Source organism: Cuculus canorus, chromosome 10 (assembly GCF_017976375.1).
Source record: "Cuculus canorus isolate bCucCan1 chromosome 10, bCucCan1.pri, whole genome shotgun sequence".
NCBI lineage: Eukaryota > Metazoa > Chordata > Aves > Cuculiformes > Cuculidae > Cuculus > Cuculus canorus.
In genome coordinates this window covers 17,205,434-17,277,522 of record NC_071410.1, presented here as the reverse complement: position 1 = coordinate 17,277,522, position 72,089 = coordinate 17,205,434, and the positions used below count along the sequence as shown (strand labels likewise).

The 72,089-nt window shown below is 40.0% G+C and overlaps 1 protein-coding gene across 2 annotated transcripts; it reads left to right on the top strand.

The window, feature by feature from the left end:
* The first annotated feature begins 14,324 nt into the window (after positions 1–14,324).
* Positions 14,325–46,845, top strand: SMARCA1 (SWI/SNF related, matrix associated, actin dependent regulator of chromatin, subfamily a, member 1). 2 transcript variants are annotated; one of them, XM_054075187.1, is made up of 25 exons: positions 14,325–14,459; positions 16,900–16,986; positions 19,496–19,662; positions 20,589–20,689; positions 20,811–20,911; positions 21,188–21,367; positions 22,713–22,868; positions 23,110–23,241; positions 24,016–24,084; positions 24,850–24,959; positions 25,647–25,873; positions 26,438–26,559; positions 26,936–27,088; positions 28,519–28,651; positions 29,634–29,782; positions 30,424–30,543; positions 31,299–31,409; positions 31,613–31,726; positions 33,308–33,430; positions 34,968–35,100; positions 36,105–36,223; positions 36,429–36,641; positions 41,768–41,878; positions 42,582–42,675; positions 45,338–46,841. In XM_054075187.1, exons 1-24 carry the CDS (start codon positions 14,370–14,372, stop codon positions 42,651–42,653), a joined length of 3,093 nt encoding a protein of 1,030 aa, XP_053931162.1. In that variant the 5' UTR covers positions 14,325–14,369; the 3' UTR covers positions 42,654–42,675; positions 45,338–46,841. The 2 variants fall into 2 exon arrangements, with proteins under 2 accessions (XP_053931162.1, XP_053931161.1); XM_054075186.1 differs by having other exon boundaries at positions 42,582–46,845.
* Positions 46,846–72,089: the final 25,244 nt, after the last annotated feature.

Genomic DNA, 72,089 nt, shown 5'->3' with positions numbered 1-72,089 from the left:
CCCTACACAAACACAACAGTCTCAACGTCCCTGTTTTCGCCCTGGGTTACACTCAGCCCACCTCAGTACCTTGCTTCCCTCTCTTGAATAAGGCTGAGGAAGGGCACCATGTGCTCCTTTGGGGGGCTGATGTTTTGCCACACAGTGGGGTGTTGTGTGGGTGTCAAACCTGCCAGTGACAGGCATGTGGGGCTTAATGGTTTCACATACCCTCGGCCCCTGGCATGCACTAACAGGGTGTTTACTCACCCTGCAGTGCACCCAACAATTCCTGGCAAACAGACTCCTCCCAAGCAGCAAAGATAAGGACCTTCCCTCTCCAAGTGATGGCAGAAACACAAAGAGATTTGGCAGATCAGCCTGCTGCTGAGAATAGTAAATTCTGCATCTTCCCACCAAATAGTAACAAACGTCTGAAGAGAATGAGCTGACAAATCCTCTTGCTCAACATCACTCGCCCCTAAGCTGCATGTAGAAAACAAACTCCTTTCGTGGCAGGAAATCCTCAGGCCAGTTTGTCACGAGGATTCAGAAAGATTTAAGTACTAGGGCTACTAACATCAGAATCTGACTGGTGAATGGTACAGCCAGAAAAGGCGGTCAGCAAACGCTTCGGTGGGCTGAGAGGTACCCATCCAATTTTAAGGCTATTGACCATATGTGGGTTTTAATGCTTTCAGGATAAGGATGCGGGCTCCTCCGTAGAGAAAGACTCTAGAATTCCTCTTAGGAGTTCTACATGGGAACAATTTCTTATGATTTTGGAAAAGGTCAAACTCCTGCCCCTGGCTCCAAACATTTTCTTTCTAAAACAGGTCACGTGAAGATTCCTCATGTCAGACCCACCAGTTCTCAACATGTGGTTCAGCTGAACTGAAGATCCTATTTAAGTCTCTTTTTCAAAGTGACTATGTGTATTTTGGAACATCCTTTTTTGGGACACTACCTCTAGTCCTTTAAGTGCACTCTCCGTCTCTCTCTCGGAATGTTTTCTTGCTGGTGCAAGATTCAGTGTAACCTCAGGGACCCAGAGCACTGCAGGGTGCTGCTCAGGGTGTCCCACCCTACGCTTCAGCTCCAATAAAGTTAAAATGATCCCCCCCCCCTTGCAAAGTTTTTGAGATCCTTTGATTGACTGATCCTTTGATCCTGTGTGTGAGCCAGGAGTCACGCTGTTTTCATGTTCCATTGCTGCGCCCTTGTGCAGAGAAGAGCTGATAGTTTGTCATTAATGGAGCAGGAAGCAGGGATGAACCTTAGTTCTCTGATCACAAACAAAAACTACAAGAGCTCTGGTAGCTTTTGTGTAAACTTAGGAATGAACAACCGTTTCTAAGGAAAGCGAATCCCAGAAGTAGAAACCCTGATCGATGTCTCCCAGGGAGCTGAATTCAAACAAGGTCAGGGCTGGCAGCCCGCCTCCTCTTCACCTTGTGGATATTCTCCCCTGGGTGGATCTGGAAGGTAGCTGATTTGACACAGGGCTTCCTGTTGCGAATGCTCTGTGCAGGCTCCACACCAAGCAGCTGGGATTTTTTCTGTATGTGTCTAAGCCACATTTTTGAGTGGTATAAATTGCCACAGCACCATGAGAGTCTTGAGGATCAGAAGAAATCCAGTTGTCAGTTTTTATCAGCTGATGATTCAATCCAGCCTAAAAATCACCCACAGAAAAGCCATTCCTGAGGCCAGAAAGGTAGTATCACCCATGTGGACAACTTGGGGCAACAATACTTGCAAAGCCCAGGTCACCTTTGCAAGTGCAGGGAAAGCTTTGCAGCAGGAGCCTCCGTGTCTGCTGGTTCCATCAAGTCACACGGAAAAAGTTTTGAGAGTCATGTAAACAAAAGCTCTGCATATTTAGTGGCCTTCTGGTTTGCTTAGAACTCCTTATGCATATTTTGCATTCACTTTCCAGGAATAGCCCAGTGAGATTCATCCTGGCACGAGATCCCAGCAACTGGTATTGATGTCTCTAGGGTATCCATGACCCTGTTGTGCAGCATCAGACTACTGTGATGCACGTGGGAGTCTTGATCCACCTGCGGACTAGCAGGCTATCATAGAACAAATACGATATTACATCAACAACCAAATCGATTCTTTATAGATGCACCAGTACCTTCTAGCATGGTACAGAATGTCGTGAGCTATCAGTGGCCACGCTGGCACATCCCGATAGCACAGCGGTCGCCCCTGCAGCCATACGAGACCCAGATCAGAAAGCAGAGTAGCTTTGTTAGCACAAAGCTGCATTCTAGCCAATAATCCCTGCTTAACTGCAAAAACGTAGCACTGTGCTAACAGAGCCCTGCTGCTTCCAGTTTGGGAGCTCATTTGGTTCACATGAACTGAGAACTCACTGCCCCACACTCTATTGTGTGTTGTGGATGTGGCCCTCAGAGTTATACAGCTGGGTATTTGTTCTGGAAATGCTTGTGAGCTCACCCACTCAGCACAGAAACAATGCCGTGTGATTTTTTCCTAAGTGGTCCTAATGAACAAAACATAACGCATATAATCATAGAACACTGCTCAACATCATTGGAGAAGTATGCAGAAAAAGAATTACTTCCCCACTGCTTCTGAATAGCGTAAAAAAAAGCAAATAACCCTACCACAAGAATTCAGAGAGCAAAACAAAGCCTAAACTCATCAACATTATCATAGAATCATAAAAACATAGAACAGATTGGGTTGGAAGGGACTTTATAGATGATCCAGTCCCAACCCCCCTGCCATGGGCAGGGACACCTCCCACTGGCTCAGGCTGCCCAAGGCCCATCCAACCTGGCCTTGAACACCTCCAGGGATGGGGCAGCCATAACTTCCCTGGGCAACCTGGGCCAGGGCCTCACCATTCTCATGGTGAAGAAATTCCTCCTTATGTCCAGTCTAAATCTGCCCCTCTCCAGTTTATACCCATTGTCCCTCATCCTATCACCACAAGCCTTTGTGAACAGTCCCTCCCCAGCTTTCTTGTAGCCCCTTCGATGGTTGCTATCATTGTCTCCTTGCCTTTAAAGTTCAAGCAGTGTTTAATAAATGCTCTACGGTGTGAACAGCCTTTCCAGTCCCTCACACTCACCGTGCTGTCAATTGGAGACGTGACAGCCACAGTGGTCTGTAAACATCTAAGCTCACCAAAGCATCTTCATTTATTATAGCATCAGTGGTGGCAGCGGCAATGCCGCTGCAGTGCATGCCCAGAAATCTCATTCTAAGAAAGAGCTATCACAAAAATAAACAGGGCTCTCTCATTTAGCAGGGCATAAAAGCAATTAAAGAGATACCGAGGAAACTAGTCATGGAAAATTTAGGTCATGCTACTTAATTTCAGTTTTATGGTTATGTTCTTTCTTTAGCCTGGTTCCCTCCCTTGTGCTTAACTGTTGGTTCCAATGATGAAGGCAGCTATGCAAGCACCAAGATCTTTGAGTCCTCTTCTGATTAACAATGCCCAATTTACCTTCCAATGTTCCAGTAAGTCCAGATGCCCCAATAAAGAGATCATCACTACCTGTAAAGTGAGGAGCAGGAAAGGAAATGAATCATAAGGCTCCACTTGTCCGAGTTCCGTTAGGTGACCCGTATGAAAAACCAAAACATAAATTTAGAACTAGCGTATTCCAAGCAAATATAGAGCAAAAAAAAAAAGGAACCTTGCCACTGTAAACCTGTCTAATACTGCTGTAAGCATATGATTTTCCATTTGATTTCAACAGGTCAGCTTCCTGAACAACTTCTTGCCTTGAAATTCAAGAGATTTTAACCTCAATTCTAAGCAGCAGGAAGAGAGAGCATGACCATTGTCCAGTGCTGCTGCTGTGGCTCCCAGCTCACTTGTGGCTTACATGGCCATGATAAAAGACCTGTAGTTTCCCTGCAGAACCACGTTGGCCTTTTCAAAGTTTCACCTGAAAGTGCCAGGCAGGGGCACAGGAATCTGCAGTCGTTGCTTTATGGATAACAGCAGTCTGTAGCCCACAGATCTGAGCACTGGCAGTCTAGGCTAGATTAGTTTTTAAAGGCAGAATAGTAGCAAGTTATTTTTACAGTCCACTAGAGTATTTGATGTGATACATAATAAACCTTTATTCTCAGTTCATTTATGCCCTGTTTATTTAAGATCCTTTCTACATGCTCTATGTGTCATTGAAAACTCAGTTTTATGTTGTCTCACTATGCAGTGACAGAAGGGCTGTGTGGAGGAGTGTGCTTTATTCCAGACTTAGGGTCAACATTTTCCACTACCCAAGTCCCAGACTATGCGCTTTAGCTGCCCCGACTCGGACATCCAAATAAGCATCTGGGGAGTTAAAAGAAGAGGATGGCTGTTCACCAGATGTCCATGGACATACAATTGATTTAAGCTATATGGATGGGGGTTGGAACTGGATGACCTTCAAGGTCCCTTCCAACCCAAACTGTTCTACGATTCTATGGCATCACTGTAGAACTTGCCAGAATATCTGGGAAATTAGTAGTTAAACCACAGGAAACAAAGCTTTTCCTGCAGATAGAAAACTATTTAAAAGATAAATGATAACAGAATGGATTGAAGAGGACTGGACTGATATGGACCAAGTACTATAGTAGAACTTCTGAAGAACCAGACTTGGAATCAATCTGGTTAAATATTTTTATGACCGACCTTGGCACAAACCATCAGAACACATGAGCAAAACCTGCCAATGATGTAAAGCTGGGAGGCATCATCAATATACAGGATGATCAGAGTGCCCTTCAGGAAGAATGTCATTCCTCTGGGGAACTGAATCAGAGTAATAGGATGCAAGAGCAATCGCCTAGGGACTGAGAACAAGAACTCCTCCTCTAATCAGTCAGATGCAACACAGGAAGAGAAAGGCCAAAGTATATTACAGTAGCATGTATGGATATCAATGTGTTGCAGCTGTGAAACAGGAAATGCGATCTGAGGATGTGTCAGGCAAAATAATTACAGCAAAGGCTGAGCGTACGAGTGGCACTGCACACGGCTGCCTGAGACCTTCTCCTGGTCCTGCACACAGCCCTGGTCACTCGTGTTCATTCTAGGGTGCAGGCAGAGGAATTACTTAGGCTGGGAAACCTGTCCTATCAGAGGAGGCTGAAGCTGTGATGATATTTGTGTATCTCTGACCGCCCAAGATCCTGGGGCAGGCTCCAAATGTGGTTTTATAGCCATATGGCATATAGAATACATTACACACAGGAATATTAGCTCAGATGTGTTTGGATGTTTGATGGGAGGGCTGCATACACAGTTCCTTTGGCTGTCCTGGAGCCTCTGTCTTCTTGTTCTTGCCCCCTAGGCTGCTCCTCTCCAACATACTGACACAAACTGTTCTGTGGTCACCTGGGAACGGAGTCAGTACATTGATCCAACCAAAGAACAACATGGCAACAATAAAAACGTCACTTTTCAAGATCAAGCCATTAAAGAGTCAAATTTGTCTGGATTTCTTTGAAATCTGAGATTTGCTCAGTCAACCAGTCAGCACTGTGCACTTGCAGTCTAGAAAGCCAACTGTATCCCAGGTTGCATCCAAAGGAGTGGGACCAGGAGGCGAGGGAGGGGATTCTGCCCCTCTGCTCTGCTCTGGTGAGACCACACCTGGAGCCCTGCATCCAGCTGTTGGAGAGAGCCCAGAGGAGATCATGTGAGGGCTGGAGCACCACCTGTACAAGGACAGGCTGGGAGAGTTGGGACTGCTCAGGTTGGAGAAGAGAAGGCTGTGGGGAGACCTTAGAGCAGTTTCTAGTCCTGAAAGGAGCTCCAGGAAAGCTGGGGAGGGGCTCTGGATAAGGGGGAATGGTTTTCAGCTGAAAGAGGAGAGATTGAGATGAAATTGGAAGAAGAAATGTTTTGCTGTGAGGGTGGGGAGGCCCTGGCCCAGGTTGCCCAGAGCAGTGGTGGCTGCCCCATCCCTGGAGGTGTTCAAGGCTGAGTTGAATGGGGCTTTGAGCAGCCTGACCCAGTGGGAGGTGTCCCTGCCCATGGCAGAGGATGGAACAGGATAGGCTTTGAGGTCCCTTCCAACACAAACCATTCTATGATTCTATGAATGGTGATCTGGGTATCTCAATAAAATGGTGTTTTCATTGTGCTGGGAAGCCTTCACAAAGGTGCCCTGTTGGGGCTTGTGGAAAGTATACTGAGAAGAAACAAAGTCACTCACTATGCACCTATCAGAGCAGTGAAGAAAAATTCACTACCTATGGAACAAAGTTGAGCAGTAATTACTGAAGAAAGTGTTTGTGAATTTCCAGTCATCTGGGAATGAGAAGCTGGTTTCTGTCCATGGGAACAGAGGAAGTCCTGGAGGAGCCTGCCAGTGGGGAACAAGTGCTCTAACTAGTGTTATGAGGAGGTTTGCCTCTTAGGGACTGTACAATACAGATTTGGGATAGTTGGTGGTACAAAGAGGTCCCTTCCAGTTACCTGGCCAAGAGTTAAGTGCCCTCCTCCAACAATCCTTGGCACAGGATACAGTAAAATAGATGGCTCATTCCTCTACACCAATACAACATCTCAGCCATTTCTCTCCACTTTCTACCTTTGCAATCCAGTGCAAATTTTGCCTCTATTGTTTATCAGCACTTTCCCCTCAAATATCTCAAGATAGGGCAACCACAAAATTCCTTCTTGGAAGGAATAAGTCTGAAAGTAAGTGGAAGAAGGCATATCCTAATCTTTTATGCTGAACTGCTGTGTTGCATTCATCCCCACGCCTTTCTTCACTTCAATATTGAAGTTTTCCATCCGGGCAGATCAACACCAAGGGGTTTAAGTATGCAGGAGAGAGGAGATGGCCACCGTAGCTAAAAAGAAATTATTGTAATAAGGATGATTGTTCCTAAAAAGAGAAAAATTCAACTCAAATTGATATATGGGGAATAAAATAGGATTTTATTCTGCACCACCCTAAAGCTGCAATATAGAGTTGGGATGATGAAGAGGTTTCCTTCAACCCATGCCTATTCAAGAAGCATGGACATAGCCTTGGGGGCATGTCAGAAGCGCTGGGCCCTCAATGTATGCCCGCTGTTCGCAAACCTACAATGACACCTACTGGTAACCAATCAAAGATGTTCCTGCTTGCAAACGATGTCAGCCTGCTCGTTTCCAAACGTGAAAGAGATTTATTTTTATCTCACATCTTTCCATCATCAAGGTTCTTCACAGTAGTTCGGTACATTCTAGTGCAGGAAGCTGGGCTCTGTTTAGCCAGGCTTATTTTCAAACCACTCACTTATCATTTCAGTCTTTTGTTCTGGGCTGAATAAGCCGTGCTGGAACACATCAGTGTGTGTGTCGCATGTGTGGGACCGCATTACTCCTCTGGTCTCAGGCCAGGTCAGTCAGGTGTGTATGGCATGGACCTTTCATGGACCACTCCTATACTTGCCCACTAGTTCTGTTATCCTCAGAACCCAGCACCTGCTCCCTGAACACCTTGGAAGTGGACTCTCTTTATTTGCAGTCGTCAACATTAAGGAATGCCATCCAGAAGGACCTTGACAGGCTTGAGAGGTGGGCTGTGCCAAGGTCAGGGCCAGGTTGGGTGGGGCTTTGAGCAACCTTGACCAGTGGGAGGTGTCTCTCCAGGGAGGTGAAACTGGATGGGTTTTAAGGTCCCTTAAATGAACAACCCCAACTCTCTCAGCCTGTCCTCGTTTGGGAGGTGCTCCAGCCCTTGGATCATCTTTGTAGCCTCTTCTGAAGCCTCCCTGGGTTTGTCCCAAATCTAAAATGTTCTCCTTTGTCTCCTTCCAAGGCATTTCTAGGTCGCGCTCCAGCCATGCATAAATAATGAAAGTTCCCTAAAATATTTCCAAGTCTGTAACAGTCGATTGAACTTACTCATTTACATTAAAGAAAATCTGCAGCAAGACTGTTCTGTATTTGTCAATAGGTAAATAGCTGGATCAACAGACCATCTGCTGTCATCCCTGAAGAGCACACATCCTAGATTAAACTCTTTAACTTCGGATATCTACAAAGCAGACATAAAAGTCTCAGGGCTAGTTTCCTAACTTCTCTCTACAGCTAACAGAAAGGAGTACTTGCAGGGCACATTTGTCTCATCTCAGACAACCAGAAAGACCCCTGCCAGGGTGAGATGAAATATGCCTCAGAGAAGAACCTGTTTTCTCTTGTATAGAGACACTGTATTTACCAACCTTAGACAATACATATAAAAGCTTTGTCTAAATGATCCTATAAGAATGGTCTGGGCAACTCGCCGCTGGGGCAAATACTCAGCAAATACCTAGCATAGAGAGGTGGACTATCTCCCCTTTGCATTAAGAGAAAGACCTTGCAACAGCCTTTGCTGTGCACAGGATGAAGTTCTACTGCAAAGGCATAATGAGAGGTCTCATTAATTCCTTCCATGAAGTAGTTGTGATTTTTGAATTAACTATTTAACTGATGTTGGTATTGCATTGTAATATTTTATGGTGACATTAGCCCACATATTTTAAGGCTAACCTCTACCTCTTTGATTAACACAAATGAGACAAATAACACCCATAACAATAGATGGTCCAAGACTGGGCACCCAAAGCCCCCAATATCTTCTAGAGTGGCACAAAACCGCTCAGCCAAGGGCGTACCAATGAGCTGTCACAGTGGCCATACTGGTGCCTGATGAGGGACAACTGCTGGAATTCATTTTGTTTACTTCACATTTATGTTCTTTGTCTCTCAAATCACTTTGTGGTTAAGGGTCTCTCTTGTTTGGGACATCAGGAGCAAAGTGAGCTGCAGGTCTAACTTCCTACAGCAGCTCCTACAAGCTTTCCTTTACTTTTAGCATAGTGCTTCTGGGAACTGCAGAACTACTGGCACTGAGGGGAATTCATACCCAGCCTACAAGGTCACTAGGATCTGCAGAGCATCCTTTGAGCCCTTCATATGGGAATAAATAGCTTTTTGCTTATCCAAACCTTTTGATGGCAAAATAACTTGTAGAACACTATCTTTCTAGGTTTCTCCAGGATACAATTTGCTTCCAAATGGACTGGTTTGTCCATGGCTCTAACAGACAGAGAGCTAATATAGCAGTTACTTAATTAGGCAAATCTTGAAAACTTCCTTTAGAGCTAAATACAGTCTGTTCTTGAAATTCATTTATTTACACTACTCAGCCTCCCCACTGATATAAGCAAATGACAACTCTGTCTGCAAATATGTTTTTCCTCCTACATTTAGAGCTCATGGCATTCCACAACACTTTGAGGCCAAAGTCTGCGACTTAAGAGAACGAATTCTTTGCCAGGAGTCAGTTCTTGTGAAAATAGTTTTGGCCTGGACAGACAAGGCTGATGTAGCTCCCTATCACTGAAATACCACAAGCTATTCTGGAATGAACAGGAGTCGCAAGGCTAAGCCAATGTCCTCTGGATCACTGCAAAGCTGAGAAGCTGATCCAACTGAAGAGTCTGTCCTAGGAAAAGATGAACTTCTTTTTTTCCCCAAATCACATTATTGTTAAAACTTGCCTAGCCACAGAAGGTGATAGCATCTGGAAGCGTGAAAGAATAATGCTACCTGCTCATAGAATCATAAAATAGTTTGGGTCGGAAGCAACCTTAAAGCCCATCCAGTTCCAACCCCCTGCCATGGGCAGGGACACCTCCCACTGGCTCAGGCTGCCCAAGGCCCCATCCAACCTGGCCTTGAATGCCTCCAGGGATGGGGCAGCCACAACTCCCCTGGGCAACCTGGGCCAGGGCCTCATCACTTTCATTGTGAAGAAATTCTTCTTTATGTCTAGTCTAAATCTGCCCCTCTCCTGTTTATACCTGTTCCCCCTTGTCCTATCACTACAAGCCTTTGTGAACCTCACCTGCATGAATTGCCAGGATTCGAATGCTTGCTTTCACAGCAGTTGTTGGCTCAGGATGCACAGTGTGATTCAGTCAGCTGGACAGACAGATTGGATTAACAGCCCTACTGGATCAGCAGCTGATGAGCTATTCCAACTCAAGCTACCTCATCCCCACTGTGTGTAGATGGATTTCCCCTCTCCAATAGTCTCGCTGGTGCAAGCTGAAAGGACCAGCGCATTTATACTGCAGCTTACTATGGGAACAACACGTGGGTCAATGTCACAGTGAGCTCTGGGAGTTGCACAAGCCACTCATGTTAGTTTGCCGGATAAATCGAACTAAAAACAGTTCGACAGGAAGCCAGCTGTGTCAGGGGGCTGAAAGGAGAGATGTTTCAGTCCTAATGTCACTTCAGTAAGAACTGGAGATCCTGAGAGGTTGCTTCCAGAACTCATCTACATGTGCATTTATTGTTCTTAGAGTTTAGGAGACAAATACCCTTCATACAAAACTCATCAGAAAAAATACTGTCCAAGATGGAAAGCACTTGGGGGAGGGAAAAACTTGGTTCTTCATAAACCTGCTGCAAAGATGTTTCTGTGGGGATCAGTTCCTAAGGCATGTAAGAACAGGGATGCCCAGGTACCATCCCTGTGCATGACTGAGCTAATGAGGAGATGCCAATGGCGTGAATTTACACATGGTAGCAGCACCCTCACACAAACACAACGACTGCAGGAGAAGTGAGCATGCTTCGTATCATATCATGCCCTGGAATGTAGCAGACACCTCCAAAGAAACTCTGTAAGAAGTCTTATTGGAGGCAAAACAGCAAAGCACCCTGAGGCACACTGCAAAAACAAACTAGGAAAGGCTGGGGAGAGACCTGGACATTACTTGGCATGTGCCTCCCCCTCTTTTTCTTTTTTCCCCCTCAAGCCCCACACCTGAGCACTATCCTTTCACTTTGGTGTAGACAGAAGGAAGGTGTCCCTGGATATACAAAGATATGTGGGAGAGGAGAGGAGAGGAGAGGAGAGGAGAGGAGAGGAGAGGAGAGGAGAGGAGAGGAGAGGAGAGGAGAGGAGAGGAGAAGAGAAGAGAAGAGAAGAGAAGAGAAGAGAAGAGAAGAGAAGAGAAGAGAAGAGAAGAGAAGAGAAGAGAAGAGAAGAGAAGAGAAGAGAAGAGAGAAGAGAAGAGAAGAGAAGAGAAGAGAAGAGAAGAGAAGAGAAGAGAAGAGAAGAGAAGAGAAGAGAAGAGAAGAGAAGAGAAGAGAGGAGAAGAGAGGAGAGGAGAAGAGAAGAGAAGAGAAGAGAAGAGAAGAGAAGAGAAGAGAAGAGAAGAGAAGAGAAGAGAAGAGAAGAGAAGAGAAGAGAAGAGAAGAGAAGGCTCCAAGGAGACCTTATGACAACCTTCCAGTACATGAAGGAGCTACAAGAAAGCTGAGGAGGGACTGTTTACAAAGGCTTGTAGTGGTAGGATGAGGGGCAATGGGTATAATCTGGAAAGGGGCAGATTTAGACTGGACACAAGGAGGAATTTCTCCACCATGAGAGTGGTGAGACGCTGGAACAGGTTGCCCAGGGAAGTTCTGGCATTCCTGGAGGTGTTCAAGGCCAGGCTGGATGGGGCCTTGGGCAGCCTGATCCAGTGGGATGTCCCTGCCCATGGCAAAGGGGTTGGGACTGGATGATCTTTAAGGTCCCTTCCAACCCAAACTATTCTATGATTCCAGGATTCTATGATTCTGAACTTTCTCAAGGTGCAAGACTTGACACAGAAAAAATTAACATACAAAAGTCCCCTTTTCTCTCCCTTTTGTGATAATTTATACCTCTCTAAATTGAGGCAAAACAAATTTTATTTCAGCAATCCAGCACTGTGGCTTTTTACAGCCTTTTAGTCCAACAAGAAATTTTGGAAAACAGAGTTTTAAAGCTGCTGGATGCCTATATGCAATTAATCTGTCTTTATTTGTTACTTCAGGTTTTATTAATATAACAGAAGAAGAGGCAGGGGACCAGAGCTGAGTCAAATGCTTTGCACCAAGAAGATTCAAGATTTTTTCCTGAAATCTTGTTATTTTTGAGCATTGAATAGAAAACAAATGTTCCCATCAGAATTAGGCCTCAAGCCACCCACAAAAACTAAGCATTAACGAATAAAAACTTTCCCATTTTTTTTTCTGTCAGCAAACAAAACAGCATCAGCTTTTTTTACACAGAGCAGTAATCCGCTTTGCAATTAAGGCAAAAATTCAACAATTGATCATGCAAATAGCGCATCTATCAAGCCAGCAGAAAGATGGAAAGCTGATTCTCTCCAAGGAACAGTGTACTGCAGGTTGAATTGCATTGCTTCTTGATATAAAAAAAGGAACCACAATAAAAGAGCATAGTCTGAAGGGCCAATCAGTTCCATTTCCCTCTGGGAAGCTGTTTGTATGGATCAGAAACTGTCAGTCACTGCAACGTGTGGGTGCAGGACACAGGCTAACCAGATCACTTGCAGTGAGAGCTTGTCTAAACCAATAAACAGATTTATTATAAAGTTAGTTCTTTACCCAACACTGGATCTACAGCGCAGGGACTTGCCCCTGGTGCCACCCCTGGGCAAAGTACAGGGACTTACTCCCTTTTTTGTGCTGCTACCAGCTGAAGACAGGATTTGCCTTGGTCTCTATCTCTGAACACATCAAGCACAGCATTGGTGTTCATATAACAGAAAGCGAGAGCTGAAATCTCAGGAAACTACTATAAATATGACCTGTTTGATGTCAGGACAACCAGGCACTCCTTCAAAGGCAGATCAGCCAGGACAGAGAACGACAGCGCGAGGTGAAAATCTCTCTGCTTTTGAACATTTCCAAATGTGAGGCGTTAGGACTCAGCCTGTTATGGAGAGCTGCAAACCACAGGCTAAGATCCAAGCACAGTTCTACTTTTGGATCAAACTATTGGATTCGAAGCCTTTTGATTATTTTTCATCCATCTTTTCATAGAGCCCCGATCCTGTGGGTATTTGCTTGGTGTATTTGTGTGGAATCAGGACCAGTTTAAGATGAGGACACAGAGCTTGGCGTTGGGGATCCGCATAAAGAGCACAGTCCTATTGTTTGGAGAAATGCTTGACCCAATTTTTAAAAATCCAACATTAAGTAAATCGGCATGATCTTAAGAAAACTTCAGTTCCAAAAGATGAGCTCCTGTAACCTTAACTTTTCTGTTATTCACTGTAGGGAGGCGGAATTCTTGCAGTTGCATCTTTTTGACAACCTTCATACATTTAGTCAGAAATCTTTGTTTCTGGAATCTTTCTGTGTTGTCATGGAAATAATCACCATGGCCCTGAGACTATGATAACGATTTTATGACAAATTACAGGATACAGGGAAGCAGAGCATTTTGGCATATGACAATACTTACAAGGAAAAAAAAATCATGCAATGTTTTTGCACCCTTAAAAGGCATCCAGTTAAAGATTACTCCCAAACCTCTGCCCATTCTGTACAGTCAGGCAAGTCTGAAATCTTGCAATCTGCAGAAGATTTGTTTTGCAGAATTCGATATGAGGCAGCCCGCGCAGTCCAGGGAATATTAGCCAAGCTGTCTCCGTCTGTCTCCAACTGTTCCCCCAAGGCGTGATGCACTGAAATCTAAGAACAAACCATACAAGAACATAGAATAAGGAAAGAACCACTTTCCTTAGGTAAACAGTCACAGAGAATCATAGAATAGTTTGGGTTGGAAGGGACCTTAAAGATCATCCAGTTCCAACCTCTGCCATGGGCAGGGACACCTCCCACTGGCTCAGGCTGCCCAAGGCCCATCCAACCTGGCCTTGAACACCTCCAGGGATGGGGCAGCCACAGCTTCCCTGGGCAACCTGGGCCAGGGCCTCACCACTGTCACGGTGAAGAATATTCCTCATGTCCAGTCTAAATCTGCCCCTCTCCAGTTTATACCCATTTCCCCCCGTCCTATCACCACAAGCCTTTGTAAACAGTCCCTCTCCAGCTTTCTTGTACCCTCTTCAGGTACTGGAAGGTCACTATAAGGTCTCCTCGGAGCCTTCTCCAGGCTGAACAACCCCAACCCTCTCAGCCTGTCCTCGTATGGGAGATGCTCCAACCCTAGGATTTTGTAGCCTCCCCTGGACCCATTCCAACTGTTCCAACACATCCTTTCTTAACCACAAGCTGCCCAAGGTTTGATTTCTATTCTTCTTGCTATTCTTCATCATTTATTCCTTCCTCCACTCGCTTTCTAAGCAAAGCTAGCCTTAGGCAGCTGATTTCCCCGCTCTTCGCTTTGACACCCCCAGGAAAGGGGCCTCCTCCCCCTGCCCGCCATGGGCGGTGCGTCGCGCGCCGCGAGCCCCGCACCACGTGCCCCGTTTACGCGAGAGCCTCGCGAGATCTCGCGAGAGTTGAGCGGGCGCGCGCCGCGTTTGGCGCGCTGGGGACGCTCACCCCCCCACCGCCCCCCCAGCCCCGACCCCGGAGGCTCTGAGGCGCCGCCGTGCGCAAAATGGAGGCCGGCACCGCCCGCGCCGACTGCGAGCTGCCGTCCACCTCCGCCGCCGCGGCCCCCGCGCTCGAGCCCGGCGCCGAGGAGGAGGTACCGCTCCGGGGGCGGGCGGGGAGGATCCTGCGGGCTGTGGGCCACCACACCGGCCCCGCCGCCCCCTCCCACAGGCGAACCCGCAGGCCCGGCCCGGTCTGTCCTTCGGCATCGCCGTGACAGCCGCCGCCGTCTCCTCCGGGGCCGCTTCCTGGCTTTCCCCTGGGTTAGCTTTCTCCTCCAGTGCTCCCCGCCCTAGTGTTTCCCCCATCTGTCCCGGGGCGGAGTGCGAGTGGCGGACTCTCGTGATGCAGAATGACCCCCCGCTGCCCCGCCGGGTGCGGTCCTTACGCAAAATAACCCTTCTGTGCCTCACTGGATGCAGCCGTGATGCAGAAAACCCCTTTCTGTCCCCCTGGGTGCAGCCGTGGTGCAGAGTAACCCTTCTCTGCCCCGCTGGATGCAGCTGTGGTACCCTCCCATTCCCCTCTGCCCCGCTGGATGCAGTCCTCATGCAGTATAACTCCCCCTCTCTGTCCTGCTAGATGTAGCCATGATGCAGAATTACCCCCCTCTGCCCCACTGGATGCAGATGTGGTGTAGAATGCAGAATGTGGTTTTGAAGTGCTGAGGGACATGGTTTAGGGAGTGTTAGGAATGGTTGGACTCGATGATCCAATGGGTCCTTTCCAACCTTGTGATTCTGTGAATAACCCCCTTCTGCCCTGCTGGGTGCAGTCTTCGTGCAGAATGACCCCCCTCTGTCCCACTGGATGCAGCCTTGATGCAGAATTACCCCCCTCTGCTTTGCTCGTTGCAGTCTTCATGCAGAATAACCTCTCTGCCCCACTGGATGCAGCTGTGATGCAGAATAACCCCCTTCCCCCTGCAATGCCTGTGTGGCTGCCGGGATCCTCCCATTCGTATTTTTTTTGGGGAAAAAGACTACAGGCTAAGACACAAGGAATGTTGAAATTGACGTATCCTTGGAAACTGAAAAAGATATAACCTGAAGAATGAATCTCATAAAAACTTAGTGATGACTATGTGTCTTGGAGAAAATTGCAGAATTACTAATATTAGTGCAATCAGAATTTTTATTTGAAGTGATGAGAGGTTTTTTTTGCTTGAAGAGAATGTTTGGTATTTTATTTCATTGCTTATGTATACAAACAGCAGTGTAATTCTGAACATTATCTGACTGCTCAAGGGAACAAGTTTCTGTATTGGATGCAGCTTATTCTGCAGAATTTTGCGCATCTCAACTGATAAAAACTTTGTACTGAGTGTTCAGGGAATGCCTGCTTGGAGGAATCGTTTGATAGCAATGAATGGTTTGGATATTATTGATGCTGTGCTTCGGTGCTAAACTGGTCAATATGTTTCTGAAAGGGGGGGGAGAGGAAGGTTTTGGTGTTTTGAGTTTTTATTCAGACAGTGACATTTGAATTCACATCAGGGCACAGGTCTCTTACATAGCTATGCATAATGTAAGAGCTGCATAATAATGATATAAAATACAACCTGTTGTGCTCTGTTCCCCTCTCACTGTTTCACTTCGCTATGGATCGTCTTATTGTGGTACCAAAACAGTGTCTTGTCTTAATGGCTATTTGGACTACATTTCCACTTTGTGTATGCAAACATAAGAGAGGTCCTAATTATTCTTAATGCATGTGTTTAAAGTTCTTGATAGCACAGGTTACAACAGTAAAGTCAATTAAAGCAGCAGCAGTTCTTGTCCTCAGTCGTTTATTTAGGAGATCACGTCACCTACCCAATTTAGGACTAACGGTGGCACTTACTAGATCGAAATCTCTCTCTCAGCCTGAAGTGAGTAGTTCTGTTTAGGCTAGTTAGAGATTTTGAGAGTTTGGATCCTTGGAGTACTCAGGTTCTGTAGTTTTTTAAACTGCTGCATGGTCATGTTTCTTGTCAGGTGTTTTAAATGACATAGGGAACCCTTAGGTAGGGCTTAATCTTTAATGGAAAGCTTTTCTGAGGTGGAGGCAGATTCTTATCAGCTGGGTCCCTGAGTTAAAATTGAAAGTACTACTTTTGCTGGTTAACTAATTGTTTACACTGAGGCTTCTGCCGGGTCCCTTTTAAGCCAGTCCTCTTAAGTGATGACGATGCATTGGGTCACATTTGTGGGGTAAATTCGCTCAGAGAATTGATAAGCTATTTTGTGCCAACCTGATCCAGTTGGCAGTAAGACAGGAGTATTCTTATTCATACCAAAATTGAATAATTGACTGTTTATAACTTGGGAAAATATTGACAATTTATAACTTGGGAAAATACACAGAAGCAAGTTTGGGTATGAGTCTCGCCCATACTACCCATCTAGCTCTGCCAGCACAGTATAGTGTAAAAAGTAAAAAAGTGAAAAAGTAGTGTGCTTATCTTGTAGTATGTGGGTTTGTTCAGTTTGATCTTTTTACTTTAGTAAATAAAGAAGCTGGTATTTATCAAGTGTTTAAAATTTGAATTCCAGAAAAATGATCCCCCATTTCAACTCAAACTTCCTCCAAAGGCAGCTAGACCTGAAAAAGATGTTGACCCGGAATATGAAGAGAAGATGGTGAGTGTTTTCACAACAAAACATACTGCAGCTTTTAGTGACATTTGTTTGTTTGCTTGAGCTACATCAACACAGTTACAAGGAGTTACTGCAGACAGGATGCATCAGAAAAGGAAGACAAATCTAGGCTCATTTAAATGTCTAATGCAGTGTGGCGTTCCTCACAGTGGCTAATAGTGGGTATTTAGTGAAGAATATGAGAACAGAGGAAGCAGGTCACGATATTTCTGTTTAATACTGTCCTGCTCTTTCAAGTCTTTTTGTCTGTATGATTTCTGGAGTTGGAGTCTGAGGTTTTTAATCTCAGTAGTTGTCAGTGGATTTTATGTTCCTCCACCCCGCCCTGCCCTGCCCCCAGGCTCTCACCCCAAATGGATTTGTCTGCTTGCTTTTTTCCTCTCATGTAGGTTTAGTTATTCACAGTTTTTCTGGGTTAGGGAGTTCCCATTCAATTGTATTTTATATTTAGAACTCTCCCTTTTGGTTTTGGATCTTTCTAGTTTTATTTGATGACCCCTCGAGTCCTGTCAGAGGCATCCTTAAACTGCTGCTTAAGTAAGATAAGTACTGAGGCTGCCAGTTTCTCTTTTTATAAAAACATAAAGGTTTTGAATGTTGATATGCCACATAATATATGTGCCATAAAAATGCAAAAGAGAGTATGTCCATGGCACAAGTGAAAGGAGCTTGTGGTTGGAGAGGAGATAAAAGAGGTAACTTCTGTATTACAAAGAGGCAGAGACCACGAGGATGTTACAAGACTTGTTCTTGAATGGCACACATAGTAAGTTCTTGGTTGAAGCTGGGATCTCTATCTTGCTGCATTTTTCTTAAAAGCTTTGACATTAAACAGATGCTTAGTAATTACAGTAGAGTCTGAAAAGATTGGATGCCATGGAAGACATGGAAAAGCGTCGCTGTTAGGCACAGAAAAATTGATACCTACTTGTATGGGTACTTGAGAGAAGACACACAAATCTGTTAGTTCAGAATGAGTTGAGTAAATAACTAGACTTGGTTTCACAATAATTCATGATGAATTTTTATCTTTCCTGAATTTGAATGTTAGTACAGGTCTAAGAGGCAAAGGGAATAGGTCTCAAAATCTACCTTTCATCTGTTGGGCAGTTGTGAGCCAGGCCCTTACTACCCAATAAGGCACGCTACTTACTCCCCGCCAGTGATGCTGGAGGCAAAAGAGATATTGTTGCATTTAGTATAGAACTCTACCAGTTATGGTTAACTTGCTAAGACCACCCTGAATTGCTAGTTTAATGGAGATCCTCAGAAGGGATTTGTTCTTTCCTGTAAATATCCACATCTTTACTCCCCATTTTTGATTTTTTTTTCCCAAAGAAGTTTTACTTGATATTTACAGTTTATTTGGTTTTCAGGTTATTTACACAAGTCATCCAATAATGAATGCAAGGGAAAAATAACATTTTTTTTTTTTTTTCCAGGAGAGATTTGTAAAGTTGTTTATTTGTCGGGAAGTAGTGCTCTATTAAAAGCAATGCGTTGCCCTCGTGTGGCAAGATCATGAATTGCATGTCATTGGCTCTTCGTGTTACTGCTGCCGCAGCACTTTTACTTGCATGTGCTACCTACGCAGAAAAGCTTTCTGTTATTTGTATATTTCTTAGAAAGGCTATGGTAGAGAACTACAATTTCACTTTTGTAGTTTATTTCGAGATATATAAATGAGATCACGTGAAAATTGCCCTCGGTGGTACAGTGTTATAAGTTGCTTAGATATAGCATAGAGAAAATGTTAAGTATTTGCATTTGATCGTATTTTTCTTAAAAATTAAGTAACATTATCTTTTAAATATAGAGAAGGACATATGTTCTGCTGTGCTTATACAGTGAAGTGCATATGCCTCATTGGTATGGCAAAACCGAAATGATTGAAATCTGACACCAAAATTCAGTGAAAGCAGTATTGAGTTGGTGCTTCCGTTTGTTTAGTCATTCTTCTAAAAGCAGAGCTACCACATTGTTGTCTTGGATCAGACCCTGATAGCCTTGAAACTGATAGAAGTTCTGCCATTGATTTGAGCAAAGTGAAGATTCCATTCCTTACTATAAGCCAGAACCTTAGTTTTTCTTTAGCATTTGTAGACATCCCTAGCATTTAAAGCATCCCTTCCCAGTTGCAGGTGTGCCGTGCAGGCTTAAGCAATCTATACAAGTAAGCTGTTTTTGCATTATATTACTATTATGAGTTTTGAGTGGGGATAAGTCTATCAAGTCCTGCCATGTCTTTCACATTGCTGTTGTATTCATGAAGGATCATTTAACGTGTTAATACTGGATGCTCTAAAGCAATTAATGCCTAGCTGAAGCAGTTCAAGAACTATTTCATGATCCTTGTACCCCTCTGACTTGGCTAATTCATAAGTTGTTCTCATAAGTGTCTGAATTCTGTTTCTTAATAAAAATACATCTTTTATGAAGAAAAGTTTTGATTATTTTTTTTCTTTAATTCTCTCCCCACTTTGGAAACTAGAAAACAGATCGAGCAAAAAGGTTTGAATTCCTCCTGAAGCAGACAGAACTTTTTGCACATTTTATTCAGCCTGCAGCACAAAAATCACCAACGTCTCCGTTGAAAGTCAAGCTGGGACGGCCACGGATGAAGAAAGATGAAAAACAGAGTTTGATTTCAGCTGGAGAGTATGTTTTATTTCTGACTTATGCTTGCAAACAAATTATGCATTTTAATGTATCTCTTAAATTAGTAGCATAGAGATTGTGCTTTAAGTAAGTACAGAACTTTTTTTTTGTATTAATGGCATTTCATGCTTTCTTTAAAAGCTCTGTGGTATATGCAAGTTGATCATCAACATTAGTAGAATCTTGCATCAGGAATGCGCTTTTGAAGTAAATTACCTGATTTTTGCCACTTGCCATGCTTTCGTCCATATTGTGGAGTGATCTTGGAGGGTGTGAATGGAATTTCTGTTGCATAATTCTGAGCTAGAAGATGCACTACAGAAACGCGTCTGATGTGCTCCAGCTGCTTATGGACATGTCAGTGGGGCCAGAGTGGAGAGAGGCCAAGTTAAAATAAGTGCATGAAGTATGGATATTGGATCTTCAGCACCAATTGTCCCTCCGCCAGTCTGTCTGTATTAGTAAGTAGTGCAGACATAGCCTGCGTGTAGTGCTTCTGAGGAGTCATGTAGTAGCAAGCCACTAGTTTTTTGAATGTTTACAATATGGCATTCTCTATTTTTTAAGCATTTTAGTTTTTTTTTTTAATTGAATATGGGATTCTTCTGAATGGTGTAGTTATCAAGTGATTGCTTCTAAGGCCACTGGTGATGCGTGTCTTGTATTTATGTGTTGCTCATTTAAAAAGTACCTTAGTGAATTCATCATACTTGTGAGAATATATGGCTCTGGAGTAGAGGGCTTCATATCAGCCCTTCTAATTAAAGTTGAAATGAACTATAAGAAGTTATTAACAGGATACAATTTTTGTCAGTGTACTAAGACACATGTATTGTAGATTGATGATTGTTTCTGTTATGATTTGTCTCTTGATTTTATAGTTTTTTGAAATTAATATAAATGCGAATCTTGGATTCTCTCTTTAGTTATCGTCACAGACGCACAGAACAAGAAGAAGATGAAGAGCTGTTGTCAGAGAGTCGTAAAACATCTAATGTGTGTATTCGATTTGAGGAGTCTCCTTCATGTAAGTATTATATTGACAGTTTTCTGATTGCTTTGATGTAATTGAAATCTGAGCAGATTGCAATTGAAATTTTCTACTTAGAATTAGTATTTTTCTACTTAGAGGAATCTTACATTTACAGATGTGAAAGGAGGAACACTAAGAGATTATCAGGTTAGAGGTTTGAACTGGATGATCTCATTGTATGAAAATGGTGTTAATGGCATTCTGGCAGATGAAATGGTAAGCAGTAATCTTTTGGTATTTTTGTGGTAATTATTGAGCAAAATTCAGCATTAAAGTGCCTAATTATTTAAATATATGCAGTAATATGCATCAGATTTTTCACAACTGCAATTGTAATTCCAGTGAAGGAAATGATATTCCAAGCATTTGCTGTGTAGTTTGCTTTAAACAACTTTAATGGCAGAATTATATATTAGGAAAATTGTTTGGAACTATTTCTGTATGGTATTTAATTTCAGCAGGTTTCTTTCCCCCACTTCTTTGTCACTGCAGGGTCTTGGTAAGACTCTGCAAACAATAGCATTATTAGGCTACCTGAAGCATTACCGAAACATCCCTGGGCCACACATGGTCCTGGTTCCAAAATCAACTTTGCACAATTGGATGAATGAATTCAAGCGCTGGGTTCCATCATTGCGTGCTGTTTGCCTTATTGGAGATAAAGATGCCAGAGTAAGTGCTCTACATTTCCAAGTTGTGTGCATTATTTGTCAAAAACTAGCACTTAGGTATGTGGAATTCTCCCAACTAATTCCTTAATTACAGTAATTTTTTTAGTAATCTTTTGCTATGCTAGTGTTGAACATGCAAAGAGTTATGCTTGTGACTATGAGGAAAAATACAGATCAGTAGGTGAAATAATAGATTGAGATCAAAGTGCAGCTGCGTAACCTGCCTCTTTTTCTGTAGTCTTCTTTCATTTTTGCACCTTAATTTTTTTAATGTCTTTTGTGTTTGCATTGTGCATTGTTTATTAATTTTCCTTTATTGCCCTTGCCTCTTTCTTCACTTCTTTTTATGTGATTTCTCCCACTCTTCATTTGTCTTATGTCCATGCCTTACCGTGTAACTAGGATTCTGCTGTAGAGCTTTTCATCTTTCATGGTGAAGGCCTTAAAATAGAGGATGGTTGGATGATTCCTTCCAGTGCGGCAGTCTTAGATTTGACTGTACTGATTTGACTGCTCTTTGCAGTTTGTTTTAATTTGAAGTCTGATAATATTTCACCCCCATGTATTAATATATATATTGCTAGTTCAGTGGAATGAAATTAAGATTACGTTGAAGGGAAGCGTGCACTTTGTACCTTCCTTGCTTTCCGAGTCTTGTGTCTGTATTAACTTTTCATTTCCTCATTTTCTTCTTCATCTCTCTGTTGGTGTTTGTGAGTTAGTGGATGGTACTGTACCGAGCACTGCTTTCTTAAGTAGCTCTGCAAGGATGTGGACTTGAATAGTCGTGCTACTCCCACTAGCTGGAGTGATCTGTGTACTACTAAGTCAGTTCTTGGGGGACCTGCACGAGTGCTTCTTCCAGTGGGTGGTATTCTTTCATATGAAAAGATTTGTATGCCTGGATACGTATCCCTTACAAAACAGATGGGACAGAGGAGGAGATCTTTAGGAAATAGAGAAGATGGGAGTGGGCTTTGTGGGTTGTTTTGAAACACTATTTTGTGGTTTGTATCTTTGGACTAGTTAGTTTAGTGTTTTGGGTTTTTTTTCCCAGTTGGCAGTATGTAGTGTATCTAAATTACAGAATTATGCTGAAGATTAAATATTTGATTTTGAATAGGAGAAAATTTGTATTTTGCTTAACCTTGGCTAGTGATGGGTCTGTGCCTAAAGTACAAAGGATTGAAGGCTTTTATTACGGAAACTTTCAGTTACTGAGGAGGTGTGCATCTTTTGTGTGCCAGCTTAGCGCATCAGTAATGTTGGCAGAGATAGGTTTCACTGAATTCCATGTGAATTGTTCATATTTATAAGGTTTTATTAACTTTATTGTTCTACTTTAGGCTGCCTTTATCCGTGATGTTATGATGCCTGGTGAGTGGGATGTTTGTGTTACATCATATGAAATGGTAATTAAGGAGAAATCGGTCTTCAAAAAATTTAACTGGAGATACCTGGTAATTGATGAAGCCCACAGAATAAAGAATGAAAAATCTAAGGTAAATTTAGAATTGTTTGGTACTTGGGATGTTTTGTGTAAAACTATCTTCAATCTGCTTTTAGCAGATTAAGTTTTAGGTGTGATTTTTTTTAAATATAAGCTGTAAGCTATTGGGTGGTACATGAGTTTCATGGGTAGCTCACTGTCTTTAAATTTAGTTGATATTGTCTCAGTTTTCAGAAACTGTTGAAAATTCATTATGCTAAAACATATATGATAACTACTTGTTTTATTTCTAGCTGTCAGAGATTGTACGTGAGTTCAAGACAACAAATCGGTTGCTGCTTACAGGAACTCCTTTACAGAATAACCTACATGAGCTGTGGGCATTGCTCAATTTTCTTTTACCTGATGTCTTCAATTCTGCAGATGTAAGTTGAGGTTTGGAAGTACAGTTTTGCTCTTGTTACTTTGATTCCCAGGCTGCTTTCTGCAGAAGAGAAGAATGACCAGTCTAGTAAGAGACATGGGATGTGCGAGACCTGGATTCATTATAAACTGTGTGGCTTACTTATCTGTAGATTTCCTTTTTCACTCTGCCTAGTTAAAACAGTGTATTCTGTTAGTGCAGATAAGGCCTCAGGCCAGTAACAGCAAAGGTAACACTTAAATAGTTCAGGAATTATGCTAAGTGGAACAAATTTTGGGAAAGCAATGTGGAATGAATAATATGAAGCATCCAAATAGGCATAAGCCTTTTTTATTTAGGACTTGAGTAATCTTTCTCCTCTTTTACTGTTAATATTTCCTTGTATTTGTATTGCTTGCTTTTTGTACTTGTGTATTATTGGTTTTTGCTCATCCATCTAATTTACTTAAGGATTCTGCTTTCTTTTACCTTGTTGCCCCAACATTACACAAGCCCTAAGGGGATGAACTTGGACACTGCAGTGAGGAGCATGGAAAACCATTGTAAATTAAGCAGAGTAATAGTATTTTGTCTGCAGAGTTACTCATGACTTGAATGTTATAACGTGCTGGGGAGCTGGCACAGAATCAGACCGATTTTTTTTATTTCGCTCATAGAAGTAATTTATCTCAAGATTTATGCCACTCTTCAGCTGGAGTGAAAGAGAGATGATATGTGTCTGTTAAAACTACACATGATAAACTGTTGGTACCAATTGTGCTGTTTCTCACCACAGGATTTTGATTCATGGTTTGACACTAAAAATTGTCTCGGCGATCAGAAACTTGTAGAAAGACTTCATGCTGTAAGTAATTAGAACTGTAATCACATGTCATTATTAGATATTCAGTGTAAAAGAAAGAAAAACAGTTCACTTCCCCTTTCATCTTCAAGTTGAGAAGATGAACTTTGAAGGTGTGTTGCTACAGAAACGCCCAGCAGAATTTTCATGAATTAATATTGGAACTTAATAGTACAGATGCTGCTTTCTGTAACATTACTGTTTGAAGCAGACAAAATCTGTGTATAAAATATGAAAGTGAAGAATTTCGAGATCTTTTTGAAGCCGTTTATTATTTTGAATAGTATAGTGATACACACATCCTGCTACTCTGACTGTAGGCATGTCTTTACCTTTGTTTTACTGTGCATGAGATAAAAGACGTCTTTCATCATGCAAAACAAATCAGGAAGAAGTACAACTTCTGCATTCCTTATCTTTGAAATGTTGGTGTATTTTGTATATGCTGCTAGTGAAAATAAAACAGAGCTTTTGTTAAAACATAATAAATGGATTTTATAAGCTTATTGGTTTGGCACTTTCTTAGGATAACAACAGGGATGAATATGGAAATTGTGTGTAGTGTTATGTGTTTATGTGTGAACTTAGTCTAATAGTGGACAACTTTGTTTTGCAGACTTTAGCAGAATTTTTCTGAAAGAGTCACCATGACAGCAATAAATATTGATTAGTTCTGAATAAAGACCAGATAATTGAATTTGTTGATTTTTGTATTTGAGGCAATCAATGTTGTGAATTTATCTGTGGAAAATATCTTAATTTGCGTAGGTTTTGAAGCCATTTTTGTTGCGTCGCATAAAAGGTGAAGTAGAAAAGAGTTTGCCTCCAAAGAAAGAAGTAAAAATTTATCTTGGGCTCAGCAAAATGCAGAGGGAATGGTGAGTTATTTACATCGAAGTAAGAGTCTTTTCTGATAGAGAACAGTACAGCTTTTTGCACTGAATTTTTTTTTTTCTTCTTGTGGTTGCGTGTTAAGACAGTCAGATGGAGAAGCCTATAGATAGGTGTCTTTGAGGCTTTTTAAAAGATGCCAAGTTATAAGAACTCAGGAATGAAATGGTAATGAAAAAGGTTGGGAGAAGGAAAGCAGAAACTTCTTTTCCTTCCTTCATTTTATTTGAAAGGACATACAGTTACTAACTTTCTTCCTTTGATGGAAACATGTATGCATCAGTAAAAGTTTGAGCTGAAATAAAAATAAAACTCTTGGGAGTCACATACCCAGAAGAGATGTGAGGAGTCATGTCAGTGTGGCAGCTTTAGTCAAATAAACTCTGTCTTTAATCCACTTCGTAATCCTAAAATCAAGTGTGAGTTAGCCCAATAAGTGACAGATCATTGTCACTCACAGACAAATTGCCTTCCATATTTAGGTATGGATTTATAAATCCTAATTATCAGTCAGTTGTTTTCTCCAAGTACCGTGATAATACAGTTCATTATTATGTAAAACAGAGCAGGCTCTCACATTGCAAAATAAGTAATTGGGGTGTTACTGGTTTCATTCATGTTTTAAATATCAAATAAAAGCTGAGAGTTGTTCAGAATTCCCTGTAAAACTTCAGGTACACAAGGATCTTGATGAAAGATATTGATATCCTGAATTCAGCTGGGAAAATGGATAAGATGCGTCTGCTGAATATTCTGATGCAGCTACGGAAATGCTGTAACCATCCGTACCTGTTTGATGGTGCTGAGCCGGGGCCTCCTTACACCACTGACACACATCTCATCACTAACAGTGGTAAAATGTTAGTTCTGGATAAACTGCTAGCAAAACTCAGAGAGCAAGGTGAGTACAGTTAATGAACAGTAGCAGTCTGAATGGTCGTCATAAGTAAAACTCTGTCAAAAACTGCTTAGATCCATTCTTGTCTTTCTCCAGTGAGTGCTTTCATTCCTTTTGGTGACGATTTTATGGAAAATTTTTCTGTAAATCTTAACTTGTGGAGGGAAGAAAGCCTTGCAGGAATGACAAGGAAGTTTAATAATAATATGGGGAAGTAAAGGGAAGGAAGAGCAGAACGTCCCTTCTGTTGTCTTTAAGAAAATTTTTGATGAGAGGACTAGTTTGTGCACATCGGTTATCAGATACTTAGCAAGGTTTTGAGTGTTCTGCTTCTTCAGCTGTGTATTTCTTCTGTGTAAATTATCAAATAACCTGTCTTGAGAAGACATTACATCAATACCAGAAAAGTTCCTTTAGAAGAAACACTTAAGTTTACTTACTTTCAGTAAGTTAGGCATAGTACAGATTATTTCACATGGATTCTTACTCATGCTCTATAGTAAACTCTGTGTTAAGATTAATTTGAAAATGTAGAACCAACAGCAATGTTCTGTGTTATTCTGTCAGGTTCCAGAGTTCTGCTTTTTAGTCAGATGACTCGCTTACTGGATATTTTGGAAGACTATTGCATGTGGCGTGGATATGAGTACTGCCGGCTTGATGGACAGACACCACATGAAGAAAGAGAAGTGAGAAAGTTGTGTATAAATAAGAAATTTTTCTTTTACATGTTAATTACTAAGAAATTATTCTTTACCTATAGAAGTAGCTACATCGTTACTGAAAGTAAAGCAGAAAGGCTACAGTTAAAAAGGCTGCTAAGGGTATATGTTTTTCCTAACTAAAGCCCAAGGGAAAGTAGATTTCGTTTGTTCTTCAACTAAATGAAGAGTGTAATATTTCATGGACTCAAATGGATTTTAGCACCTGTGCAAATCTACAGTTTCTTACTTCTATAAAAAATGGTTTTGATATGAAGATTCTAAGAAATTTCATTGCAAAGCCGCTAATATATTGGAAGGCTGTTTGAAAACTCTGATACTTCAATGACACTCTTTCTTTTAGGAAGCAATAGACACCTTTAATGCTCCCAACAGCAGTAAATTCATTTTCATGCTGAGTACCAGAGCTGGAGGTCTTGGAATTAATTTGGCAACTGCTGATGTGGTTATTCTCTATGATTCAGATTGGAACCCTCAAGTAGATCTGCAAGCCATGGTGAGTTGACTCACTAATACACACTTGTTTGTTAAAGTTGTCATTGATCTGTCATATAAGCGTTTCCAGAACTTGTATTTTTGTTACTTTTCTTTACTTTTGTGTTTAATAACAAGGAGCTAAGGAATTGAATAAAAAGGGCAATAACAGAATTATGGAATAAACTGTAGATTTTTCTCTATAAATATCAGTCTTAATTCTTTTCATAATTTAACAAGGTTACTTCTGTCCAAATACTGTGTCAATATTGTTTATCCATAGAGTTATTCTTAATTTTGTCTTTCCAGAAGACAACAGTTAGTAGGAGAGCTGTTTCCAAAACAATAGCGAAGAATTAAAAGCATGCAGCTTTATATTTTTCATTTTTGGGAAGTGTATGCTTTTGCAACCTGCCTTGTTTATGCAGAAGTATAAAATCCTTCGGTGGTGATGCTAGGGGGAAAGAAACCCATATTTTTGGTTTAAATGTACTAAAATTGTTTCTTTTTGAGTGAATATCAGAGAGTCAAGTCTATTCACGTGGAATAAAAATCAGATAATACTTGCATGATTGGGTTGGGAGGTATTTGTTCTGTGTTTTGTGATTTTTTTGGTTTTGTTTTTTTTTAATGCCCTTAAACACATCAAATATTTGCTGTGAATAACACTTCTTTTGGATATGAATGCTGACTACCAATAGTAGACAGATTTCCTGGAAACTGAGGAGTGTGATTTGTGAGCTTTGGTAGGCTTTTCAGGAAGAAATTAATATTATGCAGGAGATTAAAAGATTTAACGACTGATGTTTAAAGGACAGTCAGAAAATCCTGGTACCAACAGCTTGAAGGCCAGTTGTTTAGCTCTTTTTACTTAAGAGGACAAAATAATATTTTTATTTGTATTTTCCAGAGAAAATAAGCACAAGCTTTGTTACAAATAAGTTTAGTATGTTAGTCATATGACATCATTTGCTGTGTATTGTACCTGTACAATATGAGCTGCATATTGATGCTTTAACATAGTGAGCTTGGGACAACTACAGTTATTGAAACTGTGGCTGCATGGACTTTGCCCATGGCATTAATATGCTCAAGCCAGGGATGCCGAAGTTTCAACACTGATGTCAAATGAAGGAATTAGTTTGAAAGCAGTGCAGACGTGTATGTACATAGTGGTGTATCTCCCCTTTGCAACTGCAGTCTAGACAGCTATTTAGTGTCTTCATTGACAGTGAGATAGTGCTTTTATTACTATAGAATGACCCAAACTTAAAAGGTGTACTAGGTAGATAACAGGTAAATATTAAGTATACCGGTTTTCCACTTTTGTATGCTATTGAGTAAGCAAGGAACCAAGAAATATATGCTAATTTCAGTCTGCTCTATAGCAAGCTAAATGTCTATTGCTTGTGAGTTTTTGTTGCTGAACACTGATTGATTTATGTTTGTTAGGATCGTGCGCATCGTATTGGTCAAAAGAAACCAGTACGGGTGTTTCGACTAATCACTGATAATACTGTTGAAGAGAGGATTGTAGAAAGAGCTGAAATAAAACTGAGACTGGACTCTATAGTTATACAACAAGGTATCGACTGCTATATATGTTTGTCTGCAACAGAGTTGTTCAGTCCCTTAAAGCATGAGTTAAATAACTGTACAGCTGTACAGAATGAGAAAAAGCAGGCCTTGTGTATAATAGCAGTGCACTAAATCAGCCTAAGGAAGTGTAACATATAAGTTATTTACTTATTCAGCTGAAATTTTTGAAAAAAAATTATTTTCCTAAATATTGTGGACATAGACTTGTACCAAGACTCTAAATGAGGAAAGCAAACTACAGCTGAAGAGGTGTTATTGTTTTTTGTGATATGTTAACAAAGGAAAAAAAAGAAAAAAGATACACTGCATGGCAGATAAAAATAATTATATTGATGTGCTTCCTACCACACATAAATTTACTGAACATTAAAACTGCTTTATTTGTCTGTTCAGTTGCTCTTGGAAGAATAGTTGGTAAAAAACTAAGGTTCTCGAGCTACATTTTGAAGGTTGGTTTTGTTTCCAAAAGGGTGGGTTGCTGGAAGGATGGTGGTCGAAGTTTTGTTGGTCTGTGAAGAGATGAGATAGGATAAGTGAAATTTTGGGACAAATCAAAGTTTTGGGAAAAATACTCAGAGGCTTGGGTTGAAATCAGTGGCGCGCTAAAATTCTCAAGTACTTCTTAATGGTTATTACATAATATCTGGTCATTTTTTCATTTTGAAATAGAATTTTGATCTTAAATGTTCAGCTAACTTTTGAGAATAAGATCTTAAACATAAAATTTGGATTGTCTAAAAGCAAAACCATCTCTGTTATTACTTGGTTCAAGGTTGTGATTTTTTTATTTTCCCTGAAGTTCCTGCTTTCTGTTTATTTTCAGCTGAAGTGAAATGTAATTTTTTTTCTGTATGGCTCTATTGTTTTTCCCTTTGTTGGTCTGCCAGTGAACTGGAAAAATCCAGTGTTTGCGTGGTCCTACTAGAACTTTTGCATCCTAACTTTCAATGTGTTCCTTGTAATTTTAGGAAGGCTCATAGACCAACAGTCTAACAAACTGGCAAAAGATGAAATGCTGCAGATGATCCGGCATGGAGCCACACATGTTTTTGCTTCCAAAGACAGTGAGCTGACAGAAGAAGATATAAGCACTATTTTAGAAAGAGGTGAAAAGAAGGTTAGTGAACAGTTTTGTACAGAATTCAAAATATGTCAAACGTTAAATATATATACATGAAATATAAATTAAATCTGGTTATATAAATGTTTTTATGCCCAGCTGTTCCTTTACTATTCATAAGTATTTTAAAGCTTATGAAAGTTTTGAAGGAATAGAATTAGAGAGTTATAATTATTTTCAAAGTTCACACTGTGCGTGCCATATCTTAAGCACTAGTTATTTTGTGTGCTTTTAGAAAGATGTACGTTTTATGCCAACAATTCTAGCAGATACAAAACCTTTATGGAACTTTATGAGGGAATAGGTAGCTCTGTGGAAAAACAAACTATCAGTTCTGCTGCAAAGAACTGGGCATAAATTTCATTTACATTTAAAAGTTAAATCATACAGTTGTAGTACTGCATCCCAACATAGTAAATATAGTTTAATGGAAAGTCCTGGAATTGGACTATTCAAAAGTGGAAAGCAGTATGGGCATCTCACCATTTTCTTGTAAGGAAAGTAAAAGTTTAAAGCAGAAAAAGACTCTGAGAATGATTTAATAATGGCAAAAGCTGTTCCTTTTCTGGGTTTTTTTTTTTCTAATAACAGATGAAACACGTTTCAGTAAGTCTAAAAGTATCTTCCTGTGTTTTCAGACAGCTGAAATGAACGAACGATTGCAGAAAATGGGGGAGAGCTCCTTACGGAATTTCACTATGGACACAGAGATGAGCTTATACAACTTTGAAGGTGAAGATTATAGAGAAAAACAAAAGGTAATTTTTCTTGAAGTTTTTAAGACTGTAGCTTAGAGGTGCAAGCATAAAGGCCGTATTAAAAAAGATATAGCTGTAAAGGCTTTTGTAGGCAAGTAAGAAGCTACTGAAAAATCCACTTAGCTCTGCAGAAGTATCAATATTCTGAATTTTTGTTAAATTAGCTTTCACCTCCACTGTTTTTCTTCACAGTAAAATATGATAATATTGCTCAGATTTTATCCTTTTGGCAGCAAAAATGTTATGTTGCATCCTACTATACCGCTGCAGTCAGTATTATTTTACTGTTGAATAACTGAGAGGAATAAACAGACCTGATAATGATTTTGCATATGGTACCTGGGCTTAACTCTTCATTGCAGTGAAGGTTATAGTCACAAGCATTAATGTGAGCTATATGTACAATTTACCTAATTATATGAGGATCATCCAACTGAAGAGGATGATCTGAGGTAGATGGACTCATAACTCTACTTGGGTGTCTGTAGTAAGTAGAATGTTTTAAAGGGATCTGTCCATGGCACTTCAGTGCCTCGCTTGTGTTTATCTTTTGTGTGTTTAAATATGTGTTCTAATCAGCTATAATTTCTAGCTTACTTGTGCTCCCTTGTAGTACCCAAATTGTTGAGCATAACGATTAGGTTTGCCATACAAAAATATGTTCCTGTTTTGTGGCGCCACATTAGTCATTATTTTTCCCGCTTTAGGAAAGCATACAGTTACTTTACTATCTTTTTATTCTGTTCTGCACATAGTTGAGCATGATGGAATGGATAGAGCCTCCAAAACGAGAACGTAAAGCTAATTATGCAGTTGATGCTTATTTCAGAGAAGCTCTACGTGTTAGTGAACCCAAAATTCCAAAGGTAAGGAGCTGGCAAGTATGGAGTGGGTTTTGTGGTCTTCTCTTGCTCTTCTCCCGAGTGTTGCATCCCCTGCGCTCACCTTATGCTGGTAAGAAAATGAATGTATTTGCAAACTGATTGATTGCACTGCTGCTGCATTGTAAAAGTTTAGTTGCACAGAAATGAGCACTATTTGATGTTAATAGACCTGTCTATTTTTGAAGGCTCCACGACCACCAAAACAACCAAATATTCAGGATTTCCAGTTTTTCCCACCACGGTTATTTGAACTGTTGGAAAAAGAAATTCTGTATTATCGTAAGACTATAGGATATAAGGTAATTTTTTTTTTAAATGCGAATTAATGAGATGTATTTGTATTCCTCTTTGCAGATTACTGCAACCCTGATAGCTAAATGAAGTAAATGAGACTGCAACTAAAAACCATGTCATTCTGATGATATTTTTTGCAAAGTGCTTCTTAATGTGAAGAAAATGGCTTAAACCCCCTACTCCTGTTTCTGTTCCACAGTGGAACAGAAAAAGTCATCTGTAATTCCTTCCTTCATTTAAAACTTCTTGTCTGTAGTTTTGTGTTTTATCCGTAACAATAAAATAAATAGAAAAAACAGAGACAGTTCTGATGCTTCGTCTACCTCTTGGACCCAAAAGTGTGATGTGGTCAAAAGTGGCCTACTGCTTCTTAGCTGAATTTCTCCCTCTTCCTCGCTGAGATTATTGGAGAGGAACTGAACAGAGATTCTGTTTTGACTTTTTTTTCATTACTTGTCCCAGTGTTGTCTGAGTAAATCAAATGGATCCCCTACTTCCAGACATGTAACTTGCTTTAAAAAGCCCTGTGTTTCATGACAGGTTTCAGAACTGAAATGTATTGGAGACCATAAACTTGTCATTCAAAGTGATGTATAGGAAGTTGGTATTGCAAAAGAGTGGAATTAATATTAGCAAAATATACTTAAAGAAAAAGCAGAAAGTGTCTTAGAAGCAGAAGGTGTTTTAGCTGGAAGCAAAAAGAATTTTATGTGGATGGCAGGATAAAATTGAAGGAAATATAATTAACTTAGGGAAAGAAAATGATGAATACTCCAAAAATTAGGATGAGAGAATAGCTAATGTTGGCAGTGTGCATGTAGAGAGAGGAGTTTCGGTCCTGTTAGTAGAATCTAGTCGATTGGATAGGTTGAACATGAATATTTGTTGTCTTAAAACCTTAGTATGACTGCTTACTGGTGGTGCAAGTGATAAATATGATTAAATTTGTTCTGATCTGAATTGGAAGTATAGCTTTATCTGAAGAGTTTATATCTTGTATCTGAAGAGTTTATTGTTAGAAATGAAGATTGCCGTAAATGATATCAGAAGGTATCAACTAGGTGTTTGCTGCAGAAATATGTTGTAAGGTCTACAAAATCAGTACTGGATACTATTTTCTGACATGTTTGCTGTTGTGTGGTATGGAATTCCAATACGCAGTTTAAAGGTCACAAATATTAAATTGATGTCAATGGGGAGAGGGACAGATAAAATGTTGCTAGGCCTTGTTTACATAATATTGTCTGTCTGGAAAATGTTACAAACTATTGGATGTAAGAGAGAAGATCCTTAGCTAGTGAAAAGTGATACTGAAATCAGTGAACTGTGACAGCTTACACTAGTTGTTTAAAAAAGTATTTTTATTGTGGTTTGGTTTCTTTAGGGTAGCCCAGGTGTGGGGTGGTGGGTTTTTTTTGTTCTTTGGGTTTCGGGTTGGTTTTATGTGACAGCAAATGCTTACTGAGTGTGGACTGAATCAGTCCTGTGAGTTCTATCGTATGCTGATAAATTGTAAACTGTGGTTGATAAAAAAGCATACAGTCTCTTTAAATGCACTACAGCTTATTGTGATATCCTGAATTCAGGTGCCCAGGAATCCTGACCTCCCAAATGCTGCCCAGGTACAAAAAGAGGAACAAAAGAAGATAGATGAGTCTATGCCTCTGAATACCGAGGAAAGTGAAGAGAAAGAAAAGCTTCTAACACAGGTAAAATAAGAACAGCTGAAGTATTTAATCGTGTATGTTTTTACTAGTATGGACTAATAATTACAGATATGCACAGAAAAGCTACTCGGATGTTATAGGAAGGAGAAAGCACGCAACATGTAATGATTTTGCTTGGTTTTGCTTTGAGGGACCTTTCCTGTCCTTGAACAGCTTTACGTCATAGTCATGGACTATTTCCTTGAATGTCTGCAGAGTTTCTGAGGCAAGGACTTGTATAGTGAATGCACTACCCAACAATACATGCAGAAATCCCATCAGTGGGTTTCTTGTATATGCATTTACCTTGCATGGGTTTTTATCAAAAAGGTTTTGAATAGGAGACAAGCCTCTATCAACGTATATGATGATTACACAGATGTATGAGACATCCATTAATTTTGTCCCAGCTGGGTTGTTAGGCATGTTCCTTTTATACTGGGACCACATCCCTGTCGCTGGGTAGTTTTGGACTGTTATCCTGCTGAGTAGGCTTATGGAAAGCTAATTGTTAAGGGGTAGGATGTGTTTCAAAAAAACAGCAAGATTTTTTGGTTGTGAAAATTTTCTCTAAAAGAGTTGGGTGTATTGTTGCTTGAAGAAATTTGCAAGGTCACAATTTGACTGCTAATTTCACCTGTTTATAGCAGAGGAGATATTTAAGGTGGTCCTGCTACCCACGTCAGTACTGCTGTTAATGATTAAAAAGAAATATTTGTATTGTGTATGGTGGACTTACTGTAAAGGTGTGATCTAATTGTGGAGTGAGCTTATTCAGCTGGAGAACTGACAGAGATTGTAGATGTATTTTTGTGATGAAAGAAGCTCAATGCACTACAAATTGCTGTTGAGGCATGTGATTTTTTCTTTTGTTCATGGTGTTTTCTCCTTTTCTTGTCTTTAAATTGTAATGTCTCATTCTTGGATGATGGTTTTGTGCATTGCATCTCACTGTTGTTCAGTTTTGGATTAGTTTCTTTTGATACCTAACAGATTTTCTGTTTGACAATGCTATGGAGTTTCCATTTGATTCCATCTTTTTGCTCTAGAGATTCTTTCCTGACTAGTTATGCTTTCATCCAGCTACTTGTCTGGTTGAAGGTTTGTAGATGTCCGAAGTAGGAGCTGTTGCTTTAGGTGTTTGCACTACTTGAAGAACCTGAAATGACACTTGCATTGGTGCACTCTGTACTCCTAAGACTTTTGTTGCTGAAGCATGATTAAAATTGCAGTAACCTGTCATTGAGCTTGTTTCTTTGGAGAAATACCTTGTAAAAAACTTTAAAGACAGAAGAGTATAAAAAACTCTTACTAATGCATGCGGAGTCAGGCACAAAAATAACTCTTTAGACTTTTAATGATTCAGTAATAAACCCTGGACAACACAAGTTTATGGAAATCCTGAAAGACCATTAACCACGGTAATTATGTGACATTGCAAGGGCATTGCCAGTTGGAACAATGGTAGACACACAAGACAATTCTGCAAAAGGTTTCTCTTCTAACTAATAGAGCTCTCTTGATCTCTTGCTGTTTATAGGGTTTTACAAACTGGAATAAAAGAGATTTTAACCAGTTTATTAAAGCTAATGAGAAATATGGCCGTGATGATATAGACAATATTGCCCGTGAAGTGGAGGGAAAGTCACCTGAAGAGGTCATTGAATATTCAGGTTTGTGAGGTTTTGAAATTTATTTCTTAATCATGTGGTATCACCATAATTTTTACTACATCTTCTTTTAAAGTTACAAGATGCAGATTTTGGATGTGTCTAAGAATAGTTTTTTTAAAAAGTGTGCATGGTGGTTCTTTTCAGATGACTTAATTATGTTAAAAATTTGGATTTGCAGCATATAAATATGCCTTTATCCACCTTTATCCCTCCTTAGCTAAAATTTAGAAGTGGGCATAGTTAATTTATGTTGACAGTATGATCTTGTGGAATCATGAAGTTGCCTTGTAGTGGCAATGTGATTATGCTGTGAGTAGGTATGCTGTTTTAGTTAGTACACTCTATCTTTGTCTTTCACATTTGCACTGTGCTTTTTGGTCTGGACAGAATTATTCTTGTTCCATTCTTGGATTTAATTTTACTAAACACCTTCATAAAATTTAACTTCATAGTGTTCTTACTATAGCTTACAAAGGAAGAGCTCCACAAGAGTTCTCTTCCAAGTGTTTGATTTATTTTGGTATTGTGAAATGATGCCACTGGAGAAGCCACAAATTACTACCTCTTATAACAGAGAGACATAAGTAGTTTCTGTTGATGTTAGAGGTAGGTAGTGAAAGTAAGTATCAATGTTTCACTGCTATAGTAGCGGCTCTAACCTGTTCTGCAACTGTTAGGAAAAGCCATCCTTTGAAGTAACTCTTTTCAGGGTTTTTCCTGACTACAGTTAATTATGTTGAATGTAAACTTTGTTACAGTTGTTATTAAACCTTTGCTTATAGTTAACTTTTAAAGACATTGAGTAATGGATCTATGCAAGTTTATGTCTTGGCTAGGGTAGTAAGGGTAGTCTTGGCTAGGCTAGGGTAGAGTATTAGCAAATCTTTAAGATTTAATGGAACCCCAAACTGCATTCCTTTTTTTGGCTGGAGTGCCTTAGCTAAGTAAAGTATTAAGAGTAGAGGAAAAGATTTTATTTTACAAATTATGTTTTGTATTTTTAGCTGTTTTCTGGGAACGTTGTAATGAACTACAGGACATTGAGAGGATTATGGCTCAAATTGAACGAGGAGAAGCAAGAATTCAGCGGAGGATCAGTATCAAGAAAGCTCTAGATGCCAAAGTAATCATTGCACGTTTTGGTTTTTTCAGCTGACGTCTTTCAGATTCCTTCATAAAAAGCTTAGTTGGGGATGGGAGTTCTGTCTTCATATGTAGCATATGTAGCATATATAGTGTACCATGTATCAGTAATTTGCACTAATATGTAATAAATTTTTGGTGTAATATTGGATGTTTAATAGACCTTACTTTTGTTTTGCCTTCAGATTGCAAGGTACAAGGCACCTTTTCATCAGTTGCGTATTCAATATGGAACAAACAAAGGGAAAAATTACACAGAAGAGGAAGACAGATTTTTGATATGCATGCTACACAAGATGGGCTTTGATAAAGAAAATGTGTACGAGGAACTAAGACAGTGTGTGCGCAATGCTCCTCAGTTCAGATTTGACTGGTTTATCAAATCCAGAACTGCGATGGTAGGTGGTACCAGTTACATGGACTAAATCCATGAGGTATCTTGTTCCTTTTTTAAGCATAATCACATAAAATTTGGATTTGTGACAGCATGTTGTGTCTAGGAAACAAGTACTGAAAAAATAACCTTGTTTTTTATTATCCCTTCCAGTTTTTAATAAAATAACCTCTTCCCTTAGTACAGCGAACAATACAATGCAGCTCTAAAAAGCAGATTAGAGAACCTGCCATGATACCCAAAGGGATTAATGCAGAGGTAGACTATCCTTACATATATCCTTGTTACTTTTATTGGAAACAAAAAGTTTTACCAAACTGTATGTCTTAAAATATGACTACTTTTCAGAATTATTGGACAATGTTAAAGACTGAAAACATCTGAATTATATACTGGGAGGAAAGAACAGCTCTTCCAATACTGGTAGTTAATTTCTAAAAGCATGAGGAAATTTAGTGATTCATGTGTGAGTTAATCATTAAAGCAAATGGTTTAAAATGTATGTTGTAGTTTTGAATAAGGATTATCACGTGCAGGTGCTTACGTTGTTTTAGTTACACTTTTCTGAAACTTTTATTCACGCTTAGAATGTAACACAAGTTCAATAGCAAATAGACCATTACTCTCTATTTTAGCTGTGTTTTATTTTCTTTGAAGGGCAGAGCCATTCTTTTTTAATTTTCTTATTCAGTGGGAAGCGATAACACTAACAGAAGCTTTGGTGGTTGCAAATAATAAGCTGTATAGGTCCCAGCCTCAGAATACAGGACTCTTTTAATGATAAAAAGCTGTTAGCTGTGCCCTGGACTTTGCACACAGATCTACCCTGATTCAGTTCCTTTTTTCTTCTGAGTAATACTTGTAAGTACGTATACCTCATGTAAGAAACACACATGCATTCTCATGTGAATGTGTTTATTCAGGAGAAATGTACTTCTTTGTCTGCTTGTATACAAACCCATATTGGTCATGGCTGATAGAAGAGTGGAGAACGCTGTCTCTTGTGCAGCTGTCATAAAGTCTCCTCGTAGTCTTGTAAGCAAATTTCTAATGAAATGCTATGCTGCAATCATATAACTTAAATGTTATCTTGTATACAAATCCGGGTTTTTTAAGTAATTTAGTCTAGCAGTCGCAGAACCACTATGCATTATTGTCTACTGCTTTAATTTCCTGGCCTCAGGATTTGTTTATAAAATGTTCTTTCAGAATTCTGGGTGCTGGGCTAAGAATAAATAGAACATAAGATAAAATATTTAAAATGTATATTTGAACAGGTGGGAATACTTGCTTTTCCCAGTATTGCTTATAATTATGCAATAAAATTTCTCCTTGATATTTCAGCAATTAAAGTGTTTGTGGATAGTGCAGCAATTATACCTTAATTAAAAAGAATTACAAGCTTTACTTGCTAAAATGTCTGTTTGAAGAAATACTGGATTTCAAAATTATGTCCACGAAGAAAGGAACCTCCAGTATTTAGTAATATAGTTTCTTTTAAGTTGTCTATGGAGAGAGGAATCCATTTAAGTAAATCAGAAATGGACACTAGAAATTAAAAATGTTGCTCAACATTCAATATTAGTTGATATATAGTTAAGTAAGGGTTAAATATTAAGTTTAAATCTTCTTGCAGATCTTTATGTACAGTGTAATTTTATTTCTAAAATGATTGAAATAATTTGCTAAAGTGTAGTAATGTCTATTGTGGTGTCTAATGCTTAAATTGAGGCACTAGGAATGCAGTGGATCTTTTCGCTTGTGTTTTCTCTTAAAATTCTGTCTATTAATATTAATGTTTTCAGGTTTTCTGCTATTACACAATTGAACAAGAATAATATGAAAACACAAAGCTGAAGTAATCTTTCACTATTTTCTAAAATGTTTTAAATTGCCATGATATGTATAGTTTAGTAGTTTCTAACTACCAATCGCTGTATGTGTTCAAGTATGCTGACACTTGTGGAAGTATGAATTTCTGTGGGTCATTTTGCACTTGCTTGATAATTTTTACGAAGAAATGTGCTGGAAGGTCACTTGGTACCAAGAAAAATGAACCAAGTGTAAATAGAAATCTTTATAAATTGGTAAGTACTAAATTCAGTGGAAGTGAATAAAACTTTCCTAGAGTACTAAAATTGACATCTGATCTCAAAAATACTCTTTATTACATTCAAACTGTTAAAAAAACAAGATAGAAAGGACAGTGTAATTCTGAAAAGGGGTCATCTGGCTCTGTGAGAACTTTGTGTTCTATCCACTAGATGTCTCTTGAGTTCCGCAAAAATAGCTCATTTATCTTCCATCTTCTTATTTCCGTTTCTTGTCTTTCTGAAGATTTCTCTTTGGAAAGCAAAAATTCTGCTTTGTTTATTCCAAAACCAGATGGTTTACCCTAAATGTAAGTTTTCAAAGAGATTGAGAACGCCTAAAATTGTCCTTTTTTTTTTTTCTCAACTGGGCACAGAGGTTTAGATTTTTTAAGTTTAGTTGTTCTTTTATTTCTGTCCATGCAGGAAGAATGCAAAATATCATGGCAGTTGTGAATCGTGTATCTGTTTTCCAAAGTCATAAATTATACATATTCTCTTTTACTTTTCTGCAAACCCTACCCAGTATAAGACAAATGACTCCTTTGTAAATACAGGAACATACAGCCTGTTGACAGAGCTGAGGACTGCTTTCACTCCCAAGTCAGCATCTCTGCCTTCAGTCATGCAGAAGGTGATGGTTCAGTGCTCCCATCTTATTTATTGCAATTCTAGTCTTTATAGCGGTGAAGGGGTGAGCGAAGTACATCTTATCTCTTTCCTTATCATCTTATCTAAAGAGAAAAGTATCAAGCTGCACTGAATAAAATCTCATCTCTAAAAGTGCAAGGCATTTTAAACTCTTAAGTGTATTTTTAGCACAAAAAAAAATGGAATGGGTCAATCCACATGGAAATTTTCGTAGCTCGAAGCAGGATTTATCGTGCAGTTTCTTTCCAGTGGTAGACATAGAAGAAACGTGTGTGCATATCACATCTACAGTCAACTGCTTCTGTGATTCTCCAGAGAAAATTGGTTTTTGGGTCCATCCTCTGTCCTGTTGTTCTGGAGCAGCAGTCCAGCTGGAAAGTCTGACCTCAAACCTGTATACTTTAGCAAATGTATGTATTTATGCAAGCACTTTTCCCCAGGGATGAGGAAGATTTTTCTTTGTGCCTTAGGCAAATGAATCAAGGTTATTTCTTTGTGCTTTCCGATTAATTGCTTGTCTTGAATTTAACATAAATGAGTTTCTCATATACTAGAAAAGATTTAGCTAATTGTTATTACGGTGCAACTTGAGTCAGTTTTTACCTGCAGCCCCTAAGTCCTTGAGTGCAGTCTACACAAATTTAAATTATGTAAAATGCTTCTGACATTGACAGTCATCTTCCTACTTCTGTCTTTTACTTTTTACCTTCTCTATTCATCTATAGAGTGTGAGGGTTTGGGACAGAGGCTCTCTTGTTGTGTGTTTGGTGATGCAATGCACATTGGGATGGCTTGCACTCAAGTTTCCTCAGACTTGTTGCCTTTTTGTCTAAAAACTGTTATGTGGGTGAAATTTAAGAGTTTTTTTATTGGTCGAAGTGAGAGTATCTTAGCTCCAGCAGGACTGTCACGTTGCAGAGCACAGGTGTAGTGCCCTGATTTATGGTCGAATCTGTACTGGGGGGTGTCGAATTGCTTTTCGAGGCTATGGTAGAAGTGACTCATTATAATACTCTGTTTGCAGAGGTATGTGCATGAGACTAGAATGTTTTCAGCAGGGAGCTGTAAAGAAAAATGTCCTGAAGAACTTGTTTTTGATTTGTGGTGAAATAAATTAATGTGCTTGCAGAATCCATTCTGAATTATACAACTCTCACTCAAGGCCATGGAGCCCCCCTTCATAGAGGAATGTGTGGAAACTACAGAACTTAAGGAGTGTGGTTAAGCTTGAGGGCATTAATGTCTCAAAGATGAGTGTTTGACTCATCAATGCTTGACTGTTTCAGAATGTTGAGGATCAAGAAAGTGTGCAGGCTGCATCGTTTTCCCTCATGTAACTTGATGGCTAAGGCAATATACAGATTACAGATGCTGAGAAAATAGAGACTTAATTCCTGGGCAAAAAGGTCACCTGTTCACTACATTGCAAATAGACCAGTTGTAGGCTAGATTTATGCTACTGAGCAGTTCTAGGATAGCCTGTGGTTCAAAAATTGCTTCATTGAATTTAATAGACAGAAGACATATTTTTCCAACATTTTTGACTCAGAAGAAAACTTCTTTCTTTGTGTTGGAAAGCAAAGCCTATAGAATCACTATTCTCAATTTACACGGAATGGAATGAATAATAGTAATGGAAAGTACTGTTATGTATTTGGTAAGAGATCTTTGAGGTATGGACTACAAGAAGCTGTCCAAGTCAAATGAATTCTGTTAACCAAGACAATTTAACTGCGACGCAGATACGTCTAGGGTTGTATTGGAAAGATTTTATATGTATAAATGACTTTATGGCATTTAATCCCGATCACCTTCAGAGCTTGGAAGTCTTGATAATAGTATTTAGGACCTGCTGCCTTTTGGGTGCTGTTTGACTGAAAATACAACAGTGAGTTGATTATCTAAGGCTGTATTAATTTTTGCCAATTTAGAGCTCTACAGTGTCTTATCTTAAAAAATCAGGCTGTGTGCCACAGAAGAGTATTGCTTAGAGAGAGCTTTGATTCCTTTTCTTTCTGCTTTAAAGAATACTTGGAAGACCTCTTTTCCTAAAACGTGGCATAGTATTTTGGCAGGCTGTAATTTGCTTTGTCTAAACAAGGTGAAAGATCAGATCAGTGTTTTGGGATGTCACTTCGAAAGATACAGATAATTCCAAAAACTTTTTGTCAGGAAATCAAATACTCCAGTAAATCTCTCTGTTTATAAAGAAAGTTATACTAAGGTAAAGACGGATGAACAATAATGAATCTAATTTTATTCATACATGGATATTGATTGGTTTTGGAAATCTTAATTATTTTGGAATTCAATAATTTTGAACATATTTATGTAAATGAGAGAATTTGTAACATTTGTTTGGAGAATTTGATGTTTTCTGTTTTCTTAGGAGTTTCAGAGACGGTGCAATACTCTCATATCATTAATAGAAAAAGAAAATATGGAAATTGAAGAAAAAGAAAGAGCTGAAAAGAAGAAAAGAGGAGCAAAAGTTACAGCAGTATGTTTAGTAGCACTTTCTTTACTTCCAGTGGGGCAGAATTCAGTTATATTTTGTTAAAAAATGGAAAGGAAAAGTGTAGCCACTGATTGTTTTAGTATAAACCATTAGTTGAGAGATTAAACTGAAGTATTTGTCTATTCACGGCTCTCCTAGATTTTGAGTGGGTATTGCCAAGTCATAGTATTTTATGACCTTTTTTTTTTTTATTTTGAGGAGTCTTTTGTTCAAGTAGCAGAGGAAGACTGTTTTAAATAAAAAGTAGCACGACCCTCTTTCTACCTACATGTCTACGTCATATGTTTGCTTTAATTTAATCTCAGATTGTTACTCCTTCCCTAAATAGTGATTCCTGGAGGAAGAAATGATAAAAAAATGCTTCTTTTGTTTTGAAGAGTTGTCATCGTTACAGCAGAATTGTCTATAAATCAAGGTCCTGGTCTTTGCACACAATTCATAGCATGCATGGTACCTGCTCCACTGAGACCATGTAGTAATTTCAACAAGATAAAAAGCTTAGCAGAATTAAGTACCTAAATGTGGGATTTTTGTTTGCTCTTCCTTTACATCTTACAAAGCCAAATTGACATATATAATGTGTTAGGGTCACTTATCTTTGTGCATAGTTAGTCACATACCTTGTAATTTTTTTAGTATAATGCCACCACTTTTTTGAAATAAGTAATTTCTTTTCCCTTTCTAGTCACAGAAGAGAAAAGCAGATTTGGCTGCGGAGAGCTCTGGAAAAAAGGATGCTAAGAAAGTGAAGTCGTGAACCTGAAAACTGAATGCTAAATGTAAAACTGCCACTTTCTTCTCTCCATCTACAAGTATTAATTGCCACCTTGTTTGTATCCATGGTACTCTCCCCCAAATCCCTTGGTTTAATTTTGCAGATTTTATATACTTTACAATGTCTTTCTTTACCTAAAATGTGTAGCTTTATATCTTAGGCATTCCAGTATTTTTGTGTACTGTATTTTGTGAGTTTCATGTCTTCAGCAAAATTCACTCAGTCCTTGTTTTATTGAAGCTTGTGCTGAGGTTTTAGCTTTTCTATGTTTTGTATGCTGCTGCTTTGAAAGAGAACTAGATTCTATAGCTGTATTATTGCTGTTTCTTATTTTAAATATATATGGCTATTGGAAAATAAACAGACTTAATTATTTGAAGAGAAATATACTTCACCTTTATTTTCCCTCTCCTCTCTCCCTTTTTTCCATAGCTACATTTAGCATGAATGTTAAGGTTTGTATAATTGTGCCTTCATCATTGATCGGATTCATTTTCATAGGAATACTTAGATAGGATCCGGAGCACGACAGAACGAAAAATCTAATTAGACTGACATCCTTGTTTGCTGTCAGCATTAAATTTACATTTTTCTCTGAAACATTTGGAAGGAAAGCCAGCAAATAGGTATACTTTTTTTTCCTTTATGACTGGTTTCTGTTAGGCTTCATATGTGTTTAAACACAGGGTGAGATGTTTTTCAGAATGATCTCTAGATGAAAACTTTTCCATGCCTAATAAGTTGAAGCAGTCAACTAACAGCTTCTCCGAGTACCAAACAAAATTCATCTTCTGTTCTGTAGGCTGTTCGGCTATGCTGCCTTATGCTAAAAGATCTTTGTTGCTCTAATTATCTGTGCTAACTTTCTGCTTTTAGCCTTGATTCAGCACGTCAGTCAGTAGCGATGGGGATATGTTACGGAGTGCTCCTTTTTAGTATTTCTGTTTTAATGAAGAGATGAAAGTGTTGGAATGTATGATTTTTTGACTTTGCAAGAATGGCCTTTATTAAGCAGGTTCATAGTTTCTGCTCACCTTGGAGTCTCTGCCTTTCCTGGATCAGTGGAACAGTGACTGTGACATCCGATGTTTTACTTTAATCTTCTGTCTCTGATCTGGTGTTTAGTATGGACCTTGCTACAGCGAGACATGCCCTCATAATGTCAAGTCTAGATTAATGCGGTGTGCTTTACATGGTGCTTCCCTTGAAGACTACTTGTAAATTTCTTCTAGTGCAGTTTGTTTCCTTCTGTGGTTTGAGGTGTTTTGAGATGAAAAAGCTCTTTATACTCTCTGTACTCCATGCTTTGCATTGGCTACCTTCTTCTGTATTTGTAAAATTCAGGACTTTACAAAGAGTTCTTGAGCCTTTCAGAGTTCTGCTCATTCCTTTATGTCATTTAAAAGGTATTGGAATGTCTTTGACATCTTCTGAGATTAATCTCTAAGCTTGATGAGCAATTCCGAGCCTTTCTTGATAGTCTGTGTTTAAGATTTGGGGCAAAATGGGTGTGATGTCGTGGCAAAGCATTTTGGAAGATTAATAATTTTGTATTTTGGAATGGAGCTTTTGTTTGGGGACCAAATTAGTAATTATTTCAATGGGCTTTTATTTGTAAGACTTTGGGTGTAGAAAAGGGCATTCATCTGTTGAGATTTATCTACTGACTTGAGAGCTACATCTAATAATGATGGGGCGCAACTTTTGGACAGATTGGTGATGGGTGTCAGTGCATGTTTTTAAATGAGTAGGCAGCCCAGATGGGGTAAGTCTGCTCAGAAAAGAAGGATGTCTGCTCCAATGCCAAAAATACTATTTGAATAGTTGACATTTTGCTTTATCCTTGGGAGAAGGACATCCTGTGTAATTATGGGCTGGAAAAAGGCTGTGCAGCTACATACATACATAATCACAAATCCCTGGAGCATTGCTATTAATAGAGAGAGGAAGATGCCTTATTTACATTTGCTTTTTGGCTCTTGTGTCACTCAGTAAGTTTATGGCCTGAAATTATAAAAACAGCTAAAAAGAGGAGAGATATGAAGGCTTGAAGAGCCAACTGCATTTTCATTGGATTACATGGTTAGGTCTAGACCTTATTCTGTTGCTCCTCTTTAGCATCAGGTGAATATTTTAATGTCTGAGTCTTGAAATAAGTGTATTCTGGTTTTGTTTATTGTAGATTATCTTTGTTTGACTTGCATGTTTGTGTGTATCCAGTTTCTGTGTTGCAAAGTGTATGGAAAATCTTTAAAATGGTAATATCTCAACTTGTTTTTTTATGCAGATTTCTTGGTTTGAGTTACCACTTGAGTTAATGTTTACTTTTCCTTCAGTGGCATTATATACTAGCTATATAGCAAAAGATAATGCAGTTGTTCTTTCAGATATTATCTTCCTCATTAGACAGCTTCTCTGAAGAGTGATAGATGCTCCGAGGAACTATCTGTTACCTCTTACAGTCTGTAGTTCTAGTTAAACTGAATGTGCTGTTCAACAGTAGTCCTTGAGAGCACTTGTACACTATATACTAGTTCCATCAGCATATTGAGTCTTCCCATCCATCATGTCCTGCAGTGATAACTAAAGAAAATTGCTAACAGCTGCTGGTCAGGATTAAAGTAAAATGGATCTTTCTTTTCCTTTTTTTTTTTTTGTCCTTCTAGTTGGAGATACACACAGAGTATATGCCTGGCAGTATCCAAATGATGTGTTGCTGTGACTCAAAATTAGATGGACTGAAGTAAAGCAATCTTCCTGTTTTTAACTATTATTTTCTTAAATGAGGAATACTGTTGGTTAGAAATTTGTAAGCACTGAATGTAATATCATAATAGTAATGATAGATCTTTAGGCCATTTGATAGTTGCCAAAAAATTACGTGATATAAAAACTTGAAAATAATTTCTTGTTTCCTTTAGAGCAGACAACAATAATTTTATTGTGCTAGCACTGGGCTTGGAGAAAGAAAACATAGTTGTCTATTACCTTTTGTACATCATGCAGTGCACGTAACATCCTGGGAGAGGTCACAGCAGTTGGGTTCTTTTTGGTTTTGCATACTCAACACTTCCAAGTAATCAGTCTTTTTAGTTTTGGATTATGTTAGTGATGACAATAAAGAAGTCACAAAGCTGACCATCTTCATTATATTTGGTTTCAACTTATTCTAATAAAATAGTGAAGGAATGTAGCTTTCTCCCTACTGGTAACATTAGACCATCTTAAGATTCTGTTTGCACAATTAACACTACTATACTAAAATGTTAAGTGACTTTTTTTGTTGATCAGCATTGCTTATTTGATTTAGTTATGGTTTGGTTATGGTTTAAAAATTCAACTTTTGCTCACAGTGTACAAAAATTAATCAGAATGTTTCTGAATGTCTGATGGAACTAATTTCTGTTATGCCACTCCTGCAGTTCCAGCTGTGCACTTGCTATGATACAGGTGTGCTCTGTGCATGCATCTTCCCCAGGAGGAAGAGTAGTGGAGGGATTAAGTGCTTTCAGTAATCACAAATTCATGCCAAAGCTGAAAAATGTGGGCCTTTCAGGTTGAAAAAGCATATGGAATTTTGCAGTCAGCAGGAGTTTATGTGAATGTGAAATGACACGGTTGGTGCAGACATTGACACTTGTGATGTTGGGAGGGATTGGTCACTGACTGTAGTTCTGATCTGGTTAAGACAGCTTGAGGGTTGTTCCATTTTACTTAAGTTTTATCTAGTCCGTGTACTTAGCTTGGAGCATGTGTGTGTGTGCTTTGGTGGGTCACAGTTATAATGTTTGATATGTTCTTTTTCTGAAAGAGTTAAAGTTGAACTTGGTTTGCATATTTTGAAATGTAATGTACTCTTTAATTGCATTTGCATGATAACCATCCTTTCATAAGAGCCTTAATAGGAGTGATATTTGCTGCCTCAAAGTTATGTCTACATTGTGTTGTTGAAAGATAACTTCTGAACTTTTTCAAATTGAGATTTGTTTCTTAAATTGTACATATATGAAAATAAAAATTCATATGAACCTGATGTCGTCTGGTAATTGTACTTCTGGTACAGATGCACCTGGATACTGTTAAAATAGTTGGATTTGGTTTTGTTGCTCTTGTACCTCTCATAACTGTCTGGTAGCTGAACATAAGGGGGGGGGGGTGGCTGTTTCACATCTGCTTTCAAACTTTATGATTTCCTGTAATCTATAAAATAAAATACTAGTAGTCTGTGTATTTTGGTGACAGCCTTGCCTATGTTCTCTCTTAGTCTGGTATGACATAGTGTATGTTGATCCTGCATTAAAGTCTGACTGTTTTCTGTTACGCCATACCTCTGGTGTGTTACTAAAATGAAATACTTCAGAGCTTAAAATCTAGGAGACACAATGGTAGCAACCAGTAATTTTGTCATTGCAGATATTGATCACTAGAAGATGTGCTCGATATTCTGCTTGGAGAGGTGCATGCCCTAAAGGAATGCTCAGTTTTCCACTTTTTTCTCAGGACAATGCCTTAGAGAGAAAGGAGAGACAGTAAGGAGCTCTGGCAGACCAGTTTATCCTGGTGTTGGCTAGTAGCAATTCTGTCTGCTTCACAGTGACTTTTGATAGATCTCACTCTTCTTCAGGTGAGGAAGAGCGAGCTGGGAAGAGATGTGGGTTGCTATACCTTGTCCTCAGTAGCAGGCCAAGACAATTGTTGGGTTCACTACAGGATCTATCGTTCTGCAGAGAGCTTTGCTTACTGCCAGGCTGAGCATGATCCCACAGCTACTTTATACTTGTGCTTCTCTGTGGTTTATCAGCCCTAAAGTCGTCTGCTTTCAAGTCTTTCCTGGAACCACTACCTGCCAGTGTTTTTGGAAGAGATGCCGTATTCAGACATGGGAACTTTTAATGGGAACAGTGACCCTGTCTGCAGAGTCACACAGTAGCTGTGACATTTGGTGTTTTCATGTTCTTGCTGTGTGTGTTCAGTGGTTTTGGGAAGGTCAGACTATAGATGCCTTCTTCAGGGAACAGGCTTTTTTTTTTTTATTTATTTCTACGTGGCAGTTTCTTACCATAAGAAAAGAGGCTGAAAAGTCATCTTCATGTATTTTCTTATTTGTTAATTAGATGGACAGTGCTGTAGGCCACAAAATCTTAAATTCCACTTAGCAGTTTGGTAAACGGCATTCATTATGTGTCATCTTCTCTAGCTTAACAGTTGGATGTTCCTCAGGAGACCGCTTCACAGTATGGGTTTAGAGTCCAGGAAGGCTTTTCTTTTTCTGTTTAGAAAGAGAAAAAAGTGTATTGACTACTGAGTATTTCAAATGAGTAAAATATAATCCTGAGGATAGTCGTTAGTCTCATGAAATTGTGTTGAGGTTTTGTGAAGATAGTGCAAACTGTTGCACACTGGTGGTTTATGAATTTCCTGGAACCTTATAAAATTCCAAGGATGTATCCATGCTGTAGTAATAAGTCCTCACTTATAAATATAATAGCAGCAGTTTGTTCAAGTAGCAACTCATTACAATTTAGGGTTCTTGGAAAAAAATGACGGTTACAAATTTTTAATTATCCTTCACTTTGATGAACTGGCTGTAAAATACCTTATAGTAAAGTCAGCACCATAGTAAATAGCCATATTGGTAAATGATAATCTTCCTCTTCATATTTAACTGTGTCAATAATTGTTTCCTTTGTGTATGTATGGATAAACTGTTGGCAACTTTGCTAATTACTCTTTTTTTCATGCCTGAAATGTATTTTCATTGACTAATGCTTTGTTAGATGAACTCATATTTCATGGTAACAGGCATACAGCATAGAAAAATAGAAGTTAATTTTTAGCTCGTCACTGAAATTGACCTTTTATTTAGTTAAATTACCTTAACATTTATTTATTTAAAATATCTGAATGGATAGTGTGAGTGAATTGGTCTTGTCCTCTTATGAAAGATTTTGAGACACATTTTGTAGACAAACACTCTCCTAGTTGAGTCTTTCAGTAACAGCTAAGTTGGGGCCTAACTCTATGCCCTGATAAATGCATTAGTATCTTTGATTCAGCAGTACCAAACTAGGGTATGGATTTCCTCACATAGATGATGTCACCGAACAGTTAGGTATTTCCACATGTGTTTTCTAAGTGTCTGTGGTTGACTGAGGCGGTTGTTTCAGCTGGGTGTGGTGTAATGTCGCAAAGGTGTGAGACGATGCCTGCTTCAAGAGCCCTGAAACTGCAGGGACCTTTTAGCCTGGCTCTTGATATGAGCTGTATGTGTGTGTTCCCCTGCCTGCTCTGCACCATCTCTCCCATCTTTCAGACAGCTTTTCTCAAAAAAACCAGCCTGATTGTAGCTTGTGCCTGATTCATTTTGGCTCTGGGTGACAGGAGGAGCCCTCTGGGCTAGTGGCTGCACTCTTTGACTTGAGGTGACACTTGTGCCTGGTCCTGGAGCTGAATAAGGCTATTCATGGGCTTGCAAACCTTGAGTGCCCCACAGGATTTCAAATAGGTGGATTATTATCTTCATTTAGTACCTTCTACTCCAGCACAAGGGAGGCCGCTGCTTTCCTGCTCTTCCCTCTGCCCTACAGCCCATGTGAGGCCACCACCAATGACACGCATCTCTGGCTGGGGGTTCCAAACCCTTCTTGGAGACACTGGTTGCTCTCCTGCGTGGAGTCTGCATGACCTCTCCAGGCACCCAGGCTTGGCAAGTCCTGGAGCTGATAGCCACCTGTGCCACTGCGTGCTTAACTCTGCTTATGAGGCTGGAAAATGGAGAAGAGACAAGAAGTTGCAAGTTATTGCTGTAACCTGCTTTAAATATTGGTTGGTATTTGGATAGAAGGGTGATTGAGTCCCCGTAAGGATCAGGAAGATGCACAGGTATGTGTGATGTGCTTAATCAAAACACAGCTCTTGGTTGAAAGGAAGCCTTTGCTCTAGGCCTTATTTCAGATCCTGCTGGGTCAGTTGACATAACGGATATTTTCATGAGGAGGCTCCGTGGAAACCTGTCCAAATTAACAGATTCGGTGTCTTGGCTCAATTCCCAGTTACTGTGCAAACGCTGCTTTCACAGCAGGCTCCTCTTCTGACATTTGAAACGCAGGGAGAGAAGGTTGAACCTTTGAAACAATTGCCCATGCCAGGCTGGAGTGAGGGCTGGGATGGGAAGCTCTGTGTGTAATTAACTGGAGATTGATAGATAAATCTATCTATTTTTATTGGCAGTAAACTGAAATGTAAAGTAAAACCATTGTAATTTGCTGTCTAGTGAGTGGAGTTTCCACCAAAGGCACTGGAGCCTCAGGACAGAGCGTAGGTGGTGATGGCAGCGTCAGGCTTTTCTCCCTTCCTGCGTTGCCTGTTTGTAGCATATTTGTGCTTCTACCCATTCGGACTCCAGGGGCCGTTGGTGGAAAGGAGGAGATCCGAGGGTGGAATTGCTCCTTTTGCATGTGAATGAGACCTGCTGATGTGCTCTCTGCAATTGCTTATATTTTTGTCTTGATGAGGCTGTAGTCCAGCTGTCTCCTTAGTGTCTGCCAGTCCTTACCAAAGGGACCTGCAGAGTCCTTTGCTGGCTTGCTGGATAGTTACTACACAAGAGATGATTTGGGTAGATCTTCCTTTCCAAAAATTGCATTATGATCAACTCAAAAGGTCTCAGCCAAAGTTTAATCTGAATTCTTAGCTGATGTGACTCTCGGTGCAATACTCTGATGTAGCAGCTCTGAGCCAGTTCCACAAGAACTGTGCTGACTGTTCACGTGTTCAGCTGCTGCTCGCAGGCAGGCCCTTTGGTTCCACAAAAAGCAGCATCACTTGGTGCCATAGGATTTTGCATCAGTGTCTGACTATTAAAATTATGTTGCTTGAATTTTAAATAAAGAAATGCTGCCATTTCAAAACAAAATGTTTTAGGATTACTTTACATCTTCTGTAGGTACACATCTCTGAAATAATTTAACTTCTTATGTTACAAAGTAATTTTAGTACACTCTGAAATTCGCCTTTCCTTGATTCATATTGCTTGAATGCACATGTGGAAGAGATGCAAGAAATTTCTTCTGCTTAAACATCAGTCTTGGAGGCTCAACATTTTCTTTCCATATTCAAAAAGAAATTTAATTTTAGCTTTTTGTGATACTCATTGATAATTAACTGCTCCCTCGCTGCATCTTACTGTTCTACAGGCCTGAAGATCTTGTGTTGGAAACAAAAGGAAAATCGATTTAAGCAAATTCAATTGTTGCCTTCTTACTAGGTTAAGGTACTCAATGTAAATTAATGTTTTGAATTGATGTCATCAATCAATAGGCACAATTATTGATTTGGGGTGTATGAGGTAAAAAGTGAATAGATAAATTTTTTTCTTTGTTTTTATAACATGAAAGCATGTCAAAGTTTATTGAGCTGCAAGTCACTTTGTAGTGAGCCTGAGGCAGAATCAGAAACAGAAGAATAATGTTAGTTCTTGCATGCTGATAGGATTTTCTTAAACTGCTGACTGACGGGTGCCTCATTTTAGAAGCTTGTTTGGAAGCCTGGGGCGCAAGTGTTTGCTGTCTGATCATGGGTCCTGATGCTCCTCTGACCTTCTGTGGGACTGGTTAAAATTTGAGTATTGTACATAGGCTGGCATCACGCTTTGGTGTCTTTTCTGCCCAAAGGGCTCAGTGCAGTGTGAATGTAGTCTATCTTAAAATGTTTAGAAGGTCTTCATCAGTGGAGGAAGCCAGAAGTAATATGAAGCTAATAACTCCTATTAGCACACCTCAGAAGTTCATCCTATCTTTTTCCTGGATAAACCAGTTAAACTATTGTACTCTTAGTTATTCTAAGAGTGTTGGTTTTGGATGAAGGAAGTTGCCTACAACCTGAGATCAGCAGCATTGCAGCTTGTCTAAATACGTCATTTATTTTTTTATTTAAAGATATTTGAGACCTTCATTTGAGGGTTGCTAGAGAAATTATTCTTCCCATTGTGAATAAATTATAGTAATAAAAGTTGAGAAAATACGTTTTTACTATTTTCATGTATTTGGGCTGCTGCTTTTAAAAATAGAGGAAAAAGTAACCAAGGGAGAAGAGTTGTTTGAGGATGTGATACCCTTGATCAAATGGAGGCAGAGTCCAGCTGACAGGAAACCTATTAAAATAAAAGACAAAATAAGATAGTCTGTTTTTTCGGATGGGAATCGCATTGCTGTTGGAGATCAGAGGATTCACATCAATCACAGCAGCAGTAACTGCAGGTTGCATGTAGTAGGGCCTGTGCAGACTTTAGCTTATGTCTCTATAGATAGAAATAGATACAGATATCTTGTCAGAGTCAGTGGTATCAGAAGAAAAGGTGTCTGTGAACTGATCTGTAAAAGCTTCATAGATGTTTTACCCATTGAAGCAAATTTGGAGGAATCTCTAAGGTTTGCTGTATTTTCCAGACAGAAAAATGAAGACAACGTCCTCCTCCAGTTTGTTAGTCACCTAATAATAATCAAAAGAAAAAGTCCACACTTAACTTCTTCATGGTTTTTTTTTCCTTTTTCTGTGCAGTTGGCTGCAGCAGAACTGTGGCATTTATCTATCTGTTCACTCAGAACCATTTGATGTTGTTTTCAAAGGGACTGTTTGCCTTCTTTAGAAGGCTTTCCATGTGACTTAGAGAATCATTAAGATTGGAAAATACCTCTAAGATCATTAAGTCCAGCTATCAGCCCAACACCACCATGCCTACTAAACTATGTGCTGAAGTGCCACATTTACACATTTTTTAAACACTTGTGGGGTTGGTGACTCCACCACTTCCCTACGCAGCGTGTTCCAATGCTTGACAATCCTTTTGGTGAAGAAATATTTTGAAACAGCCAATCTAAATCTCCCTTGGTGCAACTCGAGGTCATTTCCTCTCATCCTATCACCTTTTACTGGGGAGAACAGGCCATGACTCACCTCACTGCAGTTTCCTTTGAGGGAGCTGCAGAGAGTGATGAGGTCTCCCCTCAAACTCCTACCGGGTAAATAACCCCAGTTCCCTCAGCTGCTCCTCATAAGACCTTTAAATTCTGTCACTGTGCTATTTTATGGCTGGGACTGGTTTTAGCTTCTTCTGTGTGGTGTCTTCTGTCCTTGGCCAGGATCTGGACTTGTTACTTGACTTTATTTCATAAAGTCCTCTAAGCTAAACAATTCTTTGGTGTTGCAAGTGCTGCTGTTTTAATGGATGTGTCCTGTCCGTCGTATGTATTCGTTGAACATGGATTTTTTGTGCTCTGGGTACCACTCTACCTCAACATTTTTTTCACTATCAAAAGCAGAAATGTTGATTAAGCTGAATTTGTCAAGGGGCTTCCCAGGTCGTCTTTGTTTTGCATGTTCGTACCTCAGACTAGGAAAAGAAGTTAATGTTAATGCGTGTGTAGCTGTTGATATGTGTGTTTTTCAGAATCTCCTCTGCTAACCCATAGAAATTGAATTATTGTCGCTGGCAGCATAAAGCTGTGGCTTTCTGATTTCAAACAGTAGGTGCTTATGCACCTAGTTATGGGGCAGTCATTTCTGGTTGAATTCTCTGTGCTGCCCAAAAAGCAAGTCTTGCCTCTGTTCCCCAGTAATGATGGCTGGCAGTTATTTCTTCTTGATTTCATCAGAATGAAATGAATGTTTTGAAATTAAAGTGATTCTTAAAAGCCAGGACCCCCTGGGGAGGTCCTTGGCCACTGTGGCAGATCTTTATCATCCTATAGCTGCTGCTGGTGGTTGCATGCAGCCTCCTGTCACTGGTGCTGCTCTTAAATAATTTGAGAGCATTGAGCAGAACTCCACAGTGAAGCCAAGACTTAATTTTTCTTTTAAATTTGATGACGGAGACCAGCCTGCTTTGCCTGTGCTGACTGCTGATGGACTTGTGCCTTGGTTCCCTGGAAGCCTGAATACAAATACCAACAGACGATTGGATTTTCTGTTCCTTCCAATAGTTCGTTTGATCAAATTCAGCAGAATTTCTCTGATGGTGCTTGTAGAGAATTGAGCTTGTTGTGTCTAGATATTGTCTCAAGATTGATGTAGAACTGATAGTTTCATTTCCAGATGTTGAGGTATCACATACTCTTGGGTTGGGTAAAACCGCATAAAAACAACAGAGAACATCTGTGTTCACATGACATAAATTTGTGCAGCCTTGGCAATGACAAGAAACTCTTGTCTGGAATCAGTGTAACTGCAAGTTGTTGGAGTGCTTGTAATGTCCCTGGTTGTGCCTGCAGGGTTTGTACGATCTTTGTGCCCAGGCAAGACTGGAGAGCAGCGCAGAACTTTGCATAGCGATGCAGGCCTGGCAGCTGGGACACTCATGCATTTCTAGCTGTCCTCTGTGACTGCAACAAGCGCCTTCCTCTGAAGAGTCTGTGCCTCTCTCCGGTGCTAAGGTCTGTTTATGCCATATATTTCCTTTAGGGTTAGGATAGGTTATCTCTGTGTTACAGTTGTGCTGAGCGAGGTGGTCTATGATCTTGGCTAAGGTCTCTAGGTGCTGCTGTAATATTAATAAGAGCCTTGTAATAAGATTGTGTTTACAGTTCTTTCCAATTCATGTCTGTTCTGAGTAGTTCACACTGTTGGGGCCTTAGCTATATATAAAAATAAGCAATTGATTTGCTTCCTATCGAATAAATGACATGCTGGTGGAATGATTAATGAATAGGAAATCATGAGCGTCACTGGCACACAAATGGGAATCGTCGTTCCCTTAATTTTTTTTCTAGTTGGACTTAGCTTTCTGTTGGGAATTACAGTTTCACCAATTTAACTAAACCACCCCATAAATAACTCATCATTTTTTATTAATGTCAGTTAAAGAAATCTGTATTGAAGTACTGGGAAACGACACTTGTAGAAGAAACACCGCTGCAAATAATGGGAAAATTGCAGATGTATTTTATACCTCTTCTGAAAATCAAAAGGTCTCATAAATACAGTCTGTAAAAATGTCTGTGGAAGAGTTAACATAACTGTACAAGCAATAAGCCTGACCTTTCAGTGTAATTTATTTTAGATTTGCTCAATCCTTTTTTATTAAAACTAGCACATCTGAAGCAGAATTAAATCCTATTATACTGGCTCTGTGATTGTATCAATTTTTCTCTGCCATGGCACACTTTATTAAAAATTACTTTGTTTCATATTGGCTAACGCAATCAGGGGAGTAAATGAGGTTTTGCGGTCTTTGGTAAAGAAAGAAGCATGTGGTTTCTGTCCTTGATAGCAGTCTAAATTGCCAGGAGGCACAGCTGAGTTTCATCTCCAGAAAAAACAGTACAGGTATTTCTACTGTGTTGGTAAGACACGGGTGTCCATCCTGTCCTGGTGTCTGCACTGGTCCACAGACTGTGTTACACAGAAGCAGCTGTGTAATGTGCTTGTATCTTCTTGTTGGCAAAAATATTCCTATGAACTAGATACCAAATCCTTAGAGTAGCTATTTATATCCGACGAGGAGCCTTGAAATGAAAAACTTACTTCTCAGTTCCATGTGCAGATTCACCAGACGTCTCAACCTCAAAAAAACCAAAGGTGTGCTTAAGTCAGGCTAAAATTGCACAGCGTGTTTTAAGTCTCAGTTACTCGCCTTGAGGTCATTCCCACAGGCTCGGACTTAAGCCTGTTACTTGACTTAAAATTTGAGTAAACTCACTTTTCACTAGTTATGCTGGAGTTTAAAGCAATGTGTACATCTATAAAGTCTTAGATTCTGTAGTGTCTCTGTTAATATGATTCTGGGACAGATAAGAACAGTTGCGTTTGGTGTGGCAACACTGGTACATGTGCCAGCATCCGTGCCTCAGGACCACTGTGGCAGTGCCAGCTGGGCGCTGATACAGAACAGGCTGTGTAGTGGCAAACTTTGCCTGCTCTCAATATCCCCAGCACAGGTGTTTTCCTGATCTACTGGGCTTGATTCACTCTCTTCACTATGATTTCTGTGATAGCAGAAGAATTATTCTAAACAAAGAAATTTTAAGGCAATGCAGCTCTTCTGTGACTGGAATGTACCGGTGTTTAATGAAGGGGGAAAGAGCCCGAGTGTATCTGCCCATAGAGGAAGTCACTTATAGCCAAACACTGGCCTGAAAAACTTGATATAATGCAGGGCATGGACATGACCCAAGAGGACCTCTGCCTCTGTTCTTTATGAACTCTGCTCTGACTGTTTGGCGTTCCGTCAGCTCCCAGAAATACAGACCTGGCAGTCTGGTGTCCTTGCTAGGACGGCGGATACATATGGGAGGGATCAGCTGTGCTGTTTACAGTCAGAGCAAGTTTGCAGTTCTGTTTTGCACCTATCCTGAGTGCAGTACCTCTCAGACATGAGCGGTGTTCTTACTTTTCTTTATAGCCAAAGAAATCGAGGATTTGTGTGTTTATATCCATTCAAATGGGAAATGGATTATCGGACAAGGAAAGTGGTTGGGTAGCGCTGCACTGAGCCTTTATTTGGCAGCCCAGAAGCTCTCCAAAAGCTCTTGCTCTCCTTCTGGCTCTTTACTCAGGATAATTTGATGGTATTTCTGTGTATTTGGGCTTTCTTCATCTTTTCCCATTGTTTTGCTGCCTTGCTTTTGGTTTTGCCCACTGTGTAGTCCTGTGTTCCAATGTGAAATCACCACCTACTACCAGTGGAGCCTCCTGTACGATGTTTCTTTTCCCTGAACTGTCTTGGAAACACCTTTTTGTTCTAAACAAGGACGTGTTCTCTCAGGTATCCCCTGACTGTGTTTCATCCCCCTTTCATCTTTTAGAGGATCCTGTTTTCCGTGCTGACTGTTGGTATTAGCTCTGGAACCTAGTTTTTGGAGTGCTAGCATATTTGCTGTCCTTGTGTGGGTTTTACCTGGTTAATTTTCCTTCTCAATTTCTTGCAGTGCAGAGTGAGGCTGGATTGAAAGAAGGGGATTTAGATACAGCCAAGTATTTTTCCAGGTGTAAAGCCTGTCCAGCGCTTTTTAACTGACCAAGATCTACGGCGGTTTGGAGTATTTACTGCTTCTGTTTAATGGGCTGCTTACAATTTCAGTACCAGCCTCAGTAGCCTCGCTGAGCATATTTTCATGCTTATGACATCTTTACAGTGAATAATAAGAACTGACACATTTTGCATGTACAGGTTAATGACCCTAAATCAGGTGCTATAAATTGTTCTGGGTGGGTAGCTGGGGCAGGGACTTTTCCCTCATCTGCTGTTTGCTTTATATAGCACTAAGCAAGATCTGGCAGGCATGCCAGTTTGGTTTTTGCTTTCCCTACACATTGCAGAAGTGAAGTATTGCCTTTCTCTTCCCTTCTCTCATGTTGTGTGTATAGAATGGGGGAAGAGGCATGGCTGGAGCTGTCCTGAAAGAATGCACTTTGTAGGAGAAAATGATCACAATAGCCTCAAAGCAGCTCTTGGTTCTTTGAGGGTCACGTTGGTATCTGCTGCTTGGGTTTAGGAGACCTCAAAGCTGGAGGCATACAGCAGCCTTTCCGCTTTCCCTCTCCAGTGTCATCCCTTCTCTGCAGAGCACTGCATTCGGCACAGCTGCTCTTGGTGTCTGCCTGCAGTGCTTTTATTAGTGCTGTGATTTTTGCTAAGGTCCTCAGAGCAGCCATTGCAAGAGCAGTGTCTTCTCCCGAAGACAAAGTGTCTCAAGTTCTGGCCTTAAAAACAGTTTTCCAATTTGGAAAATCTCTAGTAGCCTTCTGCCTTTAAAATACAGTAAGTGTGATATTTCATGGGAGTAAAAGTAACTTGATATGCATATCAGGTACAGAACGAGGCCTCTGGGCAGTGTTATTGGCAATGTGGGACTACATAAAAGAGAAATGGCTTATTGCTTATTTCCATCTGCCCACAGCTGACCTTTCCAGGTGCAGCGTGTTTCGTCTGGTGCATCTGGAAATGCTCCAGAGCTGCAGTCTCCCAGGCTTTGGGACTATACGTAATTCTTTAGAGAAACCCAAATATCTACAAATAGGAAAAAAAGGAAAAACTTTTAGCAGGGAATAGCCTGTTCACTGAATCAGATCAGATTTCAGTTTCTAACAGGTGCTGTTGGGTTATAAATGCTGCCTCTAATATTGGCTTAGAACAAATTTAATTCTGGTGACAAGTAATGAGCTGATAAGCCCTGATGCCATGAAATCCTCTGCTTTGTTACTGAACGACTATATTACAGCCAGCTCAAGAACAGACTTTCCTTTATGGAAAGGAGGCTCTCCAAAAGCGTGAGGGTTTGCTGTTCACTACGCTTGCCCAGTCCTTGGCCTCACCACTAAGGCACTCAGTAGTGTTACTTGAAGTGAAGGCACAACCACAAAACTCATTTCACATGGACCATTTAACAACCATTAGACATTAAAAATTTTCAATCCCTACCCCCGGACGGAATTGTGAACCAGTGACCTGGAGGTGAAACGCGCCTCTGCAATCCTCTGGAGCCTGCAGAGTGTTTGTGTTCATCCTGCAGAGCACTTTTTCTATATCAAAAAGCAAATTAATCTGTCACTGAGACTAATCCTGTTTGTCTCAGAAGTAAACACCATTTTCCAATAGACTATTTGTGGCTATTTTTACATTCTGCATTTCAAATGTCAGAAAAATATTTGCATCTATTTGGTCATGCTTTTCTGCATGAAAGTCAAGCGAGTGTTTTTGACCTATATGACTTTTATGTGAGTAAAAACGTGGACAACAGTAATTCCCTCTGATAATGTAGGAGCCTTTCTCTTCTAACAGGCAGCCTTCCCCCCTCCCCCCCCCCCAATTTAGAGGTGGAACAGACAGAAAACAGTTATGCCTATAAATGCTATTAACCCCTTACACTGCTGAAGTTTCTGGTAGCTATGCCAGCACTACTCCAAGTCTTATCTTGATCACTGTGGGCTTTACCTCTCTTTCAGAACCTACTATCTTGTTTCAGGCCAGGAAAGAGTTGGACAATTAGAGAGACAATGCAAAACAGCAGAAATCTTTTTACTATGCCAAAGGCCTGGCAGTTTCCAGCTTTTTTGAACCGTTGGCACTCCATTAAGTGAAGTGAAGACACATTGGTTTATTCCATCAGTAGATTTGGTCTTATACTGCTAAGATGCCACAGGTGATCTGCTCGGACTCCTTGTCTGGTACAGGGTCTGTGGCTAAGGAACCTGATCTTGTGTACACAGACCAGTTTCAATGCATATTTCTGAGTGGAATATTGGACAGCATCTCGCTGCTAAGGAAGCCCATCTTCTGATGCCTCTGGGAAATACACAATAAAGAAGCTGTTTGTATTCCTGTAGTTTAAATCAAATGCCAGAGATGACATACGCATATTCAATAATTAGTTAAATAAATACTCAGGTGTTGATGCTCTGCCAAGGGAATTATCTGTATGCAAAAGGACAATTGAAGTTGAGAGCAACTACAGGAATAATCAATGCCAAATCTACCATAACCATTGATTTAGGCATAATTAGTTTGGATGAAGACAAAGAACTGTCATCAGAGAGAATAAACTGTAGCATAGCAGCTAGTTCAACAAGCAGAAGCCTCCATCAAAGATGTTTTGATCCTCTGTGCTCTGATTATGTGATTTGATGCATTGGCTCTGGCTGTGCCCCTGTGGTTGGGCACAGACACTGTGCTACCAGAAAACTATCCTGACTCTTCCAAGACCACATTAACCAGCTTGTTTGTTGTATTATATTTGGGGAGCTCTGCACTGAAACAACCTTTCTGACCTGTTACTATGTTTGGGGTTTCACCCATTTTCTCTATAACTCACTTTAAGACTGGCTTTGATTTTTGGATCTGCTATTTGTCTTTAAAGTCTCACACAGCCACTCCTCATTCTGAGTTTTTGTAATTGACTTGGAACTAACTTCAATTTTTAGGTGCTGCTCTTTTGTTGATACATAGTTTGAAACTCTTTCCCCTTACCCAATAGACCAGGCTTTCTTTGAACTTCATTCGCCACTTGCCCTGCAGCTTGTTTGTCATCTGTAAAGTCTGGGGTAGTCATGGGGTCTCCTAATGCCCTGGAGAACACATGGGGCAGGTCCATGTTCACAGGTGATGTGTTTTATAGACTTAGTTATAAGTCTAAGATATACAGACTTTATTCTTTCTCATGCTATAGCAGCTTACGTATTTAGTAACAGAGATGTCCAGTTCCTAACTTCTGTGTTAGCCGCTGTACTGGCTTTCCCACTGACGTTCTGCTTGTCTGTTGAGCATCCAGGGTAGGTACCCACTGTAGATGGCTCTTGAGGTTGCCAAACAACCTTAGAGCTGGTAAATTGGCACCTACTCTCTTATTTGCAAGGTGGGGCAGGGGGACAAAATCGCTATTGTTGAAGTGCAGGAGTGTTGACTGTGGACTGATACTCTTTGTTTATCAGGAGCTGCTGTGTGGTGAGGAGGGCACAGCTTTCTGATGTACCACCTCTCTGAAGAGATGGCCGTGGTGAATTGATGCCACTTGCGCAGTGTCATGTCGTACTCATCCACCTCTTGATGGGCACTACTGCAAACTGTGAGCTGCCTGGGGAGCAACATCAAGGAGTTACACCTATGTGAAATTTGTATTCATGATGTGTGTTTGCGTGGACGGAAGGAACTAACAATATGCTGGGAAACAGAGTGGGACTAAAAGGAACTTGAGAATCACAGGGAAGAAGTGACCAAAACCAAATCTGTCCCAAGGTGAGTGTGATCTTCCACTTCAAACCATCTTCATTCTGTTTGAGGCTGTGTTTTTACCTCAATTTACCAACATTTTTTATTGTTTTCCACACTGACCTGTACTTGATACCAAGCTTACTGAGCAAATGGGTCACCACACTTTGCTGAGCTGTATAAGCTCTTTCTGGTTGATGAGATGCTCTGTGCTCTGCTTTTGGGATCAGTTCAGGGGACAGGAACACTACTTGCCAGTTGGCTGACTTGGAAGGTTGAGGAGCCCTGCTCTAGGGCTGATCCAACATTCAAGCAATGACAAGGGAATGGAATGTAGAGTGTGGGTGATTTGTACTTTGACCATTCGCTTACAAATGAGTCAGAAGAATAACAGTGTATTGAAAAATTGTCCTTGAACACACTGGCAGGATCAGTTTCAGCTGGAGTCTTCTGGGAATGGCACAGTGGGCTGCCAAAACCAACAAAGGCACTGTGGATAGTGGTGAATGGGGATGGAAAGCGGCCAGGGGCATGAGAGTACTGTCCAACTGGACAGCCTTACCTCTCCAGGTTATTTCTTCACTTGGTAGAAGGTCACAAATTGATTTTTGGCTGATCAGCAAAGCTGCTTCCAGGCTGCATAAATTTCATGTGACCTTTTATTCTTTTGTGTGGCTATTTCTTTTAAGGGACACCACTTTATTGCTGGAGAATACCATAGGGATAGCACTGTTCCAAGCAAAGGGGAGGAAGAGTACCTGCCCAGATAATCTGCCTGGGATTTAGATAGCAAGAGACCAGAGAAGCTTGTTTAGAGTCTGGCTTAGTAAATGAATTTAATCTCAATAACTCTTGATCAGGAGCTGGTTCCTCAGACACCAAACGTCAACGTAATTCACTGGTACCAGGATAGATTTATGGTGATAGAGGAGCTGGTTCAATTTATATTTTCTTTTTAATTTCCACTTTGTTGTTTTCCATTTCTGGGAAATGAATTAAGCAGAACTAAGGCCACTTAGGGAAAGTGTCTGTATGAGGCAAATCTGCTAGTTCGAATTCATAGCTGTACAGAACATGAATTTAGTTTTTCAGATGTCTTTGTTTAAACACAAGCTGTGAGGGTAGGCTGGAAGGAGTAGGGCAGAAGGAAATCAGCTTTGTCCTATCTGGCATCCCCTTTGTACTGTGTATGTGGCTGCATCCAGGAACTGGATTGCCTGGTAGTGCTGGATTTATTGGGAAATCATCTATCCCTGAGTGAAAAGGAAATAAGGGATTAATGGTCTCCTCACAAATGGGTTGAGGATTTCTAAACCAGTATTGAAAGTCCAATATTGGCTGTGAGGGGGAACAGGCAAAACACGAATGTGAATTTGCTTCCCAAGGCCTGGAAGATGTTTTGATTCCTTTCAAGACTGGGCTGGGCTGGGGAAGGCTGTGCATGGTGCTGCTGCTCTGCTTTTTGCTTATGTTTTGCAGCTGGGACCATATTTCCACAAAGCCATTACTGCTGAGGGGAATAAATAGTTAAAGATTTGAAAAGCAAAGATTCTAGGAAATGCAAACAATGTGGTTTATAATAAGAAAGTGTAAATTAACTAAGGAAAAGAAAATAGCACGCTGAAAACAGATTAGTAAGGAGCGTGGTTGTGGAAGCCTGGATAGCTTTACAAACTAGTCAATTAGAGCCAATTATCATCCTTAAACTCCTAGCACTGTGTTTAGTATGCTTGCAGTGTGTCCAACTTAGCTTGCACTGTTGCATAGGTTTACAATTTTCTCTCTGTGTCTGAAATGATCTAGCTGGAGACACCAGGAAAGTGCCAAGCATTAAGTATATAACAATTGTAATTCTTTTGACTGAAACTTGATTTGATTCAGTTGAAAATGACTTTAGTGTATTGGATTTACGGTTCATTTAACAAGCGCTGTAGATGTCAATACATTAGTGTAAACCTGATGCAGGTAGTAATTTGGTTTCTAATGAGGTTCCCCAGCAGTATCCAACTATGAAAAATGGGACATTCTTCAGTGGAGCACAAAGTGCACCTGCCTGATCACAGATGTTTTCTAAGGCCCTGCCACTTTCCTTTCCCAGGAATGGGGTGGTGTTAGGTCTTGCAATGGGCTTTAAAAATGCATTGAACAGATGAAAAATTAGAAGCACAGATTGGGAAGAATAAAAGAATTGGTCTTTAGAAGTTTTGTTTTAATTACGGATTTAAATTACAACTTTATCTCCTCTAGTCTTAATTGTGCAGTTGTTTCAGATACAAAAGTTCGGCAAGATTTAAGGGAACCGCAGCAAATGAGATCGAAAGAAACCTTTTATTTTTATGGGACTGTGTGATCAGACCTCCTTACCTCCCACTGTCTTCAACACGTATCAACGAATGATCCTTCTAGTGAAGGAGCAGTTTTGCTTTATCTCATGGGCTATGATGGAAACAGGAGCAGTGCAGAGGCCAGGAGAGAGGTGACAGTGTCCCCTTGTCCTCTGACCTACTTCTTCCCTATCTGAATGTAAGACTAATTCCAGAAAAGCAGTTGTAGAAGATGTAAGCAAGGGGCAGACGTGACATTGGGTGGAGGACAATATGCTATAGAGGACAAAGTATTCTATGGGCATTTTCTTCACCTGAGAAGTAATCTGTGGTTTTGGAGAAGCACTTGTCCATGATGTGTTTGTTTTCTTAGGCTCTAGCTCTGGCTCCGGGGTGGCTGTAGCTGTGAGGTCCCTCCTCCGATACCAATGCTCAGTTTTGCTGCCATGACCAGGGAATTTCCTGCTTTTGTTTCAGTGTTAAGCAGATTTCCACAGGTTGAGATGTTACTGATCAATATGAGGGTATATGAAAGCCTGACTCCGGCAGACTGCGTTGGTGTGATTGAGGGTACGGAAGATATGTTCAATCCCACGTGAAGCAGCCTTGCACTGTCTCTCAATTCACTTCATGTCTCAGCTGGAAACACAACTCCTTTCTTTCCTCTATACTACTTAATTTCCTCCCTTTGCTGTTATTTAGCAGCTAAGTGCTACGTGTTACACTAGATAATGGAAGAAGCTGTTCAGAACGAAATGGCGTGGCATTTTATGCCCTTTTGTAAACTATATAAAATAAAGATGAACTTCTCTGCTTGTTCCAGACAAGGCACACCTTGCTGGGGGGTGTTGGCTCTTGTATTTTCCACTGGATCATGGCTGACTCCAGACGGTAGTGAGTTAGGAGCACTGCTCCCAGCCTCTGTTGTAGAGATCCATGGTTGCTGGGCTGCTTGCCCACAGTCACATTGAAAAGTGTCTCTTTGGGGTTTATCATCTCCAGAGGAAGGACAAACATAGCAAACTGAATTAACTTACTGCACAGAGGTGACTCTGAGGTGATGTGAGTGCTCAGTACTGCAGTGTCTGTAAAGACACCACAGTTTGCAAATGCTGCTCTAGATGGGAGCCCTTGAGAAAGTTACTCCAACATAGCTTTTAAACCAAATGGTCAAATTCTGGGTAGACTTGTTTCTTCAGAATTTAAGTGACTAACATTTTTGGTAAGCTTAGTTTTCCCTTTGAAATTAATAGACCTCAGTTGAATTAAGAGTACTTGAATTCTGAGTGAGCGTCCACACAAAGACTTCATGCAGTTTAACCAAGCTTTTCAACTTGTGTGTTTAGATCTGATTAACTTCCTTAAGAGTGCTCTGTTTTAGGCAGATCCCCAATTTTATTTTCTCTGTTTCAGAGAGAATATACCTTCTCCACTGTGCCACCAAGAGTGCCAGACAATAGCGGTGCCATACTTCTCTGCAGCAGACCGTCACTTAAGCTCAGCCTTCAGGTTTGCTGGAGAGAGTAAGATGATAGACAACATGTTTTAAGCAATCGCTCAGTCTTAAATGTAGAATACACTGAAGCACAGACCTGCATTAGTTACTAAGTTTAACATGCCAAAACTATTTAACACACTTGGCTACTATGAAATGGCGCCCCTATTTCTAGATGGGCCAAGTCAGCTGAAGCCAACAGTCTGGTTTCACTTTGGTGTCTCAGTTGAGAAATTGCGCTATCCTACCTACTTCCAAACAAACAAATCTAAAGCTCCTGCAGAAGTCACTGGGAGACAACCATCTTTATAGGGAGAGGGATGCACCTTATAATAATAATTCCTATGCAAATTTCTGTTTCTGTGCCCAATGCTGTTAACAGTGACATTTCATGACAGAATGTGGTTCATCTCAGTGAAGAAAGGAGATCTGCCTATGCCCACATTCATTTGGGATTGATTGTTCTAGCTGCTGGAAATGACTGTAAACTGCCAGAAGGGACTTCTCACTCTGTTCTTTTTGTCTTGAGCTGGGAGAAGGTACGGGCCAGGTTCTGACTTACAGTCTGCTGGCGTGAACGCAGATCATTGTTGGTCACGTCACTGTAGAAGACTAAAATTCAGCTGTTGGTGGGCACGACTTTGTTAGTGAATTCTACAAATTCTTCAGTTTTTGCATTGGAATAACTTCTGTTCCTGACAAGTGTTTTATTGCCTTTCTTTCAAAATGTGGCTTAGACTTTTGGGTATTTAATCTTCATTTTTTTTTTTCAGTCTTTGAAAGTGACAGGCAGATTTTGCTTTCCTATGGCACCCTTATGCAATTGCAAAGAGGACTTGTGTGGTGTGCATTCTCTTTTCTCCAGGAACAAATTCTTCCTAGAATTTACAGGCAAGTTGTGTATGCTAGTTTTATTGTCTTATTTTGTTTATTCATATTTAATGAATTGAGATGTAGATATAGCGTGGGTGTACCCAAATGCTAAACTGAAATACGAAAAACTTACCTGTTGGGGGTTCAAAGGGAAGAGGTCACATCTTAGTGCCTTTCTCAGCTCACCACTCCTGCCTGGCATGGTAAGAGCCAGAAATGTGCAGCAGACGGCTACTCTGCCTGCCTGAGTAATGGTTTCCTCCAGTACCTGCAGTAAACAGCCGTTTTCTACTATCACTGTGTGTTACGGGTATGGCCACCAGGTAACAGTAACACAGGACCTTGGCGATTTTGTGCCTTCACTTTTTTCCTAGGTCTGAGCTTGCACTACTGTGAAGATATGACAGAGCAGAAGTACCACTGCAGTCATCTAATGGTCCAATATCAAGAGAGAGGTCAAACCAGTCACGGAATTACAATACGTAAAGTCAGGTGAAGTTATTTTTCTTGTCTTCATTTTCCTGCTTTTATAACTCCTGTTTTATAGGCTCCTAGGAAGCTACAAATGAGCTGGATTTTTTGGTCCATACACTTTAATGACAGTGTGGGTATGACACAACCTCAGATTTCCGAGCACTGGAAATTTTGATTAAAGAGTATTGCTGTTCATATCTGAGAGCTGGCAATACTGCTTTTTTCCTCCTGGTCCTTTTTATCATGCAGCTTGACAGAAATGTTTTGTTTGTTATTTAAAAAAAATGTATTTGTTAAAAGTTAATATTTTCTTTCTTGTAATCCATCCTGCTATTACATTAGCTATTCTACTTTGTTCTTCTGCAAAGCAAGTTTTAGTTTACAGGTACATCTGCTTTCCATTCCATGGCTTATAGAAAATCATCAGGAAAATCTTAAAACCTACTTAATGAAGCCTTTTAAATGCTCATCCTGCACTTTGAGTGAAGTACAATTTATATTTCATAAAAGTAGAAGCTGATCTGCAAGCTGTAAGTAATTATCATATAATTAAATATCTACTACGAAAGAAATGAAAACTCGGGCTTCTTGGGAGGCTTCCGTGGCTGGTTTATGCAATCGCAAATTAAATTACATTTCTTTACCTTATGAATGTTCTGGCAGTACATTAACCCAGTTTGGAGATGCACCTCTGAGACGGTTAAGCTGCTTTAAACGGGGAAGAAGTTGATCAAACCAGTAAATTCCATTGGCCAAGAATAACAACACATAAATATCTGTGATGGGTTCTGTAAATGTGACTATGCATTTCTTGTCTGGAAATATTTGCAGCTAATCATGAAGAAAGCAACTCTCATGAGAGCAGCAGCTCAAGTGAACTGCTGAGGTATTACATTACTGAGAGACGCATGCGTTCCAGTGGACATGGTCTGTCTCTGCAGGAAAGAAAAATACTGTTGTTTTTTTGAGAGTGGGGTTGGAGGATGTTGGATATGAGGAAATCTAGGCAGAGACCGAAATTTCCAGCTCTTCGTGTGTTTAGACTTTTTGCGTGTTTAGCTGAGAATCCCCTTCCACTACTCAAGGAGGTCAGTGAATTCCTCAGCGGTGCATCTGCTAGACCTTGCAGGGAGGAACCTCAGCTCTCAATGTGAATGCTTCCTTTCATTTCATAGGGGAATAGCTCTACTTCTGTTAATTTTTCAAATGATGACCTTCAATGACAAATATTTTACGGCAAGAAAGGAGCTGAAGTAGTAGCATTTCAACATGTGCACTTTGTATTCTTGCTGCTCATGTTGTTGGCATTTTAGGACTGGAGGAATGTATGTGATTCAGTTTTACCTGAATGTAGGAAAACCTGAATTATTTAAAGACAGCAAGCTCCGACTTGGAGCTGCTCTAATTTAAGGAGCTGCTGCAATAACAGTCTATTATGGCTTTATGCAAACAATGAATGAAATATTTTCATGTGCTGATGGAATCAAAGAGCAGTTGCTATATGACTTAGGTTAAAGAACAGGAAGAATGAATGTTTCACCATATTTTTGCAGTGCATTGAGCTTGCATGAAACTTTTTACTACAAAAAGGGTAGTTTTAGTCATGGCCCGCAGAGAAGCTCCGGTATTGTGCTGCTAAAGGGGACTCCTCTTACGTCAAGTGTTTCTAGATCACAAAAACATCCTTTTTATCTCCTCTAATGAAGATAAAATTCCTGGCATCTCCAGCATATTGTACAGTGATAGTTAAAAGTCTAAATTCCCAAATGTATACAGTGGGATGATGACAATGTAATGATATCTGTTATAGCACGTCAAAGGAACATATAATTGGTGCTGGCTTTTCTTTTCACTTTTTTCCTAAGGTTAACTGCTTAACCTTGACTTCAGGCTGTATTTTTTTTCTCATTATGTTTCTCCATGATACATTATTTGGTTTGGTTACAGTCACTAGACTTTAACTGCTCTGACATATTAATTTTTAAGGGCATAAATGACTTCATTAAAATAATGTCCTTCAGATAAGTGCACTTGGCACCATGATTGGAAGTGGACAAAAAGAAATATGAAGCCTCAGCTCCTTTACATTAATAATATATTATGGGAACTGAAAACAGAACAATATATATTAAAAATGCTTCTTAGTTAACTTTTAGAATTTCAGTCTGTAGCCTACATCCTTGAACTGGTTAGGTTCAGTCATTTGTAGAACAGTTGGGATTTTCTTTTGCCAGGTACTTTTACTCAAATCTTTGTTTTATGTTTGGAGTCTTCCATCATTTATATGCAACACTGGTTTCTTAGCACTCTTATTCTGCATCATTTCTTTGCAATAAATTCCTGGTTGTTATAAATCTGAAACAAAGAGGAACACTGCCTGATGGATCCTGGTATGAAATGTTTACTTGAAGTATGTTATAGTCAAAGTAGGGGACTGGGAACCACAGCTGCTCTCCCCTCCTCATTTCCAGACTTCTTTCTTCTCTTTATCTAGCACAGACCAAGCCATGTTAAATATATTCTGCTAAGAGGTGGACATAGTCTCTGCTGGTGTGTTGTGCTAAGAGGACATGGGACAGCAGGTAGCTACTCCAAGTCAAGCATTATTCTTTCTGTAATAGTCCTGCTATACCCCTTGCCAAGAAATGTATTGTAAATACTAGTGCACCTTACAGCAAACCTTTGAAGGAAGATAATGGGCTGAGACATGCAGTGGCTACAGTGACTTGAAACATAATTCCAGATCTCTTAAGCTTTTCTTTCTGATTTCCCTTTTGCCAGACCCTTTTTTCCTGCCTGTGAGTGCTCCCAGAGACCTGATGTCACCTTGCCTGTGCCTGGAGGGGGATCCCCTAAAGCTGCATTGTGGACTCCCTGCTCACCCAAGACTCCTGTGGCATCTCGTCAGCTCATTGGTTACCTGAATTGAACAAGTTATTTCAAGTATGTACTAGTGCAACTGAAAGCTCTTAGCTGAGTGATAATTTCTGCTACCCTTCTCCAGGACTGTCTTTAGCTCTTAGAAAGGCTTTTAGCTTTCTTGTTAATCAGCAAGTTTACGTGAATAAAATGATTTGAGATAATAAGCAATAATCCTATGGACATGCATGTTTCCAGAGCACATCCTAAAATCCAGCATTGTCAAGCAGTATTTTTCCCTTGCGCTGGAAGCTGAGGAGGGCCTGAGCTGAAATTACAACCTATTTGCCCTGTCTCCCCTAGAGCCTCACAGTGCATTCAATGAACGTTGAACATAGCTGGCTGCTTGGTGGTGATGAGACGCAGCCACTTTCTTCATTTCTTCAGGAGCAGCACTGTAAAATGAGGTATATAAATGCTGGGCTGCTGCAGATTAAAAACATTTCCTAAAAAATAAAGTTAAAATTGAAGCTGACCCAAGTTAAAAAGCAATTTTCTGAGAATGTAAAGGCATAAAGGAAAGTGCCTGAACATGATTTTAAGTGGGCCTGTGAATGTGGAAGATAGGCAGCGGGAATAAAAGGGCGCACACGTCAGTGAGGCGCTGCAGATTGAGAGAGCCCTGGAGTCACATGCTAGGAGCAAATTTCAATTAAATGAGCATACTTCATGTAACTATTGAATTCTGTCTGTATAAATGGATTTTAGAAGAATATATGTATTTTTTGAAACCATGAAGTCACTTGATAAGGTAGTAATAAATCTGTGAGAATTTCTACTTTGACCAAAGCTGAGCTGTAATGCGGGATTCATTTCAATACCTAAAGACATTTTGGGGTGGGAAGAGACTTTCCCAGCTTTAGAATTAGATTTCACCTCAATAGGTATTATGTTCCTGACTCCATATCATTGCCTTTGAGGAACAGCGGTATTTAAAATCCACTGTAATGTGATAAGCCTGAGCTCCAGCTACATGTGTGCTGTGCTGCTATAATGCAGCATTCATGGTGGCAGTCGTTAAGGCATAGAACATGTGTGAGGTAGACATACGGCTTTCTTCAAGAGTAATTAATAATTTAATCTCTATGAAGTAGAGGTTGCACTTCATTTATCCCCACTATTCTTTGATTTTTCTCTTCAGCCCATTTTAACTGGCATCTCTCTCTCCCATCTTCACCCACGCAGGTTGCCTTTATAATAAGCTCTTTCAGCAAAGACCAGCTTTATTTCTTTCAGATTGTACTAAGCTTTTCATTCTTGTAAAAAATAATTGTGACTTACTGTAAAAAGGCCTTCTCTGATTGAACAGACCTCCTTTAAGAAAATGGCACGATGAAGAGCTGCAGTCCCTGCTGTGGCTGGTACAAAGTGGTACCCGCTTTGCTGTCAGTGTCATTCCCAGACCAGGCTTTGGAGATTTGGGCTAATGTGTAGGTACAGCTGTGTATGTGTGCAAAGCTGCAGAGAATCACAGTGAACCAATTTGCTGTTTGCTTCTGCTCCCTGCTTTCAAGTCTGCCACAAAGCCTTGGACCTGGCTGACACTAAAAGATACTTGCCTACACCTTACTGTGTGTTGACCTGTTGCAATATACCAATCTAATGTCTTCGTGCTGGGCAAAGTCCCTCTGGTAGCATAGCTTGTCTAGATCTGCACCAAACCAAGATAAACCAAATCAATAAAGCAATTGGGGATCTCTTAATTGAATCTAAAATGGGGCTTTCACTACTCTAACCAGTATTTTCCATGAACAGCAGTATCAATGAAGACTTGTTTTCTGTGAATTTGCATTTTGTACTCAAATTTCCCCTGTGCATATGTAAACTTGAAGACTGTTTTGTACAGTTTGGATATCTCTAATGTCTCCCTTGTATGGATTTTCTGGTGTCTGAAAGGCAAAGTCCATGGGTACCCCCTTTCTCTTGATCAAGGTATCAGATACTTCATAGCCACTTACTTGTGTTACTTGAGTGGAACTGAACGACGTGGGGTAGAATTGTCAGAAGACGATAAGCAGGAAGACATAAAGAATGATTTAATGGGGATAATTTTTCAAAATAATCATGAAATTATAAAATAATCATAAAGAAATCTCATTCCAAAGTACTGGAAAACATATCTAGAAAGAACATCACTTCCTCCCTTCTGCACATGTTCTTTCATAGGAGCAATTGTAGACAATGGATCACTGATTCGAGGTGGTTCTTTCTCTGCATTTCCACAGCTGCTTGTTTTGTCAGTGAAGGATGAGGTTTGGGAAAATCTCTTTATTTACAAGTACAATCTTGATTTTTTTACCATTTCAACATCTTACTGCAGGAGAGATGAGCTGGTTCATGGACAATGACTTCAAAATTGCATTCGTGGCCTTTGGGTCTTTGCTGTTCCAGGTGTAAAACTGGAGTGAAGTTTGACACTTTTATAGCTGACAAAGGTTTGTAAAAGTCAAAGGACAAAGTAGAGAATAACATGAAGTGTACTGTTTAGCAGTTTACTGCTGTGCTTTTTGATGCGAGTGGCTGGTCAAATACAGAGTTGTGTGGGTTGTTTCCATTAGCAGATTTTGATGAAAGGACTCATTTATTTTTGATGCACTTTTTTATTTAAAAAGAATGTATGAAGTTCCATTTTATTAAGCATGGCAGGAGCTAACAGTGGGAGACAGACATTTTCTCTCTTGGCTTTGCGTTTTTTAAGTCCTTTTTAGCAAATCTGAAAAAGCCTTGAAGTAGGTGTTGGTGTTCCTCCAGGATGCATTCAGGTTTCCTTGTGCTTGCTCCCCACTACCCTGGTCTCTGCTGCCTCTCTTTCTTGGGCATGCAAGTCATTATAAAGAAGTAGCTAACAAAAATCTCTCCAGCTACAGGGGCTTTGTGTGTGGTTTTGATTTCTCTTTGGAGTGTTACTGTTGTTTCAGATGCCTAAATCTGTACATAATAATTTCTAAAGTATGACCCAGCACTTCAGAGCTAATAAACATTCCTTGTTACAGCATAAACTCCCTAATAATATCCCCCAAACATGTTTTAATATATTTATTTCCAAACTAACATAACACTAAAGGTTATTTAACTACCTTTTAAGTATTTTCTGTAACGTTTACTCATTAGTAACCAAGAAATCTATTTTCAATGCTAAGTGCTGCTGGCATTTAAAAGGGTGAGTGATGTTTTGCTGGTGGCATGTTGCATGTCCTTTAGCTGAGTTTTTGCTGCAGCAGCATGGGAAAAAGGGAAGGTTTGTGGTTTTCCTGGAATTTGTCTTCAGAGCCAGTCACGTTTATACCTGAGGGAAAGGAATGGCTGGAATCGTCTCGTATATACGAGAGGTTGTGATGACTCTTTGACTGACTAACAGGGCTGAGCTGTGCCGGTGCCAGCTCAGCGGAGTCCTCGGCGTGGTGACTCCCCTCAGCCTTTCCACAGACTCACGTGAGGCTGTTGGCACCTATGTAGGAAAGCACTTTCTTCATAGAAGTTACACAGTTTAGGAGCTACAAAGGAGCTTCATTTCAGCTGTGTTGAATCAGAAATTGCTAGAGAGCCATAAGACTGGGCAATGAACTATTTTTTTTCCAGAGTTGATGGGTGATTGCAGCCTGAGGCTTTGACCTAGATGCTACCAAGGGGAAGTA

Coding starts and splice junctions, on each gene's coding strand:
- SMARCA1 (XM_054075186.1), top strand. CDS start 14,370: ATGGAGGCCGGCACCGCCCGCGCCGACTGCGAGCTGCCGTCCACCTCC. Junction 25,874..26,437: donor AGCAAAACTCAGAGAGCAAG/GTGAGTACAGTT, acceptor TTATTCTGTCAG/GTTCCAGAGTTCTGCTTTTT. Junction 30,544..31,298: donor ATTATAGAGAAAAACAAAAG/GTAATTTTTCTT, acceptor TTCTGCACATAG/TTGAGCATGATGGAATGGAT.